At 33.8% G+C, this 72,089-nt stretch overlaps 4 protein-coding genes and 1 pseudogene across 9 annotated transcripts; all 5 read left to right on the top strand.

Annotated features, from left to right (window-relative positions):
* Positions 1 to 15,918: 15,918 nt before the first annotated feature.
* LOC147383180 (putative serine/threonine-protein kinase WNK9) lies at positions 15,919 to 19,426 on the top strand. 4 transcript variants are annotated; one of them, XM_086427721.1, is made up of 7 exons: positions 15,919 to 16,152; positions 16,282 to 16,319; positions 16,477 to 16,704; positions 16,837 to 17,057; positions 17,249 to 17,406; positions 17,493 to 17,946; positions 18,048 to 19,426. In XM_086427721.1, the coding sequence occupies exons 1-7, from the start codon at positions 16,078 to 16,080 to the stop codon at positions 19,139 to 19,141; spliced, it is 2,268 nt and encodes a 755-aa protein (XP_086283847.1). In that variant the 5' UTR covers positions 15,919 to 16,077; the 3' UTR covers positions 19,142 to 19,426. The 4 variants fall into 4 exon arrangements, with proteins under 4 accessions (XP_086283847.1, XP_086283846.1, XP_086283849.1 ...); XM_086427720.1 differs by having other exon boundaries at positions 18,027 to 19,426; XM_086427723.1 differs by having other exon boundaries at positions 15,921 to 16,152; positions 16,924 to 17,057; positions 18,027 to 19,426.
* A 9,639-nt stretch (positions 19,427 to 29,065) lies between these two features.
* Positions 29,066 to 43,159, top strand: LOC147383179 (uncharacterized). The gene is made up of 8 exons (XM_086428900.1): positions 29,066 to 31,281; positions 34,862 to 34,994; positions 35,113 to 35,201; positions 36,171 to 36,409; positions 38,492 to 38,578; positions 40,439 to 40,538; positions 41,332 to 41,545; positions 41,625 to 43,159. The coding sequence occupies exons 1-8, from the start codon at positions 29,506 to 29,508 to the stop codon at positions 42,713 to 42,715; spliced, it is 3,729 nt and encodes a 1,242-aa protein (XP_086285026.1). The 5' UTR covers positions 29,066 to 29,505; the 3' UTR covers positions 42,716 to 43,159.
* A 2,305-nt stretch (positions 43,160 to 45,464) lies between these two features.
* On the top strand, positions 45,465 to 48,643 carry LOC147383178 (small ribosomal subunit protein uS13z/uS13y/uS13x-like). The gene is made up of 4 exons (XM_086428901.1): positions 45,465 to 45,624; positions 45,724 to 45,884; positions 46,780 to 46,968; positions 48,307 to 48,643. Exons 1-4 carry the CDS (start codon positions 45,622 to 45,624, stop codon positions 48,410 to 48,412), a joined length of 459 nt encoding a protein of 152 aa, XP_086285027.1. The 5' UTR covers positions 45,465 to 45,621; the 3' UTR covers positions 48,413 to 48,643.
* Positions 48,644 to 57,149: 8,506 nt separating this feature from the next.
* Positions 57,150 to 61,551, top strand: LOC147383177 (cysteine synthase). The gene is made up of 11 exons (XM_086428386.1): positions 57,150 to 57,297; positions 57,697 to 57,752; positions 57,872 to 57,981; positions 58,139 to 58,196; positions 59,121 to 59,384; positions 59,465 to 59,602; positions 59,714 to 59,765; positions 60,064 to 60,143; positions 60,532 to 60,591; positions 60,762 to 60,842; positions 61,229 to 61,551. The coding sequence occupies exons 2-11, from the start codon at positions 57,711 to 57,713 to the stop codon at positions 61,319 to 61,321; spliced, it is 978 nt and encodes a 325-aa protein (XP_086284512.1). The 5' UTR covers positions 57,150 to 57,297; positions 57,697 to 57,710; the 3' UTR covers positions 61,322 to 61,551.
* A 2,413-nt stretch (positions 61,552 to 63,964) lies between these two features.
* LOC147383176 (prefoldin subunit 2 pseudogene) lies at positions 63,965 to 68,248 on the top strand (annotated as a pseudogene). Of its 2 annotated transcripts, XR_015174017.1 has the most exons (3): positions 63,965 to 64,105; positions 66,318 to 66,774; positions 67,420 to 68,248. The product of XR_015174017.1 is annotated as a prefoldin subunit 2 pseudogene, transcript variant X2 (transcript). The 2 variants fall into 2 exon arrangements; XR_015174016.1 differs by lacking the exon at positions 67,420 to 68,248 and having other exon boundaries at positions 66,318 to 67,035.
* Positions 68,249 to 72,089: the final 3,841 nt, after the last annotated feature.

Raw genomic sequence — 72,089 nt, 5'->3', positions numbered from 1 at the left:
CTATCCTTTTTTCACTTCACCCCATTATATCCCTAAAATAACTCCTCAACATCTATAAATACCCTCATCCTCTTCCCAAAAATTCCCCCAACTTTCACTACAAAAATTCTCCCATCCCACTCTTACAAAAAAAAAAATACTACCAATTCTCTCCCCCAAGTCTCACAAAAAAATTTATTATACTCCACTCATCTCTCTCATCATCTCTTCTCTACTCCTTCAACCATACAAGAATTGTATTTTCATAAAATACTAAGGACTCAAGAAGAAGAAAAGAAGAAAGAAGATACAAGGTGGGTTCAAGGCAATCCCCCCCCCTTTCTCTTCTACACCCTCTCCTCCTCCCTCTTCTATCACCCCTCTCCCCTTCATTTTATTTTTTAGGATGAATGGACCCCAAGGCTAAAGGTCTATAAGGGTCATTTTCATCAATGGAATGACCCTATGATCAAGCCAAAAAATGAACCCCTATCTAAGGTACAAATACACCCACGTGGCATATTTTTTTTCACATCTTTTTAAATAAAAAAGGACCGAGTTGAGTTGAGGTTACCACTATTTAGTGGGGAGAAAAGGGTGCCTAACACCTCACTTTTCTCCAACCGAGTCGCTTACCCCGTATCTCAAAGATTTGATCCGTACCTTATCCATCGAGAGTCACTAAACGCCAAAATGTCACTTTTTCAAAAAATGTACATCGGGTGACCATTCACACCCACTTACAAAAATGAATGGTGGCGACTCCAAACCATCGTAGATGTGGCCGTCATAATGACGAAATCACGTGTCTATACAGGGCATTTAAAATAGGAATTAATATTTTCACATTGCCACCATCGACTATAAAATTTAGATGGGGTGTCGTAAGTAAATGTTGGGGTGCCAATAAAATTTCTCATTATAAATAGTCCCGTGTGTTTTGAAATTCAAAGTTCAAACTGATGGCATAATCTTTCTTTGGTCTTCCATGAAATATTGACATAAAATGCTGAAAATACCATTGTCTTTAATCTTAGCTAAAAAAGTCTTAATTTTTTCTTAAAAACATATCATATCAAGTTCTAAGATAAAATAAAATAAAATTAGGCTTATTGTTTTTAGCCTAAGGATTCAAAGACAAGCATAAGAGGTTTACTGTTCATCAAATGACGATTGAGATAAAAGGAAAATAATTAAAATTTACCATAGATGACTATATATTATATGTTTAGGGACTAGTATAATTTGTTTTCAATGATTAATGAAAAATCATCAAATGAAATCCTAGATTTTTTTATAAAAAAATTTGAATTTTCTTTCGAAAATTAGTCATCTTCAACATTTTATATAAAATAATACAAATGATGATAATGAGACAATAATAACGATGACAATGATAATGATGAATGTGTTAATGTCATTTTTCATATGTCCATTTTTAAGAAGAGATGATGTCCATTATCAACATTAAAGGGTATTTTGATTATTTTACCAGAATCCAACAATAAAAAGTTGTCAAACGAACATCAATTTCTAGCTTATATGCTTCTATAAGGAACAAGCTTCTGTTAAATGTAGCTTTTCAGACTCTAGGCTTCTGCTTCTTCCAGAAGTTGACTTTTGTAACTGGAGCTGGTTTCTATAAAGAACAGACCCTAAATCTTTTACAATACTCATATCCACATGTTTAGAGTGTTCAAAACCTCACGAAGCAATGAATTCCTTGGAGCCACCCTCCAGGGTCCGTTTGACCCTCAACTCAACTAATTGCACATAAGACTTTCCAAGGTGGTGTTGTGTTTGGCCGTGGGATTAGTCTCACCTCTTCTAACCCTCAATTCAAAAATACCCATTTTTCAATAATTCCCCTCTAAACTTATTGTTTTTTCTCTTCTACCCCCTTAACCCAAAGGAGGATTCCAGTGTTGTTGGCATCAGCAAACTTGTGCATATATATCATATAGGTCCTACAATACTTCTAGGGATTTCAAGGAAAAATATATACGTCTACAATTCTTGCAGATCTCTAGAAAATAAATACTGTTTTTATAATATAAATCAATACACAAAATGTGCAAGCTGGGCTGGGCTCGTATAATAGCCTTTTGTTATTAGGCCTGCACAGCCCAACCAAGAAATGGATTGGGTTTGAATAGGATTCCGGGCCCAAGTAGGATCAGCCCATTTATGATCCGGTCCGACCCATTTCCAAGCTAGATGTATCCTAAAAAAAAAAACAAAACACCAGCCCATTTGATATCGTAAGGTGGAACAAAAAACTTCCTTTGTCCCAGTGGAAAATCCTTAGGTCACATATTTTTGGTTCACGACTTCATGAATATTTCTCTTATTTCTTGGTGGACCTACACACACACACACACACAAAATCTGATTGATTGGTGGATGTTAGCCATTAATTTAAGTATTAAAAAAAAAAATTTTGAAAATCACTTATGAAAATGCTTAATTCTAGTTAATTAAAGGTACCAAGAAGAAGGTGCTATCAAGGGATTGAATCAAAATTGGTGTCAAGTGGGACAACCACCTCTATAGGCCACTCGATTCGCTTATGGGTGTTATAGGGCTAGGCACATGGCCTGGCTTTAATTAAATGAACCGCTTTTAATAGGGCCAAAAAAGCTTAATCCGAACCTGAATAGTTCATTAACCAGGTCAGGTAATTTGGGATGGGTGTTTGCAAAATTATTTACTTGGTCCACCTCTAGCTCATCTCGAATTGCATTTAATTGAACCAATTTGCAAGCAGGGTGAAGCTTTTGCAAAATAAAGAAGGAGAAGACATAAAGAGAGTTCGAGAGACAGAGACAGAGAGAGAGAGAGTTTGGGAGATCGATAGAGAAGCGAAAGGGTTGGGCCAGACCATATGTCGAGCACAACCCTCTAATTTTACGGGCTTAATTGATCTAACCAAAAATGAATCGGGTTAATTTACATACTCCAGCTTGGTCCATTGCGAGCTGAAAATGTCATTTTTTTAGCAAAAATTATTAAACAGACTTTTTTTTTTCTTATAATATTTATAAAAATGATTATAGATGTTCATATATTAATTTATTATTCCTCAACTCAAGGGCATAAAGATATATATTTATTAAATTTTCCATAGAAGGTAACTGTTTTATTATTATTATTTTTTTAAAGACACCTATGGGTAAAAATTCGTTTTTTAAATATTGAAAAAAAAATATGGTTGGCTCAATAATTTTGGTAAAATAAATAATTATTTAATAATTTTCTCTTGATTTTAATTTCAACACGCCGGAGTAAAGGAGGAAATAGGATGGATTTTAATTATAATTTTGGTTAGTACAATTAAATTCGGATTGAACCGGTAATCAAATAAGCGGTGAGAGTCCATAGGTTGTGCATTCGATTCTCCGTATGAGCTATATATTCTCAGGGGCACCCGCAAGGGTGTTCCCTCACTTACCTTGCTTCCGACTCTAGCTCATCTAATCCCCCTAATCGGACATAAGTCCGGACACCTTGTTTCAACCAAAAAAGAAAGAAAGAAAGAGGTTGATTGGAAATTTAAGAGAAACAAATATATGGCAAGTTTTCGAAGGCTCTAAAGAGAGCCAAACATTGTGTCAAACATTTTTTAAAATAGGGGTTAAAATTTTTGGAATGAGTTGATTTTTGGTGATGATGATCTCTATGGTGAAGAGATCATCCTCACCAAAAATCAACTCATTCCGAAACTTCTAAGCCTAATTTACAAGTTGAAGAATCATGGATCATCCGATTTTTCTAAACTAATTTTGATGGGATTAGACATTTTCAAATGAGCTGATTTTTTGTGAGGGTGATTTCCTCATCATAGAGATCATCCACATAAAAATATCAACTCATTCTATTCTTCTAACCCATACATTTAAAAAAAATTGGTAAAATGTTTTGAGCCTCAAACGCAACCCTCTAGATACTTATTTAAGCATTTATGTCAGATTTTTTTATTATTATTATTTTAAAATCAAATATTTGCGTTTCATACAAAGGCTTTTATGGAGATGGCATTAGCTGACTTAAATGTCTATGAAGAAGCAGTATTATTTGACCTTCATTTGCCATAAGCTGATATCTTTGACTCTTTAGTCAATCTTTTGCTTTCGGCCTGTTACAGTGTGGGCCCGTTTCCTAAAGAGAATCCAATGGACAGAATGAGACTCAAAGCTAGAATAAAGCATATGTTATTAAGATATTCTTCAATCCCCTACTCAATTAATCCCTCCTTCTAAGCTAACTCACAAAATTTTCCAATTTTTTTTGAAAAATTCATAAAATTCTCTGAATTAGTGGAGAACTCCTCACTTAATTGTAGAACATGGTAACATTTTTACCCCTCACCTTCAAAATTTTATTTTTCCTCACATTCAAAAATCAAGAAGAATATAGGATTTTTAGAGAAGTTAAAAATGATGGATTTTGGTAAGAAATCTAAAAACATGTTTTGTATAATATCCAAAATTTTACCAATTTTTTAATCAAAACTTTCCCGAATTAACCGATTTGACTCCCTACAGAATAATTACAGAATCCAAACTTTGTTATTATACTTCTAAGCATCTTTTATTTATCAGATAAATGTGGATAAGAAGGTTTCTTATTCTCTCAAACTAGTAGTGGCATGTGCAAACATGCACATTTACTTCAAAAATTAGGATTTATGCATGATTTTTATTTTTAAAAAATTTAAATGAATAATACAATTTTATATCATATTTTATCATTTAATTTATTATAATATAAAAAATTATAATTTTAAATAATAACTCAGGTTATTTTATAGATAAAATAGTAAAAATGATATTTCTATAATTTTAGAAATTTAAAAACTAACCTGATTTTAAGAAATGTGGGATTGTAATTTTATTTATTTTGACAAAAATGACCTTGATAGCAAATGTGGGAGCATTTTTGGTATGCCAAATTTTGGTGTCGAACCACTTTACTTCGCACCTTCTCTCATTATAATTGTAAAGATTAAAAATACTTCCTCACCATTTCAAAAGAAGACAATCCTTTGTCTTGATTCGAAGAGGTTTGGGGTCGGTATGATTGCCCATTGGAAATGGGTGGGAAAATATTTTTTCTAAAAAATATAAGTTTTAGGTTTATGATTACGTCTTTTTATTAGGAATTCAATTTTTTGCCCAAAGTAATTTTCTCATGAGCATGAAAATTCTTCTCTCCCCCAAGGAAAAAGATTTTCCCACTTCCCAATGTTATTCTATCAAAATTATCCCCACCGCAAAAACTAAAACCAACTCTTATTTTGACATTTTCCACAAATACTATCAAATGGTGGAAATTTTCCCACGAAATTCATGTTTATCATTGTAGATGATGCAAATTAAATGGTTCCACGTGTTGGCATGTGGATTAATCATATGTGAGGTGGAAAAGCAAAGACAATGGGAGAAGGGTAATCAAGTCATTTTACTTTCATTTTTCCTATAAATAAGGCATGGGGCTAACTTCACCAGGGATTCTATTATCTCACAAAGGGAACCTTCCTCCTTATCCTTTCTCTCTTTCTGTAATCTCATGTATTGTAAATTATGTAATAGTTTCAAGAATAGTATAGTGGCTCCTCAGAGTCTGGGGACGTAATTTAGATTTGGATGAATCCCAAGAACAAATCATGTATTGTCCTCGCTTTCTCTCATTCTCTTTAATTATCCTTATATGGCTCATATCGGCGTAATACCAACACCGGGCCATGAAACATGGTTTAGACGGTGGTAGAACTACCTTAAGTGCTACTCAGCACGTGACTAATATAAAGGTCTTATCCTTCGTGTACATAACCAAAAAGTAGGCATTGACAATCATGAAAACAAATGCCCTACAATCATGGAGACAATTAAGGAGAATATTTCAGAAAATCAATTTTCTAAGAAAGCAATATGAGAAAATAAATTATTCCCAGAAAATTTTGTTTACAGTGAAAATACCAAAAGGAGATAGATTAGGTCTTGGGGTGATGGTACTTATGAGAGAATAACATCAATAATTTCCATCTAAATGAGAAAATCATTTATTTGGCCCCAACTTAAATAAATAAAAATTCTCCAAGATGAGCATGAAAATGCACAATCATGCACCCGCCAATTGCAATTTTTTGGGAAAATATTTTTCCTTTGATTTTCCCATGTAATCATGCACACCAAGACTTAGTGAGTTGTGTGCGTGAAATAATTGATATTGACAAACTATTAACATCATCCCGTCCTAATCGCTCCAGATTACACGTTCTTAATCACGGGATTATGTCGCGATCAGTTCCCATACAATCTCTAGCTGGCTCTCACTTAATCCTGGGCTTTTGGTTAGTAATCAAAGTTTATTAGAAAGAAAACAATGGTGGTTGTAGTGATTTTGATATTTCAACTTATAATAACTTACAATATACGACTATGTGATCTCATCCATGTTTCTTGCAGCTTATGAGGTAAACAAATACTTACTTGTTCGAGTCGTATATGCTTGATTTGGGGTTTTGTTTTTTTTTTTGACTCTTTGTACGATTTTGCACGATACAACAACTTATAGTCAACATATTTGAAAATTCAAGTTTGTGACCTTTTAGTTTTATATTATCTTATGGGATTAATTAATAGGACTCGTTTATCTTATCAACCACTAAAGAACTTAAATAATTTAAAGCAATCAAAGAAGACCGATAATGACAAGAATGATCTGAGCATTACAGTACTGTCAATGGATCGCATTAAACTCGAACATTGCGTCACGATCAAGAATTTTGTTCCGATAAGGACCCGAGCTGATAAGGATTCGATTCGATAACCTATCGGATTGGTTTTGGACAGTCCAATATACTTTTTATTTAGATATATGATGCATATAAATTATGTTTATTCAAAACTTACTTAAACAGAAGCAGACCCAATCCAAGTATTATTGGATTGGGTTCTATAAATATTGTGATAGATTAGTCCTATTTGAATTGGCCCCAAATCGGCCCCTTTCGGATTCAAATACATTCACCCTATGACATGCACATGAAGGTTGGCAAATAAATTTGAGATCTAAAAGTTCTCTAATTTTTTAGGGAATCTAATAGAGTTGTATAATTTTATTGAGGATTTGTATAATTGTATAATCACGCGTGAAAATGGACAGGAAAATGATTTTCCTTGAAAATTGTAGACTTCTAGCTTCATTTGTTCTTTTGATAGATTTGTATCATTGCGCATAGAAAATGGGTGGGAAAATGGTTTTCCCTAAAAAAAATCTGAATATAGTTTAGTGTATTAAATTGTATTTTCCTTGGAAAATGAAATTCCTAACAAAGTGATTTTTTCCCTGGGCAGGAAAATGTTTTTTCACCCCACCCCGAGGTCCCACCTCCTAATTCATTCTCTCTTGATCATCTCCACCCTCGCAGATGATAACCAACACTCTTTTTGACATTTTCATAGGTGGAACCAAAAGATAGAATTCACTTCGGAGAAATTTATTTTCCATGACTATTTCTATAATAAGCTCAAATTCCCTTGAAAATGAATTTTGTGCAATTTTCCTTCTTTTTCCTATGATTAAATGTTATAGTTTTTTCCTTAATACCATTTTGGTTAGGACCTTAGTAACATGGTTTTAATATCGTTTTGACGTCTCGTCCATGAACAAGATCAAGTCGTCTGATTTATTTGAGTGGTCTCATTCAACAATGAATGCCTCCGTCTTATTTGAGAAACACATCGGATTTAAGATGACTTGTCTATCTGTCTCTTTGGTGGACGATACCAAGATGAATCGGACGAGTCATCACAGTCACAGACGAGGTTTAAAACCATGCTTAGTAACATGGTTTTAAAACTCATTTTAACGTCTCATCCATGAATGAGACCGAGTCATCCGATTTATTGGAGTTGTCTTGCTCAACAATGAATGCCTCTTGCCTTATTTGAGATGACTTGTCTATGTATCTCTTTTGTCTCTTTCACGAACAACGATACCGAGACGAATTGAACAAGTCATCTCAGTCACGGACGAGGATTAAAACCATGCTTAGTAACCCCAACTTACTCTTAAAAAAATCATGCATAATAGTGATATTAACTACAGATGTTCAAATCAAATTGCTAGAAATAACCTATGAAAATAGATGATGTCATCTACCAATCAACCAACTAAATCAAGAAGTTGATGGGCCCACAGAGTGTAGTAGGGCCAGACCTTATTGATGCTTATTTGATTCTGTACTCTTTAACCAACTTGCAAGAGCGCATGAAGAGGTTGGAAAGGGACTTCCACTTGTTCCAAGCAAAGCATGAGAACAGTATCGTTGGCTCAACCCCATCCACAGGTGTTGATGTCAGATGGTCTTAAGGTATAGCTACCCTTTTTTTTTGTCTTCTTTTACAAAATTGGGGGTGTGTTAAATGATTTTATTTGTTGGAGGGTGGGTGTGTTATGTGTTGCTTAAACATAATATAATCATTTTCGACATTATACGTGTCAAGTTCAAAGATCATGGGAAAAAAATGGATTGTACACCAAAGATATACTGACCTTGCGGCCCACTGATCATACGATTGAGATTGATTGACATCTGCACTATGTGGCCAGTACAGACAATGAGTCAATTATTTGTATGATTGGTTTGGTTACAGTATCTTGAACTAGATGATTGGGTCTTAGTTGAACCCAAAAAAGGTTCTTTTTAAAGGGTCCCAAGTAGCACTTTGGCTTTACAGGAACACTGGTACTCTTGCCAAACCCTTTTGACATGGAAAGTCCTAGCTTGCCTTCAATTATGAGCTACTTGTAACAAAACCTAACTACAATGGCAAATGGAAGGCCCACCAAACTGACATAATTGTTTGATTTAGGATCATGGCTGGACCTAACTAGATTTATAGGATCATGGATGTCTTATAGGATTGTGGGTCCCTCCTTTCTCACTAGTATGGACCAATCAAGTTTTTCTTTGTGACAATATTTCTAGGGCTAGGTTTGTGTATGTAGCATTCAAAATGGAGATGAAGTCACTATTGGTACATCCTCAAAACTCTTTGCATGAAATTTGATCCTTCATTGAGAACAATACTCAATCAACCGACACAAATTTTAGGATGAGAGTTTATTGATGATGATTTGTTAAAGATACAATTCTATATAAGTCCATCTCTTGTGTTATGAATAGCAAGTTGTTATATGCTTTCATCCCGCCAATCTATGTTCTTTTGATAATTCTATCTTTTTTGTCAGATATCTCTATTAATTTTGTCTTTTAGTGAAAAAAGCAAAGACATCTTGATTTTTTTTTTTATAATAAATGTTTTTTTACATAATAAATGTTAACTACATTTAAGTCTTTAAATTTAAATATTTTATTTACAATTAATGTCAACATAATAAATGTATTTATTAAAAACATAATAAATGCATTTGTTATATAACAGATCAAGATGTCCTTATTTTTTTTACAAAAAGATAAAATGGATAAGGGTATTTTTTGAAAGTGAAAGTGAAAGTGTTGGCGAATGATAACGTTCTCATGAGGTCTTGGACGTAGTATTCCCTGTATATATGGATTTTGTTAACGTGTGCCCTAAATACACTTTGAAAATTGGATTTTGTACTGAAAATGACCTTGAAGAAATTATGTATTACCAAGATACCCTTAAATTCTAATTTTCAAAATGTATTTATTACAATTTAAGGTGTACCCTAAGGGCACACGTTAACAAGACCCTATATATACATCCTCCAGAAAAATCTAACTCAAAGTTTATATAAACTAATAAAATTATAAAAACACCCTTGAAAAAATTTCTTCATAACCAATACTCTTGTATTAAATGATGAATAATATTCTTCTCTGACCAATACCATTAGACTCCACAAATCAGAACAAGAGTTAATTAATGGTGTGAATTTCACTTTTGTTGAGAATAAAACATAATTTTAAGAAGAAAAAAATGATAAATAATTTATCTTCTTAAAGAATGAGGCAATATAGAAAACACTATTTTCCACATTTTAGGTGAGATAAATTAGTTCAAGAGATCTGCCACATGTCTTTGTTTTTTATTGAAAAAGAGCTCGCCTCCAAATTATTAAATCAGCAAATTAATTTCTCTTTATTCCAAAGGTGATAACCTAACAACCACCTCATTTCCATATAAATTATGGTATCATTCACATCACCTGAACAATCTTCCAATTTGCACGTGCTATGTGCTACCTACTACTATATATATGAATATGTACATAACATCACACATGAGAGATTTAGTATTTTTCGTGCAAATTGTCGGATTCGGAGAAAAAAATTTCCAAAGATTTTCTATTTAGGTGAGATTGTGTAAGTGGAGAGGAGTCTAAATGTTGTTGATAAGATTCTCCTTTTATTTTGTTTCACTTTCAATATTAAAAACATCAACACCCCTCGCGTGACATGTTTGGGAATCGTAGATCTGTACTCCTTGGGATACATTGTTTTCTCGGGATACACTTTGTATGGGGAAGGGCAGTTTTGTATCTTGAGACATACAAATCTATGTTCCTGAACATATCACATCGGGGGTGTCAATTGAGTATGTCACGTGGGTAAGTTAGATTATCATGATTCTAAATTTAATTCTTGTCTCTAGTTTGATGAAAAGATATTGAGTACATCACAAAACATATTTTAAATTAGATTTGATAAATCTCCTAAGGAGAATATTTAAAAAAATAGATAGAGTGTATGGCTTCCATATTCTGTACTTTATTGATGATATATATATATATATATAGATTTAACAAAAAAAGAAAAAGAGAGATTTGGATGTACATTGAGAATTTTGACACCTTCTATACAAGGGTATGTTACTCTTTTCATATTTCAAAACAAAAAATATGAGGGAGAGAGAGATGTTAGATTTCATTGATTGGAGATTATAGAGAAAATTTTCAAATGTGATCAATTTTTCATGAAATTTTCATTCTGACTAACTGCTCATTTTGATTTTCAAAACATGAAGACCAAGATCGCACGTTTTTCAAAGGGACAATCTCGTTGGTTTTAACATAGCAAGATTGCTGATTTATTTTTTCAAAGTGACAATTTTGTTGGTTATAAAAGCAACGATCTCACAAATTCATAGTGATCTCGTTACTTTAAACCAACGAGATCATCATTTTGAAAAACATGCTATCTGAATTTTTATGTTTTGGAAATTAAAATAATTAGTGAGTCAGAAAATTAGAATCGAAATTTCTTCATATTCAACTTGCAAAATTGTAATTTATCCTAATTATAACTATTAAGGTGAATATGTGGTATAAAAATATTAAAATTATAAATAATGAGAGAGTAAATATCTTATTATTGCATGCGCATAAGTTAAGAAAATATGGAGGGACTTTTTTTTCACTGTATTGATGTGATAGTCATAGATGTGTTTCCTAAAGATACAAGTAAAAAGAATCTACGGTTATGTGCGCACGTTCACGTTAGAAATCTGAGAATATAAGTAAATCACAATGTTACCCCAGCATTACTCCTAAGTTAATACTTAATTTACAAAAATACCTATTTTCATCGATTTTGGATTCTTCATCCATTAGAATTTTGAACTCACCAATCACCACCCTAGGGCGAAGTGTGGGATGTAACCAGGTGCTTTGGCTGTATACCACATATGATCCGACGCATAGAAACAAAATCGATCTATGCCACGTGGCATGCTGGCGTAGATTAAAAGTCTATATCGTGGACTTAATCGTGTGCGCGTAATCCAAGGAAAAAAACCAACCCAATCAACTCAACGAACAACCACAAAATAGACGTCAGCAAAAAACTCTCAGCCACTTCTTTGTCATCTCATAGCTTATGTTTAAATGACGAAAGTGACCCTTTAATGTCTAAAAAAATTATTTGGTTACAGCATTTTAGCCGTAAATACACATTTATTTGGAGGTTTTGTTGAAACGAAGTGCACCCTAATGTTACGTTCTCAAGCTCAGCCAGCAAGTTTTATAACATCTCTCAAATTAAAAGATTTTTTTATTTACACACCATTTTTTTACTTATTACATATAATTTATTAGATTGTAAAATGATACCGGTATTGGGATCCTTTTTTCTTCTTTTTTTTTTTCACTTGAGGAAGGCTTTCTAAGCTTAGGGTAGGAAGATTGATCACTGGGACAGGACTTTGATTTATTTGAGCTAATTTGGATAAAAACGTGTTATCCCATAAAAAGAAACCTAACAAGACACAAGCATGATTTCAAAACTCTGAGATCAAAACGTATCACCTAAGTCATCTCGGTATTAGGAATGGGATGAGACGGACGGACAAGTCAATTTTTCAAACGAGATTTAAAATCCCACCTTCATTTTTCTCATTTTTGAATGAGACGTCTCAAATATATTGAAAAACTTATTTAAGACGACTCAGAATCTAACATGGATAAAATGAGACGCGAAACCGAATTTTAAAACCATGGACACGAGTGGGATTTAGTTTTCTCTTATCTTCCCACACAAATCAAAGAGGAGTGTGAAAGAGACACTTTCTACTTGCTTGTTCTAAAACCCTTGAACTAAGAGTTTTAAACGCAAAATTGTAGTGAGTAATGTGAAAAGGCACAGTGGTGGTAATTATTGCAAAGGAGCATGGATCCAACTTGCTTAATTGGATAAGGGTATTCTAGAAATTTATTCAACCTGAATCCAACCTGTATAATAATTGTGTCAAAACCTTAAATTCAAACTCGAATCGTTTATTAAATAAATAACGCCATAAAATCCATGTATCCCATTTAGTAAACATATTGGTTTATGTCATGTTTAGGTCAGCACGAATAATCCATAAACACAGCACGATAATGACTCAAGCACGAATATGTTTAGGATCAAAACACCAACATAAATGCAATTACGGCCTGCACATGATTATAACCCGTATTTACCAACCTATTATTAACATAAATTCAATACCACAAAACATAAATAGAGTTCCACCCCTTGTTAGCAATTCAGAATACGACAAAAATTTGATTCGTGAAAAAATCGTGTTCTATTCAATTTTGGACTGCAAAAATCCGGTCTAAAATTAGGCCAAAAATTTGATAAATGAAAAAATGCTTCATACGTGTATTATCCATTTCATTTCAAAAAAATCACCATATGATAGTGATGGCAACGATGAAATTGGTGGTATTAATGGTGATGGTACTAATGATGGTGATGATAATAAGGACATTGAGGCTATTGTTCCATTGATTTTTAAAAGAAGACTAAAGTCAAGGAACAAATCATTAATTTGAAAAAAATTAAGGTGTAATCTCAAATAAAAGTAGAGGGTCATGTCATTATTTTTTAAAGATAACATGGACATTTGTCATGTAAAAAAGTGGATTTGTCTAAAATTTTCAAGCATGACCACTTTAAATCGACTTGTATTAAACGTCACAACTTATAAGTTTACATTTTGCAACGTACAAGTTATAGTAGTATTTTTTTTTTTTTCACTGAGTTTTATAAAAATTCTCAAAAAAAAGTGTTTTATTATTTTCAAACTTAAAATCAGTGAATTATCAATTCAATGTAAAAAATGAAAATTTCAAAAATTAAACGGCAGATTTCAAACTTAAAAAGTGTTTTATTCTTTTCAAACTTAAAATCAGTGAATGTAAAAAATGAAAATTTCATGAAATTTTCAAAAATTAAACGGCAGATTGCTAACAATGGTTCCAACCCCCCCCCCCCCCCCCAAAAAAAAAAAAAAAAAAAAAAAAAAAAAACTATTAACTAGGTTATTTGGGTCATGTTGTATGAGAGTCAACCTGAAACATTAGTGACATGATAACTAATAAATGTGTTAAATGGGTTAGATAGGTTGATGTCCCTAACCTAAACTCAACCCATTTAATAAATAGGTTAGACGAGTCAACACCATTGGTGGCAATGGTTCAAGTCGTCTTTGTTTCATGTTCAGGGTAAGGTTATTATGTAAGCTTACCCAACCTGAACCATTTAATAATCTTGTCAAAACTTTAAATCCAAACCCAACTCGTTTACTAAATAAGTAACATGACAAGACCCGTGTAACCCATTTAGAAAACATCTTTCTCTGTGTCATGTTCTGGTTGGCACGTATAATCCGTGAACACGACATGATCGTGATTCAAGCAAGAACACGATTATGGCCCAAACACAAACATAAACTTGATTACAATGCGAATATGATTATAACACGTATCTACCAAACTATATATTATTAATATAAATTAAGTATCAGAAAACATAAATAGTGTTCCACGAATAAAAATCACATATTAAAACTATTAAATAACTTATACGAGATGGGTTATACGCGGGTCAACCTGAAATATTAATGACACGATAATTAAATGCATTAAAATGAGTTGATTTCCTTAATTTTAATTCGGTCTATTTAATAAGCATGTTGAACGGTTCAACAAGATTAGGCTCAACCCAAACCCATTAACTTCGTACTATTTTTCGGATCGTGTTAGCAAGTAATGTTAGAATTGCCACCCTTAGTTCAACCTTTGTGCTTAATATTCATTGGCATGATGTTCAAGGAGTGTGTTACACTCAAAAGTTAGTGGGTAGTACATTGTGGTGTGTTATAAATAAAAGTTAGTATGACAACATATAATGAAGAATAAGTGCTTTATTACAAGTCTTAGTTGAATATTACATAAATCCGAATATGGGATTTATAAATATTACATCAATTACCAAGATATGGAAGTTAGCCTAATACCAATATTCCAATTTATCAATACTTCCTAATATATCCTAATTATTATGTTCTAAATATATCATTCTTCATTACATATGCTAACAATGACATAGTGTTTCTCATGTACATTAATACATGACATCTTATTCTCTAACATAGAAGTTCACCAAATTAATAGAGATCAAAGATGAACACGTTTGTATGAACCATCATAATGACAAACAAAAAAATTGTAACGTAGACTTACAGTCAAGAGAGTAAACCTAATCTTGCATATTACAAGGAAGTAAACCTAATAACACCAATTTCACAAGGGATTGTTTCTAAAATATCCTATTAATTTAGAGATATACTAAATTTGCCGTCATATCTTATTCTTTTAAAAGAATAAATAATTATCAAAACAGAAAAAAAAAAAAAATGTAATTTGATAAATATTTTTGAATGTTTACTATCATTATAATTTCAAAATCTCTCATCCATAACTTCGTAAATTTAAAGTGGCTTTATGGGTTCACTGATTTGGTTTAGGCCACGGTCCACAAGTAATACAGGTGGAGAAATAAAGATTGAGAAGGTACATATCTATTAGGTTATCCATACGTAGAAGAGTTCGACTAGCCTTATTAAGATAATGAGAAATAAAAGCCCTTGTTAAGTCTTATCCATCGTAAAAAATAATAATTTAAGATTTGTCAAATTAATCCTTGAGATGCTTAACAAATCTTGAGGTCTTTTTTTCGTATCTTTAGGGCTTTTTTATGGTGGTTGAGACTTAGGAAGGCCTTTTTTTTTCTCATTATCTTATTAAGGAAAGGGTTTCTCTATCTGGAATCCATATATTAGCATTAAAAGGGAAAAAAATATTGATTAAGAAAAAAATAAATATTAATATCTAATATGTAAAATTACAGAAAATATAGCTAGAGATTATGAATGTGTTCTCTGTCTAGTTAACTGTTGCAGGCCAAGAGGATCCTATCTTCAATGAGAATACTTTTGATCTCTTTTAAGATTACAAGACATGATGTCTTTAAGTCAGGAAATGACACGTGTACATGAGAAGATTAAATCAGGGTCGCATTACACGTGGGGACTTTGTATCTATTTGGATCCTTTTTTTTTATAGTTAAAGAGATATCAAAAAATTTCACCGCCTCTCTGTATAATTGGAAAACCAACTCTCCATCTGATTTCTACTATATTTCCTACTTTTCATCTGTCTTTGATGATTACTAATTGATCATCTCTCTCTCTCTCTTTCTTCCAATCTCTCACAAAAGAAAAGAAGAAACATTAAAGATGGAAATAATCTTAAATTCATAACCAATTGAAACAGAGAATGAATGGTCTTACACCTCTTGACCCAGATTTCTGTGAATTTGTTGAAGTTGATCCAACTGAAAGATATGGGAGGGTACACATTACACTTCACACAACTACAACCTCTTTTGCTTCTAATAGTCTCATCTCTTTATGTAGTTTTTATTCTTTTTTCTGAGTCTGTTTTGGGTTTTATTTTATTTTATTTCTTTTGTTGTTGCAGTACAATGAAATCCTTGGCAAAGGGGCTTCAAAAACAGTGTAAGAGGCCTCAGTTTCCATATTTTCTTCCAACCCATTTCAGATATCTGCAAAATTTGAAACTTTTAGGACTTTTTGTTAGTTATTTTTAAATGGGTATTTGTTAATTTTGTTGTTTTGTTGGTGGATCTTTGTTTATTGTTTTTGATTGATACAGTTACAGAGCCTTTGATGAGTTTGAAGGGATTGAAGTTGCTTGGAATCAAGTCAAGCTTTATGATTTCCTGCAAAGCCCTGAAGATCTTGAGAGGCTCTACTGTGAAATACATCTCCTTAAGACCTTGAAACATAAGAACATAATGAAATTCTACACTTCTTGGGTTGATATTGGAAACAGAAACTTAAACTTTGTGACTGAGTTGTTCACCTCTGGGACTCTCAGACAGTAAGTACTTAAGATTTTCATGGTTTTCTGATTTTGTTTCCGTTTTTTTATTTTTTTATTTGTTGATCTGAAGATATGGGCCACTGAGATTTTAAGTATTATGGTTTGGGTTTCCTTTAATTTTTGTTATAGATATAGGGAGAAGCATAAGAGAGTTAACATTAGAGCAATAAAGCATTGGTGTAGGCAGATCTTGAAAGGGCTTCTCTATCTTCACAGCCATGACCCTCCAGTGATCCATAGAGATCTCAAGTGTGACAACATCTTTATCAATGGGAATCAAGGAGAAGTGAAGATCGGCGATCTTGGTCTCGCCGCAATTCTTCGAAAATCCCATGCAGCCCATTGTGTTGGTGAGTGTATTTGTTTCAAATTCCTTGTAATTTCATCACTAGATCATACCTATATGTGATTTGTGCATTTTTATAAATACAACAATCAGAATCTGTTTTCAATTGTTCTTTATATTTGATTGAATCGGTTAAGCAAAACAGATTTGGTTCTAAGTTTTAATTATTTATTTTTTTTAAATTTCCCATCTTAGGCACACCAGAGTTCATGGCCCCAGAGGTGTATGAAGAGGAATACAATGAATTAGTTGATATTTATTCATTTGGTATGTGTATTTTGGAAATGGTGACCTTTGATTATCCCTATAGTGAGTGCACACATCCTGCTCAGATCTACAAGAAAGTTATCTCTGTAAGAACTCTCCCATCTTTCGATCACACTAGTTTTTGTCTTTGGTCTCTATGCAATTTTAACATGTTTTGTGTCTCTCAACATAGGGGAAGAAACCCAATGCTCTATACAAAGTAAAGGATCCCGAAGTGAGAGAATTCGTAGAGAAATGCTTAGCCACGGTGTCTCTGAGGCTCCCCGCAAGGGAATTGTTGAAGGACCCTTTTCTCCAAATTGATGATTATGGAGCCAATTGGAGTTCAATAGGGTATTCGACAGACGTAGATGGGATGGGACATCTCCTAACACAGCCTCTCCTTCAACTCCATCTCAGTAATGGTTCCTTGATCAATGAGGACTCCAATGATGTTGAACTTGGTCTAGATCTTGAATTTGATTATGGGTGGGGGTTTCATCCGGTCGAGATTGAAACAGATGGAATTGAATTGTTCACGTACCATGACGATCATGAACATTCTCCGAGTGTGGACATCACGATAGAGGGAAGGAGGAAAGAAGATGGGCACATTTTTTTACGAATTAGAATTGCAGATAAAGAAGGTTAGAGATCTAAAATCTTTCATTTGTATTCTTAATTGACAATCTTGAGATTTAGTATTTTCTTTTTAACCATGTCAAAGGTACTACAATTCTCCCTGCAGAGCACATACGTAACATCTACTTTCCTTTCAACATTGAAACTGATACAGCGTTGAGTGTTGCAACTGAAATGGTTGCAGAGCTGGACATACTTGATCAAGATGTGATTAAGATAGCAGATATGATCGACGGTGAGATCGCTTCCTTGGTACCCGAATGGAATCCTGGTCCAGGCTTAGAGGAAATCGCACGCTTCGAAAGTGCAAGTTTATGTCAAAATTGTACCACCAATGATTCCCTTATGGACTATCTATCCTTAAATAGTCCAAGTAACAAGAATGTTGAAGTTCTTCCATGTTCACGGCATGGATGTACTGCTATGCACGGTAGGTTCGAAGAGATCACATATCAAGTAGAAGAATCGGAACAATGTGTGACAGATGGAGCACCCATGGTTTCAAGCCAATCTGATGGTATTCAATATACAGATGTTTGGGCTCAGCAAGAAAGTCCCAAGTTATGTTCGGAAGTTTCAAGCGAACCCCACTTTGATGAAAGGCTCGAACAATTGGATTGCCCAAAGTGTGCCAAGGACGAAAGTGTAATTGATAAGAATGTGATCGCCGTGGCCAATCACATTGAACCCAATGCAAGAAATAGTGTGCTACGCTTACCAGGTTGCCACTCTTCCCTCACCATTCCCTCATCGGTTTGTGCTTCATCGGATGAAAATGAGAATGGGACTAGGCAAGAGATGAGATGGCTCAAAGCCATGTATCAAATAAAACTAAGGGAGCTTAAGGATCAGCAATTAGGAGCAAAATCAAAAGACCCAATTCGATATCGAGAATCTGGCGATAGGGAACAAAAGATAGAAAACATGGTTGCATGTTCCGCGACATCGACCTCTGTACAAAGGGAGAGCAATGAACTCTCAAAACACTTTGCTTCAGAGAGGTGTTTTTCTTCTTACTTTACTCATGTTCAGAATAGCTGCCCCAATTCGGAGACCCAAAGGGTCCGACATTGTGAGGCGACCTCCAAATCGTCTACTCCAGAACACATGTTTACTGCCAAGAGTTTCTATGAGGAAGCATTGCTTCCACACTCTCTTCACAGGACAACATCCCTACCAGTTGATGCTGTTGATTTGTAATTTAGTGGAATTTGTGACCTTGATCCTTTCTCACTAGGTCCACACACACATAAGCTGTATATTTGTTTGACCCACCACAAAATGTCATTTGGCTTTAGTCCCACCTCTGTAACAATTGTTTTTGAAGGAAAAGGAGAAGGTGATGGGTTTGTGATATTATAAGCAGAGATGTAATTTTACAGCTTGTAGGCTCTTCATGACTTTTGATGAAATTGAGTCCATGTAAACTACCCATTCTCTTAAAATTACCATAAAATAAGTCATCTGTGTTAGTTTTGGCCTAAACCTTAGGTTACTTTGGTGGAGGTATGCAGGACTCGGATTCACCCCGAGTTTGCCTCATAATATTTTTGGCCTCCATACAACTTCTAAGGGTATTTTTGGTATTAGAAAATACATTGAAAACGTGAGGATGTTTTTCTTGATTTCATCAATAAGAAACTTTCATCGCCGCCCGTGGACATAGGCAATTTTTCCAAACCATGTAAGTCTTATCTCTTGTATTGATTTTGTGGTGTTCTTTCTCTTTTGCATATTTGCTTGTGTGTTCGTCATCTCAATTGTAGGGTATTAATTTCTTCCGCACAACACTCCGTCCCCTTCGTATGCCACTCTAGTGTTTAAAAGAAAAAACGACTCAAGTTGTCAAGTTGTGTGTGTGTGCACGCGCGCATGAAAGAGAGAGACTTGAGACTTGGAGGTGATTAGTGATAAACATGATCTCAAGATGATGTGGGGATTATTTATTTAAGATAAAGGGAGGTCGAAGGGTAGGTGAGAGTATGAGAGAGATGTTCCTTTTAGTTTTTGCTTTAAATGGTCGTGAAGCCTAACATTAGTTTCCCTTTCTCACAATAATAATGATATTATGATGATAATGATGGAAAACTTGCTTTTTTCTTTATCTTTTTAAATCATTTTGTGTGTTTGCACTTGCACCCACAGCTGTTCACGAGGAATGGAAACATGACTCAAAGACAAAAAAAAAAGAAAAAAGTGATGGCTAATCGCACACGTAGGCACAGATTCCTTTAAAAAAGAGGTTTTACAGGTAGAAGAAGACATCCTTCCAAGGTTGAATTCAACCCCAATAAAGCTAAAGAAAAGTATGGTACCGTACAAACAGCGCCACACAATCAATTAATCTTATTGATATTTGTCACCTTGGAACACCACTGTATTCTATCCAGATTAAATTATTGGAAAATAAAAGATTGATTAGCTTTAACTAATTCCATAATTTAAAGTAATATAATATATTTTACATAAAATAAGATTCATAATTGAATAATCATGAAATTAGAAGAATATTAGTTGATAATCATGAATTTAGATATTATAAGTTCATGTACAACAAGATTATGACATGTTTTATAATAATCGAGAAGATCCCACCCGTGACAATCTGTATAAAGCAAGGGTGTCGACAGATGCCCAATTACTCGGTTATCCGATGTATCCAAAATCGATTAGTTGGTTTTGGGTCTATCAATATGGATCTGATCATTTTTTGGGTTTGTTTCTAAGTAACCATCTCAAGGACCCTATAAGAATAGGTTTCCTTCGGATATCCGAATAATACATTAATAACAAAATTAGTAGCACAATTAAATACTTACAAAGAGATATCTTAAAGTAAATGTAGTAGAAATAAAATTAAAATATAAATAAATGTAGTCCCATTTATTATTGAAATTTTTAGAAAATTTCAACAACAAATAAATGGTTCATATTATAATTTTCTATGATTTTATTTTCAAAAGTTTGATTTGCTTGAAGAATCTATTGTTTATCTTGACTTTCAATCGAGGAGTTACTAGATATATTGCTACATTTATAAATAATTGTCAATATTTGAATTTTTTTCATTCAAAAAAATACAATCCATCTTAGTGGGTATCCAACAAGAATCTGATGGGTATCAGGTATTTTTTAGGTCGGTTATGGTTCCAAGGATCTCATACCTTAAACCAAAATCAATAGGAATCAGAACCAAGATTTTATTTAGGGTTTGATTTTGGGTATACGTGGAGCTGACCCATTGACACCCCTATTATAATGCATTGAGAAAAGTTACCACTAACATTCTTATGGAGAAGATGTTAGGAAGCCATTCATATTCACTTTGAGTTCCAAAGTGGTTTCATAAAAGAAAAATACATAGCGATATATATCAAGCTAGTGCTAAGGTCCAAGTCACTTGCCCGTCCCAAGTCTGAGTGAATTAGGAGGAGCGTCAGGTTATTGGTTGGAAGTAGAAGTTAAAATCTGCCATCCCCGATCACAATTGCACATATTGTATTTTTTATTAGACTATTATAATTATATAGAACATACGTGTATATGCCGAAAGCAATGAATGAGAGACATATTCAATACTTGTTCTTAAAGATTTAATCGCCTACACTTGGCCAAAGCTCCTGGCAGGGGTGGATTTGCAGAGGGGGCACTTGCCCCTCTCATGAATTTTCAAAGTCTATGAATTAATGAGTTATTGTGATAAATTTTAGCGACGAATAAAAAAAAATCTGCCACTATTACCCCCACAATTTATTTTTTTTCAACTCTTAGTTGCTCTCACAATCATTTTTTTTTTTTTTTTTGACTATTAGTTGTCCTTACAAAAAAATTTCACCCTCACATGAGCAAAATCATATCTCTTGTTACTATGGGTTTTATATAACACATTTCCCAAGATACAACCAAGATGTTCTCCCTTAAGGAGACCTCCCACGAAGAAACTTGGTTGTCTAGAATACCTTTGAAAAAGATAAAAGAATAAATGATTAAATAGAAAATTTAGATCTCTCTTCTAAATATCATTTTTTGTCTTTAACACAATCTCTCGTACATTGGACCCAACTAAAAAAGAAGTAGCCATGAAAGGAAGTGTTGTTTCTTCGTTGCAAAGAGAATGAGAAGAAGGAAGTTGATGTGATCGGATGACCTTTGTAGGTCGTGTAAGAAAATATGATGCATGAGATATGCATTGTATCATTATCAATGTATCTCATCACACAAGAAAGATAGTGACGGAGAATAATATATGTAGCAATATCTATTAGGATATTCTACTTTAATAAGCATTAATAAATTAAAATATTTATGTTAGGATATTTTCATATCTTGGTTGATCTGTTGTTGTAATCTCTATAAATACCTTATCAGGGTTCATGTATTAATAGTCCAAGAATTCTCAATAAAACTCATATTTCTAAATGGTATTAGAGCTCAAGCTCCATTGACCACATTGATCTTATGAACCGTTCTTCGGCGATTGTGCCACAACCATCGTCAAACCTAAATCCATTCTTTCATTTTAATATTATTCTAGTTTACTTTAATAAAATCATGCCTCTTTCTTTATCTCTACAAATCTCCCACTTCTATACATTTATCTCTTATAATCTCATAAACAAAATGGGATGCGATAGTGATGGACTTATAGACAGGCGGTGACCACCAGGAAGTACAATTGAAATTTGTGCAATCTAATGGCACGTCACTTAATAAGATTAAGACAAAATATTCAGAGTAGTCAATTGCATACTCTTTATTCAATGCAATTGCGGGAGGGTGTAAGAAAATATGATGATCACATTAAGATGCGTGAGATACATTGTATCATTATGAATGTATCTTATCATAAAAGAAAGGTGGTGATGGAGACTAATATATGTAGTAATATCTATTATGATATTATACATTAGTAAGTATTAATAAATTAGAATATTTATATTAGGATATTCCGATATCTTGGTTGATGCGATGTCTATGAATACCCTATTAGAGTTCATGTATTAATCACCCAAGAATTCTCAATAAAATCCAGATTTCTAAATGGTATTAGAGCTCAAGCTCCATTGAGTACATCGATCTTGGAACGTTGTTCTTCGGCAATGGCGTCACTACCATTGACGAACCTCAATTATTTTGTTCCTTTTATTAATATATTTTTCCAATAAAAATCCCACATTTCTCTATATTTCTCTACTCCACAAGTTAATGCCTCATGATCTCAATTTTCATTTTATTTGAAATCTTATATTTAAATTGCATGATCCTTATTCATATATTTATAAGAGAGATCATGACAGACCTGATCTAGAGGGCCATTGGCTCCGACAGACTTAAAAATAAGCGAAATGCGATAGTGATGGACTTCATAGTTAGATAGTGATCACCATCAAACATGATTGGACGTTTGCAGCTATCGATCATCAAGTTTTTTGGGAGTTCAAGGACTAATATTTTATGTAATCAATTGCATAGTCTTTCTCTAAGGATGATGCAATTGCGGGAGGGTAATAGAGATTAGGTGTATGCATTATATTAATGTGCATGAGATACACTACATCAATGCTATGGTGTATCTCATCACATGTCTTGAAAATCTTAGATTTGCATTAATTAAGATCAATTAGGTATATTATATTGGATTGATTGATTATCGTTCTCTATTCATGAATATTTTAAATCTATATAAATCCAATGGGATATATAATCATTATCAAAAAATTTAGATTTCTAAATGAGGAAGAGTATGTGCTAGATCTATGATGTAAAGAATGTTGTGGTTTGTAGAGCTTGTGGTATTGATCAACAAGGAAGTACTGTTAATCAATGTGATTCATGGGCGTACCTCAATCTTGAAGGAACCATGTGAAGTCTATGTGTTTCTTTGTATGATTGCATCTTGTCTTGTATTTGTTTCGATTCATTCTCTTGGTTCGATTACATTTGTTTTCTTAACAAAGAAGTGGTTGTATCGATGGTGAATCATGAGAGCGGTGGTGGCACCGCTTGTGGCTTGGAACTTCAAGCTTGATAAAAATATCAAAAGCTCTAGAATAGATTTATTTTGGATGAAAATTACATTAACCATAATAAGAATTAAATAGAAGAAAAAAAAAAGATTCTTAAATAGAAATAAACTCTAATTAAGAAAATACAATATGATCAAAATCTTCTACCTAATCCTTATAATAATATGATTCGATGCATCGAAGTACACCTTATCGAATCACCTAACACTCTAATACTTACATCTCTGTTAGTCATCTCAAGAAATAAAACCATTACATTGTACTATTGTTGATCACACAAATTTTTTTTTTAAATATATTCAAATAAAATTATATTGACAAGTTCACATCTTCAAACTTTTCTTACCACTATTTAGGTGGTCTTATTAAAAATAAAATCATAAAATCATAATTATTTAATTAGTCTTTTGTTTTAGGCACATGCCATTAAGGTAACTTTTTTTTTTTGTTGCTATCAGGGGTGTTCGGACTTACGTCCGACTAGGGGGACCAAAACCAAGGCATATGGGACCCTTCCTCGGTTATGTGCAACACCTGCACATCACACACACTAGGTAAGTGAGGGAACGCCCTCGCGGGTGGCCATGAGGAATTGCTCATATTAGCCATATCGAACACACAACCTATGGACTCACTGCTTATTGGATTCGAACTTGCCATTGAACCACTCCCTCAGGGTCCATTAAGTTAACTCTTTCTTACAAAAGTCTTTTATCTATTGTACATGAATCTACTTGATGTATTGAGATCAAGCCTTCATATACAATTTACAATATATTTTTTTTTATCTACAAATCTTAACATGAGGATTTATGGTTATAGAAATATTAAGTTCCAAGCTAAATAAAAAATCAGCTTGTACTTGCGATTTATTATTCACGATAATCCATTGAAATCAATTTTAAAGATTGGGTAAGTTGTGTTAGTTGAATCTCCACACGTTGAGGCACCTCTCCTTTTTTACATGGAACACTGTTCTCGCAATAATTTTTCAGGTAAAACTAAGGACTTACTCTTTTAAAGAGAAAATAAAGGAGGAGGTAAGGGATTCATTTTTCTTCCTCAAATCATTAATTTTTTTAAAAATCAAAGTCATAATACCTAAATCCATATTTCGTTTAAGGAAAATTCTAGGGTGACATTGGGATTTAGTGCGATTCTCACATTTCTGGCATGGAAGTGCACACATAGCCATATATGTTTTTCCTCGAGATATGAGTAAAAAGCATCTACGGTTATGTGCGCACCTCCACGTCAAAAATATGAAAATCACACTAAATCCCAATGTCACCCCAGCATTATTCTAAAATGTACATTTAATATTTTTTTAAATTATAAAAGTACCCTTAGGTAAATCCATTGATACATACATTCAAAATAATCTATATATAATTAAAAAATGACATTTAGCAAAAAAATTCCATAGGTTAATGACAATGGAAAAAAGGGTCACTTTTTTTTAACACTTAAAAAACATTCCATTTGCTATAGTAATTCGTGTTTTTGGACAAAAATGCTTTTCACTTCATCTTCTTTATTAAATCTTTTGTAAATTACAACTTCCTCCTTCTTAACGACTTTCAGATTTTACAAAGGAGAAAACTCTCCATTATTACTCCAAAATTCACAAAATAGCTATTGGAATCAACTAAAAGGATCCCACTGTGAGGAACGACCGACATCTTGTTGATCTTGGTGAATCTCATGTTCCATCCATGATTTATTAGACATTTTCATCAAATGTTATCCAAAAATCGAATATGGGTAAGGTTTTTCTACCCGCTTAAGAATTTGGATAATATTGCCCAATACCCATTTACCCAAAAAATTTGGAGGGTCAGATGTAAATATACATCATATCCCACCCGATTACCTGACAACAAAAGTATAATTTCATATTCTATATATAAATATATGTAAATAATTATATTTTTATCGTATAATTTCTTTTATTAAAGTAAAGAAAAAAAAATTCATATCAGAAGGTAAAAATTTGGGTGATCCAAGAATCGGTTAAGAAATCAGGTATGGTTATCAAAATTTTGGAATTGGATATTATCCTAAAATTCAGGTAGGAAATCAGGTATGAGTGTGTATGTTTCAAATTGTGTATGGAGTTGGTAGAAGTTTTACCCGACCCACACCCCAACCCATTGCCAGTCCTATGGTAAGATGGCCAAGTTCATACCTAAAGAAGTGGAGGATTGGTTGGATGCCTTAAAAGGCCGGGGGATACCTCAGTGTCTTCCCCTCCCCCAACCCACCCATTCAAAGAAAAAGTAATAGAAAAAATAAAAAAATCCCATTTGATGTTGAGTAAGACTTCTACTTGGGAGCTGGAATTACCACACCAACTTTTACTAATGCCACATCAATTCTTATGGAAATCATCAAAGAATTGCACACAGTTGGTGTGGCATTAGTAAAAGTTGATGGGGGGCAATAGTAACTCTCCATCTAATTTCCTAGCTTCAAGAATAAACATATAAAGTTTTAGTAAATTGGGCTGAACAATCCTAAAAATTACATAGATTATTAATCATTGATGGGGACTAGGCTTCGGTCCATACGGGTTGATTCATTGGGCCACAGGTCCACATTTCATCAGTAAAGTTATATTAATGGGCTTCAGCCCAGAGCCAGGAATAAGACCTAATAGTAAATATTTAGGATTATAGGATGGACCTATGCAAATCAATTGACCTGTGTTACCAAATTTGTTAGTCTCGGTACTTAAGGACGAACTAGTATGAATCGATTCGGTTCACATTGGGTTCATGAAAAGTAGCGAACCTAGTGAACCTAGGCTAGGGCTGCAACCTTCAACCTGAGCTCAACTCAATCCAACCACTGAGCTTGACTCACTAACCCAAGCTCAAACTGAGCTTGACCTTGTAAGTTTTGATTAGTCCGAGTTAGGTAATTTTTGACAGATTGGGTTTGTTGAATAACCCTAATTTCATTTTAATTAGAAAAAAAAAAATTATATCTTAAAAAAAGAAATAAATCACAAACAAACCCACTTGTAAATAAACTCGCATACAACCTTCAAATCTATCATTGAGAGAATAATTTTAGACAAACTATATTAAACTAAATCCCACGTTAGTAACATCCAATTGTCCAAAAATCATAACGGTAAGATTGGAATAAAAAAGCCAAATAAAAAATATATACAACTAATGTAAAAATATTTTATATATTCGGAAAATTACACTTTTATGCACCTCTATACACATCGGGGCGTGTTGGAGTGACCTCAAGCTGGAACCTCATAAAGCACTTTTTGACATGAAAGTGGATAGCAACCATAGATGTTTTTTCACTTGTATCAGCCTGGGGTCATTTCGGCATTATTCCATTTGAAATATCCCTATAATTTTCAAATTGATGGCACGAAAACTTGACCTTGGTCTATTTTAATAGACTAATAAAAAATTGCAAAATGCCGTCATCTTCAACCCGTAGACTGTAAAAAGCTTAATTGATGCAATAATTTTGAATACATTAATGAAAACAAGGTAATAATGCCTTCATCTCTATCCACCACTACGGATCGGGTTTGTTTTAGAGTGGCGAGCGAACCCAAATTTGAATTGAGCGAATCCACAAAGCAAGAAACATGGCAATGGACTTCTTCGTCTTTTCTGAAGTATTGTAAACAAAATGACTATTAGCAAGAAATTTTCACTGAGAAGAGAAAGGCTTTAAAATTAATTAGTTGACTAACTAATGAAGAATAAACAAAAACAAGAAACATAATTCATGCTTTGTGATAACTAAAAACAATGCATGTATTTTTAATGTGAAGAGAAATAATAGACAAAAATATAACAAGGTGAGACAATGTATACATCCTTCATTAAGATAGTTTTTGAAAAGAGTTGTGATTTTTTTTTTCACTCAGTCAATACTCGGTTGACGAGGCAAGGGCAAAAACCATAGATCACTTTCTTCGGGATACACAAGGAAAACGATCTATGATTTTGTGCCCTGGCCACATCAACCGAGCATTGACTGAGTGAAAAAAATCGAGTCAAAAAATCATTAGCCTTTTGAAAATAATCGGCTCATTCACAAATGATGCCAAGATGACTCGACAAATTATATCTCTGCATCCCTTTTCCATTACATTCGTTTTGTTGTAACAAGGTGATCCCTGTAGTAGCGGGTGTGCCCAATTTGATCCATTGGGCTTTGTCCAACCCAAACAAACAATCTTATCCAGCAGGACTAATCCTCGGACCGCACGCAACATCCCACCCTGTCATGTGAAGCCAGTTAAGTAACCACCTTTTTGGTAGAGGGGCATATAGAAATTCAAAGTCATGATTTGAGGAGCACACCCAATTGCTTCTTACCATTTCAGCTAATCCCAATTTTGCTAAATTGGATAACCACATTAGAAATCCAACATCACATCCCTCTAGATTTCATTGAAGAACTCAGATAAATTTTTTTAATATGGATTTTTGGTTTCATCCAAGGTTTTGAAATTTGACAGCAACTGAACTTTCATGGAACTCCTAAACTTAAAATTAAAATTCAATGGTGATTTTTTTTTTTGAAAGTTCATAGAATTTTGTTCTCTAAACCCCCTGAACTGTAAGGGTCATTTTGATAAAAGAAAATTGAAATAAAAATTCATTGGATCATGTTTTTTGATGCCACAAGGTGAGCCCAAAAACCCTTTGTAAGGGTGGAATCCTAACTAACTAAGTAAGCCTAGTCAGACTACAAAAAATGATATCAGCCCATCTTTATTCCATCCTTTGTATTTTATCTTTTCAACATGGGCTTTATAACCATGACTGTTTCTAAGTTTTGGGCCCATATGGAAAGGGTTGGATTCACTATATAATAATCATGAATCAAGATTATAAGTGCTTTCAAAGGAATTGGTCAAACATTTACCCACTAATGGGCCTATGAAAATTAAACCAGGAAGTATGATTGTTATCTAACGCCCGGGAGTAGAGGATTCATACTAGCTTCAGGAATTGTTGGCCAATTGGAGGGAAAGAGCTGAAAATTTCAGTAAAAATTAAAAAATAACGTTAAAATATGTTTAGTATTTAAACTCAAAGCCTTGAAGAAACTTAAAAAAAAAAAAAAAAACTCTCTTTGTCTGACTTGCGAACAAACCCCAATTTCCCCCCAATCTCTGCTCAGACCTACTCGCCGGAGAATTTCGATCTCGATCACTGGAATTTCGTCGCAGATTCAAAGAAAAACGGATTGGTGAGGTTTCCGAAGAGGTAAGCATCACCAAAACTGGATATCTGTGGGGGTTGTTTCGATTGTCAGACTTTTTGTTTGGATTTTAGTTTCTAATTCGAACGAGTCTTTCAGATCTGTTGTCTGTTTTTAAATCCTAAATAGTTCGTGATAATTTCATTTTGAGATCTGTTAATGGTGATTTTAGGGTTTCTGGTGTAGTTTTTGTGGAGCTCATTGTTAGCTTTGAGTTTGAGGTGGTTTTGTATTGATTTTGAAAGGAAAATCTGGAAAGTTAGGGTTTTTCGTTGTTGTTGTAAGATGAAAGAGGGTTTGAGATCTGCAAGTAAACGATCAGGGACGTTGGAGAAGGATAAGGTCGTTCCTTCGAAAAAGGGTTCTTCGGGGAAACAGAAGGTTTTTGAATCAAAGAAGGAGAAGAAGAGGCCTCAGCTGGAAATTAGTGATTCTGAGTCTGATAAGGACTTACCGATTGCTCGTCGTGGAAAGATTGGTAGGGGAACCAATCGAGACAGTAATGGTTCTGTTGTTAAAAGGAACAATGAAGATTCTTTTGAACGTAAGGCAGAGATTGAAACTGATAGGAAGAGAATTAGGTCAGAAAAACCTGTTAAATATAGGAATGACTTTGAAGAAGCTCAGAAAGAAAAAAAGAGTAGGATGGAAGTGTTTGAATACAATGAGGATGATATAGTTGATATTAAAAAGGTTATTAAGGCCCCTTCGAATGCTGTTGGAACTGAGATTGTGGGAAGTAAGGTCCTGGGTTCTAAACCAAGAAACGTTGCTGTTGACAAGAGAAAACATTCTAATTTTGAGAGAAATGGGGGACCCGATAATTCAGATAAAAAGAGGTTTAAGCTGAAAAATGATGGAGCTTTTCGTCCAGTTCGTTCAGTGAGAGAGAAATCTGGAGTTCCTGTTAAGAAACCTATTAGGGTTCAGGGTAAAAATGGTGTTTTGAAGGCGAAGAAAATGGTAGCTGGGGTCAGTAAATTAACAGATAAGAAACAAGTGAATTCACGGAAAATTTCGTCAACTAGAGGCCGTAAAGCTAGCCGTAAGAGAACAGAGGACAGTGACACATCGATGCAGATGGGGCCAGAAAATTTGGGTTCTTGTAGTTCGAAGAAAGAGACAAAGAACAAAGGAGAGGCAGCTTTGACATCTGAAATTCACGTGGCAGAAAGAAAAAATGAAGGAAAAATGGGTAGAAGCACAAAAAAGGAATTAATACGGGATCAGATTAGGGATTTGCTTCTGAAATCAGGCTGGACGATTGATTTTAGGCCTAGGAGGGGCAGAGACTACCACGATGCAGTCTACATTAGTCCCTCTGGAAGTGGGTACTGGTCCATTCTCAAGGCTTATTATGTGTTCCAAAAGCAATGTAAAGATGAGGACTCTATACCAGTGGAGGCCATTGGTCTACTAACAAGAAAAACGCACAAGAAGATGGAGAGGGAAATGAAGATGAAGGAGAAAGCTGACAAAGGAAATAATAAGGCAAAAGAAAACACCATGAAAGATGGCAAGTCACTGAAGGTTCATTATCTAGAAGCAAGAAAAAATAAAAAGCAAAGGGGACGCGCTTTGTTGGGTCGCAGCTCTAACAAAGAGATGATTCAAGATGATGATGATTTTATTCCGTACAATGGAAAACGATCTGTTCTAACCTGGTTGATAGATTCGGGAATTGTGCCCTTGAATGGGAAAGTAAAGTATATGAACAAGAGACAGACGCGATCAATGCTGGAGGGTTTGATTACAAGGGATGGCATAAATTGTGGTTGTTGTAGTAAAATTTTCACAATTTCAAAGTTTGAGATTCATGCGGGGAGCAAACTGTGTCAGCCATTCCAAAACATGTTTGTCGAGACAGGGGCTTCTCTGTTGCAGTGCCAAGTAGATGCATGGAATAAACAAGAGGAATCTCAACGCAGAGATTTTCATTCCATAGCTTTCAACCGTAAGGACCCAAATGATGATACCTGTGGCATCTGTGGAGATGGTGGGGACTTAATTTGTTGTGATGGTTGTCCTTCAACATTCCATATAAGCTGCTTAGGTATACAGGTATGAATAAATTATTCGTGTCATACCTCGCACTAATTATACAGTTTTCTATGCTTTTGCTTTTCCTACTGGACATTGGCGAGCTTTCGAAACATAAATAGTAGAAAGTATAGTATCTTGTATTAGTTGTCATTGAGAGTGACTATTTTGATGGGCACATGGGGATACTCATAAAGTGGAAAATGAGACTGGCCTGTAACTCTTAATTCCATCTTGCTAGGTTGGTGTAAGAACTATGAATCTGATGTGCGGATCCCTCCTGTCCTTGTGCCACTTTTTGGGGTTGACGGAGTTGCTACCTGAACTTTGAACTAAACTTAATTTTTCTATTTTTTATTTTTTATTTATTATTTATTTTGTAAATAATTAAATTAATATATCATAAGCTAATCTGCTAAACTTAGAAATGGGTCTGAGAAATTGATTATGATGTGGGATGGTTTTAGGTACCCATAGATGCTTGATCAATGATCGATATCTACTAGTTGATCAGGGGAAAGTCTACTTAAGGTATTCTGTATAAGGATTTATATTCCAAGAGAATGATATATCAACTCTTGTATATGCTAAAGAAAGCAAACTACTATCTTGCAAATCTAGCTTAGGACTTGAAAAACATGGTTATAATAAATTAAAAAATATACTTGGAATTTTTAATGTTGGGCTACACATGAGAAGACCTCCAATGCTCCTTAGGCTGTGCCGACTTGGACACAAAACTAAAAATTATCGGTTTCTTGACTGTGTCATTCTTCCTTGGGAACTCTTCAGCTTATAAGCTAGGGGACCAAAAGATATAGAGGGGCTTTGGACTAATGAACATGACCCTTATTTAAAGGTATGAAGTCTGAGAAAAATGGTATTCTTAAGTAAAGTGGAACTAATTTAATAGCTGGTATTCAAACTATCATCTGACAAATGAATGGGTTTATATTGCATTTAGGGTTTAGTGGCTAAGATTGAACCCTAATATCACATGATACATCATAAAGTCATAACCATCAATAGGTTATTACTTAGCCTAGTCCATCTTGACATCTGCACAATAACTGTGCTTAAATCTGATTGGTTGCTTGCTTTTGATGCATATACATTTAAATGCTTACTTAAAAGTTTTTGCACTAAACTATTCATTCTTTGTTGTCTCTTGAACATGGTATTATTAGATATTGATTTCGGTCATCCTGGAAATGGAAATATTTCGATTAGAGTATTGAAATTAATGCGATTTTTGGAAATGACAAAAATATTGAGAAAATTTCATTGAAATTGTGGACAATGATAAAATAGGCATTAATGCAAATTAGTAAGTCATCAAAATACAATAAACAATCATATGGAGTTTGGAAATGAATATGAATTTGCTATACGTATTTGCAAGTATTTGAGAGCCCAACAATGAAAAAATATAATATTTTACATGAAAATCAAAATCTAATGTCACACTAATTACATGCAACATAGTATTTATAACGCTTGCTTAAATGAAGAAACTATTAATTATTGCATTCTTGCATTATTGTATTTTTTAAATAGGTACGAATAAGTTATTAATGTATCTGACTAAATAAAACATGGATGATTGTGTGTATATGCTTGTATGAACATATTAATATGCTTAGAATACATCAAAATAAGATAATATAGATACCTAACCAAACACGATTCATTTATGCCAATGAATAAATATTGTGTGCAAATTTTATTAGCAGACATTATTATGGTGCCATTTACCCATCGTTTCCACAAGAAATTTATAGATTTTGTTATATTTGTAAACTTTGAAAAATATTTTCTGAAATTTTTTTTCAAAAAATAATATTTTGGTTGAAATTTATTATTCATCAAGATATTTCACCAAAGTCTTGCATTTTTTATACCTAAGATCTGATTATTTCGGTTGTAATTCATTATTCACTAAAATATTACACGAAATGAATAGTGTTTTTCACCAAAATATACTCAAAAGAAATTGTTGGTTAATTTCATGTTGGACCTTGTGAAAATGGCAATATGTTGGGCATATTTGGAAATGTATCGAAATTTAATACTATGCTTTTGGACTTCTAAAGTACCAAAAAACTCTGTTTAAGAAAACGTGCTTACTTAAACATTTTAGCAATGTCTACTCATTATTTGCTGTCTCTTGGACATTAAAATGTACCAAAAAAACTTTGTTTATGAAAACCCCAGTGAGGATGACGTATTTACGGAAAAAACTCTTGGTGGACCAGGGACATAAATGAAATTTTCAGAAATATTTTCATGTTCTCAAACATGAGCTAATTGTACTCATTAGAAGGATTTTCTATGTAGGATACAAATTTGATTTTACAAAGCCATTTTTTATGAGTGAAAATGAGAGTTTATTTGGTGCATACTACATTAGGTGCATTTTGATCGCTTCCTGTAAAATTTTCACTTTGTGGCAAAATTGAACAGGTCTCGCATTGTTTGAAAGACTTGTCCAAGAAGTTTCTAAGAGTGCAAACTTCATTTTTGTTTAGGACAAAAAGACCAGTATTTCATGTTAAAAGGGTAATTTACTGTTTTTCATTAATTAACCAAAAAAGGCTCAGATTTTCTATCCAATAATTAGATGTGGATGAAACTAAACTCATTAAAGGATGTGTGAATTACAATACTGATGATTTTGGTTCCAAACAAATATAATAGTTAAATTCAAAGAGCTGATGATCTTATGACAATCTTCTTTTTCAAGATTGAATCTCAACCATTGACGTATAAGGATGTCTAAAGGCTTAGGGAAGTGAACATAGTTTCCTAGAAATGTTCAAATACAAGCAAAACCCATATGCAATGGAAGCTAGTTGAGAATTGTGCCAGGCATGTTACGTGGTATATTCAACTGATCCTAATTATAAAATCTGTGTAATGTTTAACAATTCATGTGAAAAGGTTATAAATGTTTGTATTTTCTGAAGGGGAAAAAGTTTTCTGGAGGGACACTCCTAACCTCTTTGCTGAAGTGGCGTGGTTTTCCTTACAATGTGGAATTGGTGTGGCCAATCCAGATTGTCCATTTGATAGATGATCCTGTGGATTGGCCACATGACACTGCTCTTGTCCTCTTAGACACTACCATATGTAGTGCTTTTCCTTTACAAGCTGCAGTTACTCATTTTCTATTTTTACGCTCTTATGTTGAAAAAGGCAAAAGTAAATGCCTTTTTTTTTTTTTACATTGTCTGTTGTGGGTCTGAGATTTGTCTAGTGATGAAACCCTATAAATCTCAGAAACTTAGAATGTTAGGATTCCTGATGTTTTGGCCTGGTGATCTATAGCTTTTGATTCTAATTTTCCCCATAAACTCCCCAGTACTCTTTCTTGCTATGAGGGTGCTAGGGTTTGTAAATATTGTCTGCATGCTTCCATTTTTAGTAGCTGTTTAGGGTTGCCTTCAACCACTGCCTTCCCATTGAAAAAGAAAGAAAAACATCATCATAGCTTTGGATGATGTAATTATTTACTTTTGGGCTCGTAGAATTGGATTTTTACCTGAATAATGTTAATTAGCAATCAGATGTTCATTTGTTTTTTTTTTTTTCACTGTTACAGGTGCTTCCTCCAGGTGATTGGCACTGTTTGAATTGCTCATGCAAATTCTGTGGGGTATTTGGTGGCAGTAGTGGTGGTGGGGATGATATAACTAACTCAAAATTACTCACATGTGGTTTGTGCGAGGAAAAATGTACTAAACTTACATTTTTTTTTTCATCTGCTTAGTTGCATACGTTTTTCCCCCATTATCTTTATTATGCAAGCAGATCTTCTGAAGTCTGAAACCTTTCAACTCTTCCCTAATGCAGACCATGGGTCTTGTATTGAGCAAATTAATGCTGTACCTGCTGAATCCAATAGCTTATGCAATTCTTTTTGTGGGCTGAAGTGCAGAGAGGTACTACCCATTTTAGTTTCTTATTGCTCTATTGTTTTAGTTACAGTAATATAGCTCTGCATTTTATTTTTTTGATTAGTAGCTTTGCATTTATTCTTGTGGTCTGTTTGCAAAGCAGTGCTACTTATCCCCGTAGAATCTATCATTTTTGTGGCCGTAATATCTTGCATAGAATAAGATAGTGGTCCTTTATCCTTTTGCTGTCTCAGAACATCAGTCAGGGAAGGTGGTGTTGCTCTGTGTATAAATGATTCTTTCTTTTTGATGTGGCAGTGTGTAGGTCTATGAAAAACTGAGTAGATTAATGCAAAGAGCATCTCATTTCAATAGCTATACTTTTTTTCAGATAAGGATTTCAATAGCTATAATTGAACCTACTGAAGTTCATCGTTTTTTCTATTCCAAATATTTACATTATTTAGTTGTTTTTTGTAATTTTAAAAATGTTAAACAATTTTATTTTGTTTTAGAAGCGTAGGTATACTAAAATCTTTGAAGATCCAACTATTAAGTTCTTTCCATAAATTCCAACATAATGCATAAGCCACAATTTTCCAAGGATTTGCCCCTTCACACTCTACAGTCCACACAACCAAGATGAGAAGATGTTCTCACAAATAGTAATAAAAAAAAGATGTTCTCACAAATGTTTAATTTTCCAACTACAAGTTAGAATTTTTAATCTCCAAGGAATGAAGAAGGAAAAAAAAAGAGTATTGATTTATGCAGTACCTAGCTTGATTCAATTGTTGTCGTTGACTTGATAGTTAATACTTGCACTATGAGAAGCAAGGACTATGCATTTGCTTTTAATGTCATGTTTGACTCTCATACATACTCTTTCACTGACCAAATGGTTGCATATTTCTCAATGAAAGAAGTGGTCTTATTTCCTTCCATATTTGTACATTTATACCTTCTCTATATAAAGAGCACTCAAATTAAGCATTAACATTTGTCATTTTCCAGGTTTCTGAGCAATTTCAGAAGCTTCTTGGGGTTAAACATGAGCTGGAAGCGGGATACTCATGGACTCTGATTAAACGTTCTGTTTTAGATTCAGACACCTCTCTCGATGGACTACCTCAAAAAGCAGAATGCAATTCCAAGTTAGCTGTTGCTCTGACTGTTATGGATGAATGCTTTTTGCCCATTGTTGACCGTAGGAGTGGGATCAATTTGATTCACAACGTTCTGTATAATTGTGGGTAAGCTTTCAATAACTTTATGTTCTAGAGGCACTCCAGTTTAGATTTTTTTTGTTGGTAATGGGTTTTTGCCTAGATTCATAACTGCGGCCTAGTTGAATGCTTTTTCCCATTTTCTTAGTTAATTTGTTTTGTGATGGTTGTTATTTTAGGCACACACATATAAGAAGAATTTTTATATATTGTAACATTAAATTTCCTAACTGCTTGTGAATATAATGTTTCACACACATGAGCAATGGAAAGCTTGTTCATTCCTTCATGATTGTATAAGTTTATACCCACTTGTAGATGCATGCTTACATTTTCAATGAGTATTAATGTATGCAATATTAATTAAACGACAGAAAGCATGATTTTTTTAGGGAGGGGATAACGTTGGATAAGCTCAGCTCAAATTTGTTAACCCACTCAACCTGGGCTGTATCAGTTGAACCAGCTGGCTCCATTCGTAACGTGTGAATGTTTGATTGAAATATGGTCATCCAACTAATTCTCTTTGAGCTTAGACCCATAGCTCAGTTGGTTTGACACATTGCAAAGCAATCTTGAGGTCTGGTTTACCCATCAAAAAAAAATAAATAAAATAAAACTAATTCTCTTTTAGAACTCCTATGGAAAAATCCGTACCTAACATGGAAGTGGTTTTTCAAACTCACAAATATCCAAAGCTCAACTTTTTAGAACCAACATCCTCTCATGCCTTGGAAAACTCTAACCCTAGTGAGACTAAGGTTGTAATCTACGCATTAAAGATCCAGAATTGGAGATAAGATTGTAAGCCCTAAAGATCGAGTTGGGCTGAAGAGCTTAAGGGAAAACTCATATCACTATACATTTAAATTTCATATCCACTTGTGCATATAATGTTAATTAAAGAGAAATATGAGAGAATGACAACTAGTATGAGAACTAATGGTGAGGAACAAAAATTTGTTCCTAGTTACAACTTACAACTAGTTTGTTTCAGGGATCAATTTTGAGTCTGTATTTGTTGACTCTAGTTATAGGTGAAGCAACTGCTCATATTCAAGGCCAAGTTCCTTGGTATTTGTTATTTGTTATCTGAGGGCTTTAGAATAAATAGGACCAATACATATATGTGGAGTTAGCTTTATTAATGACACACATGGAGACGAAGGGCCAGGAAATTTTGATGGCCAAGAAATACTCTGGAATCGACCATTTTTGTTGCATTAGTTTTATTATGCATAGGGATGAGGAGATCAAGGAGGATGTTGACCATGGAATTAAAGTTGTGTTAATAAAGTGGGGGTATGCTCTTGGGTCGGTTTTCAAAATGTGGAATAGGTCATGCTGGAGATGCAAGGATGTGGGCATATATTGGGTATTTTTCTGTAGTGGAGCTGATTATATTATTCAGTTACTTGAGATCTTTCTGTATTTTGATGATTTCTTAGTTAACTAGGAAGGGGTTAGAAGTTGGGAAGAGCTGATGTCACCTTGCATGCCTCTTGTTGTCATAGTGTTACTGGAAAAATCTGCTAGGTTTTACATATATCATCCCTTTTAGTTGTGTCATTTCTAGAGTATTAACCCTTCCTTAGTTGTGGTCAATTGGACCTGATCCTTAAGTTTCTTCTCATGTTTGATGTTCTAAAAGTTCTTGCAGATATGAATTGTGACGTGAACAGATGGTCAAGGATACCCTTTGTTGGACTTGTTCTGCTCTCATTTCCTGCTGTTCCAGTGGTTCAAATGCAATTTATTTTGGGATGCTTTGATTGCATGAGGGTCCACGGCTTATGTATACTTGGGGTGTTTTTTTTTTTTTTTTTTTGTGTTGTGACTTGTGAATCTTGGGTCGTGCTCTTTGGAAGGTCGTCTCAACCTTTGTTTGAGTCATCCCTTTTTTGTTTCTACCTTATTGCGGTTTTAATGAAATTCTTATATTTGTCCAAAAGAAAGCCATTTGTTTTTACTGATTATTGGGTTTCTTATCCTCTATGCTTGTTTAAGTATTTAGAAACTGTTTAACTTGACTATTGTCACTTCAATTTTTAATTTATCTTTAGACTTATTTTCTTTTTTCCATCCAATTAAGTTTTTTTCCTCTTGTAGATGCAACTTTAATCGGCTGAATTATAGTGGCTTCTTTACTGCTATCTTGGAGAGGGGTGATGAAATAATCTCTGCGGCATCCATCAGGTATACTACTCTTAGTTTCATGTGGATTTTATTTTTGATAAATAACTTGAACTCTATTAGAATAACAGAATGTTTCAAAGAAAGGGAAAATTTTTTCCTTTAGAGGAGGCATCAACTAATTAATGAGGATATTTGTGTTGATTCTTTTTTAGTCTAATATTTCTTAGTTCATATACTATTTGGAAGAACTTGTTCAGACTACAGATTGTGGCAAAAAAAGAATCGGGTTTGAGAGAATGTCAAATATTGTAATTTTCTTGTTTTCCAAGACTTGAGATGTGGTGTCAAAGGTGCCAATTTGGTGGGTTGGTAAAGTCTGTATGGTAATACCACGGATCTGGGATCAAAACCCTGTCTTCTCCCTTGTACCTATCTCTGCCGTCCTCCAAAAAAAAACAGAAAAAGAAAAGATTAATATATGGTGTTGTTTAAATCAATGAAAGTATTCCTTATTATAAAAGTACATATTGTGAATAGAAACCAAAATATAGAGACCATGAAGCGGGCTTTCTTTTTACTAGAAACAATTTATAGTCTTTACCCCCACCATTACAAAGGACTACGGCTCAAACCAGCCCCACTTTTTTTTTCTTACTTGGAACAAGGCACCTTATGATAAAAAGGATCTTGTATTGAGGTTACAGTCCCATGCAAGTTTATAAACTCAATCAAAACATTTCAGAAATATTCAATGTTTTCTGAGGTGGTCCCAATCAAAACATTTCAGAAATATTCAATGTTTTCTTCAGTCTCAGCCGAAACCTTAATTTCCGCTGAAACATTCCAAAATGGAATGAAACTTTTATCTATGGTCCATACATGCCTTAGCTAACTGGATCCCTCCCTCCATAAGAGTAGCAGTTGGTCAATCAATATCCCTCTATATGAATATTATATTTTCAAACTAAAGCGGTAAAGCCTCTAGACACCAAGATAAGAGCCTACAAGACACTCTTTCAATGGCCGGACCTCATATAGCCCTAGAGCTATATGCAACTCTAAGGGGAATACCAAGATAAGAAATAGGGAACACTCCTACCTCCACCAACTCATTTCTCCCCACAAAATCTGCAAAAACTCTCCTGCATCATGCAGTTCCTTTTGATTTTTTTTCCATGGATGAATCTTATCACATTAAAACCAGCCCCGTACACCTGGGGAATGGCCATAGGCTATGGACACTGTCTAACTTGGCTCAAGGGTTCGGTCAGAGGTGTCTTTCTGTTAGTCCAATAGACACATGAGGGGAATGAACAACCCCTGAGAGAACCTGTATGAACGGGTCTTCCTCATTGCTACATAAACTGATAACTAGGTCCAAGATTTTTTTATTTTTTGGTAAGTGTATAACTATAAGTGATTTTATTTCAATAAAACAAGAAAATGAGTAGATTTTTTGCTACATAAGTGATTTTATTTCAATAAAAAAAGAAGATACAAAGCAAGGACGTCAAGGAGAGATCTTCCTATTAGAAAATGAGTAAAGGTCAGACAATAGTTCAAGACAAAGCACAAACACAAATCTAGCTTCCTCCAAGCAAGTTATATTAATGTAGGTAATAAAATTTATATTGATTTATTATTATTATTATTATAAGTAATCAATCTAGCATGTTTTTTCTGCTTGCGTTGCACTGGATTATGTTTCTGCTTGATCTTCTAAAGCACTGTTTGCCTTATTCTTAATTATTTATGTATTGCATGATATCTATCCTTCGTTATTTCTGTTGTTGGTTATCTAATCCTCATGATATGATGAATTTCCCTCACATTAGATGTTGAGATTCATGATTTGTTTCGTTTTGTAATTGTCATTACCATAATATCCTAATTTTTTTACATTGTTATTTCGTTAAATAGGATACATGGGACCAGATTAGCGGAGATGCCATTCATTGGGACCCGCAATATTTATAGGCGTCAAGGAATGTGTCGTCGGCTTCTAAATGCAATCGAATCAGTATGTTTTGAAAATTCTTACTTATTTCGGGCATTTACATTTTGCTAAATACAAAAATAATTATTATTTAGATTCATTGTACTGTTTGTCATTATCTGTGTGTTGTTCTTGTAGTTTTCTACATTTATGAGAGTACTTGTAACTTGTCATGTACTTTTGATTTATCCTAGTCGCCTTTCGGTGTGATCAGGATTTAAAATCTCGTCTGGAGGCAATGTTTCAGTCAGGAGAAAAAATTGTCTCAACTGAAACATTCCGAAACATTCAATGTTTCGGGGAGGTGTTTTATTTTGGTCTGTGCTTAAACATTCAATCTCGTCTCAACACCAAATGTGATGCATGCTATCTTTCTCTCTCAGTTTTCTTTTTGGACAGTTAAAGATGTATATATTAGATGAAATCCCAAAATTACATGAGTTTAGAAAGGAGGAGATATTCCAACAACAAAACCAAATGCGAACATGGTGTATGCTCACTAGTGTAAGAACACCAAACATAATGTATGCTTATAAGTCAGGGATCTTTGTAAATCAGTCTTCATCCCTTCTTTTCTTATATACTTTTTTATTACTTATTGAAGGGGTGCTGTGCACTATGTGTACATATGCATACAATTTACATATGTACATACAAGCTGCTGATTTCTTCCGTGCTTTTTTGGCTGTGGTCACTTAATGGTTTCCTCCATCAGACATGCTTTGCTGAAAGTTGGGTTTTATTTCACCCTCGCAATTTGATCACTTTAAACCTCTCTTGCTCTTTTGGAATTTATCTGTGCTGAAACTATTTTCAGGCCCTATGCTCTCTTAAAGTTGAAAAACTGATCATACCTGCTATTTCGGAACTCATGCACACATGGACTGTAGTTTTTGGTTTCAAGCCGATTGAGGAATCACACAAGCAGGAAATGAGGTCCATGAATATGTTAGTATTTCCCGGTGTAGATCTGCTGCATAAGATACTTGTGAACCAAAATTCTTCCGAAGGAAGTGTAACCAGTGATTCAGGTATTGTCTCACTCATTACTCTACTGTCAACTTTTACATTTTACAACTTCTGGTTTGACTTTGTATTTTGGTGCTGTAGTTGTGAAGGTCATTGAACTCGAAAGCAGCCATGATATTACACCTGAGGAGACAAATAAACCTGATATGGGTTCTTCTATTAGATCTGCCATCATTGCTTCAGATGAGATTGTCGACCATCATGCACATGGGATAAGTAACAAAGTTGCTGCTGTCGAAACTATATTGCAGGATACTTCTGATGCTACAAGTAATTCTTCAGATGCTCCATATGGAACTATATCGCATGTTCGTGGAGAAGAAGCTGTATGTAATAATTTTCAATCACAAGATGCATTCCCTGAATCTGAGCTGGAAAATAAGTCTATCATGGACCTGCCCGTTGACCCTAATCTTCAGTCATCCACTGAGGTTGCTGTTGCTGTTGGTGATGCTCATGAAGTAAATGTCGAAATTGCTGGCAATGAACCTAATCTCCCTGTTTTGCATGAAATTCCGATCCCGAATACATCTGACGGGGTCGGTGAACATCCGGACACCGTTTCTGGTCCTGATCTTCTGGCTACTGATTGTAATGCTTTGCAAGATGACTTGGAGTTGAATCGTCAAGATTTACGGGACGTGGAAAGTAAATCTGTTGACATTTCTCATCCCGAGTCTGATGCTTGTGAGGTAGAAACTGAAGTTACTGCTGTTGAACCTGATCTTGATATTATTATGAAACCCCGAGGTTCATCCGAGAACAATGCCTGCTATGATTTGGAGAATAAAAATCAAACCCTAATTACTGTCTGTGAGAGTAATTGTAAGGGTTCTGATGAGAGTTCAATGAATCCTAATTTCGATGCAGCCGACTTAAGGCCTGATACTGTAGTCAAAACTGAAGTTGCTGTTACTGAACATAAATCTCAAGCTGTGGGTGAGGATTTAGTGGGATGTGTTTCAAAGGTGGTTGGTAAATCTTTATATGCTCCCGAGTGTAGAAATGATGATTTACCACCCAATACACATGATTTGGAAGACGAGTCTTCCAAAAATATTCATGGTGATTCTAGCGTTCATGCTTCCATTATGGCCAATACGCTCGATACTTGTAAGGAAGAAGTTAGAGTTGTTGCTTCAGTTGATCACTGCCAAAAAATCCTACAATAGACCTTATGCTGATGGGTTTGATGAAGATATGTTCATATCTATATACCTTCGGATTTGCCGATTGGCTCGTGCTTGTGTTTTTATGGATGGGAAGAGCAGGCAAGCTTTGGGTTTAATGAGGTTGTATGGGCAGGTATTGCAGTTGGTGCTTAAGGTTGTTACTGATTTTTTTTTGCAGAGCAGATGTCGATGACTTTGATTTCAGGAAAATGTGGGTAATAACTTATTGGAGAGGTAAATTTTTTTTTTTTTTTGGCCTTTGGTGTTCTCTGGTCTTCTGTCCGTTATTAACGAGAAAATTGGATCTTATAATTTTCTTTCTCCTGTTATCTTGAAAGCTTCTGTCTCTTGTATCTGTGATCTGTGTATGTAGTGGGTAGAGGCCATTATATATGGGATATTTTACCAAAATTGGAATATATTGAAGGAAAACCGTTTCCGAGACGTTTTTTTTGTGTGTGACAATTTTGAGTCTCATTACTGAGCCATGCTTATAGGGGTTCCTTTTTTCATCCGAAAATCATTCACCATCTTATTTATGCTCCTCTGTCAGTTTGCACCTTGTTAATATTTTTTTGCCATATTTATACCTCTGAATGATAGATTTTAAATTTGAAGTATGTCGCAGGGAATTGGTAAGAAGTGGGAACGTGCTCACCACCACATTGGACTTGTATTTTGAGATGGAACACTTGGTTTGGCTTTAACTTTATAACTTGCTTACACAGTTGAATTGCATGTATAAATGAACCAAATTAGTGAATCTAAGCTTACGGGAAATGGATTGTCTTCCAATTGATTCATTCTAGTGTGGGAAACCTGAAGGCAAATTTCAATTGAGCTAATTGGTATATGCATCGTGATCAATAATATAGGGAGTTAATTGAAAAAAGAGGGAGTGTTCTAAGGGTGTTATTCGTAAAGAGTAGAAGAGAAAAGACAATATATATAAAAGTTGAATAGGAGTACTTGGGAAGGGGGATGATTCACTTTACAACGCATGCTAACGACACATGCATCCTTTTTTAAGATAAAGGGGTAAAAGTAAAAAGATAGTAAAGTTAGAGGGGTATTATTGAAAAAGAAAAAGGTGGGTGAGGGTTTTATTACATAGATGCAAATTACATTTTTTGGAACTTTTTTCTCCTATAATTTTAAAAGTTCCAATTAATTTATGATTCACTTTACTACCCATGCATCCTGTTTGGGGGTTAAAGGTTAAAAGTAAAAAAGATAGTAATATTAGAGGGGAATTATTGAAAAAGAAAAAGGTGGGTGAGCGAGGGGGTGGAAAAGGAGAGAGGAGGAAAGATAATAAAGTTGAAGGTGAAAAAAGGGAAAATTACTATAGTTGATGGGACATTTATCCCTTAAATGTGGGATTCTTCGTTATGCTTTATTATATACATGAAAACCAATAAAATATGTTAAATGGATATAAAAGAAAATATAATAAAATTAGAGAGTTGAAAAGGAAAGATTATAAAATAGGTCACACAAAAAATGCAGCTTGATAGGACATTTGTCCTTTACAAAATTATAACAAGTGAACTCTACAGTTGCGTTTTACTATGTAGATTAGAGTTCACCTATTCCGTAGGCACATCACCCTCTTTAGGATTAAGAGGGTAAAAGGTAAAATATAAAAAATAATAAAATATGTTAAAGATGAGATATAATAAAGTTAGAAGGAGTAAAGAGAAAAAACAAAAAAAAATGTATTGTAAGTTAATGAAACATTTGTCCAACCACAAAACAAGAGTTTATAGGACATTTATCCCAAATCAAAAAACAAAAAATTGCAACAACTCGATGTTTTATTATATAGATATTAGATTTCACTCATGCCTACAACATGAGCATCTTCTCTTTAGGTAAATGGGGGTAAAAGTGAAGAAAATAAAGTTGTGAGGGTATTATTATAAAAATATGATATTAAAAGAGTAAAAGATGAAAAATAATAAAATGGATTAAATTGGTAAAAGAAAAAAATATAATAAAGTTAGGAGAGGTAAATAATAAATGAAATAAAGTGAGTTTAAGAATTATAGTTTGATGGTAATGTATTATTAAAAAAAATTGAAATTAAAGGAGTAAGAGATGAAAAACAATAAAATAGATGAAATGAGTAAAAGAGAAAATATAATAAAGTTAGAGAGGACGTTTTCTTTTAGGTTAAGGGGGTAAAAGTCTTAAAAAAAAAAGGAAAATTAGAGTTTGAAGGGTCTTATAAAAAAATTGAAATTAAAAAGATAAAGATAAAAAAATAAAAAAATTAGATTAAAGAAATAAAAGAGAAAATATAATAAAATTAGAGGAGATCTCATAACACTATAGTTTGATAGGAGGTTTAACCCACAACATTGCAATTGATAGGATGTTTTATTATATAGATGGCAATTTTGAAAGGTCTTTTTTTTTTTCATTTGAAATTTGATGAATAAGACTTTGAAGGAATGAAATATAAAAATAATACTTAATCTTTTTATGAGAGCTTCTATTAACACATTAACTCTTACTTATCACACACCAATCCATATGTTGACATGTTTCTAATTTCAAAAGGATCGGTGTGTCGTAAGTAAAAGTTGGTGGGCTAATAAATCTCTCTAATAATTTGAACCCAATCTTTGTAAAGTTTGAATGGCGTGTTTTAATCTTTAATTGGGGTAATGATAAATAATTTAAGAAATTGAGGTGTAATAAGTAAAAGTTGGTGTGCCAATAATATCTACTATTATACATAAGATCTGTGTTGGTAGACCATCGTTACGGTTTGCTGTCCTTTAACTAAGAACTTTAGGGTTTTAGGCTCTCCTTGCGCTTTAAGCATTCAGCCGTCGTCCTCACTCCTCCAAACACTAGTTTCCAGAGAGAGAGAGAGAGAGAGATCGAAAACAGTAGCCATGGTGGGTGTATTTCGTTTTTTCCATCTCTAACAAAAGCTAGTTTCCCTTTCTGATCTCTTCTAACATCTATTTATTTTGTTATATTGGTTTTATTTGCAGTCTCTCGTAGCAAATGAAGATTTTCAACACATTCTTCGAGTTCTGAACACTAACGTTGATGGGAAACAGAAGATCATGTTTGCCCTAACTTCCATCAAAGGTATTGGTCGTCGTTTCGCCAATATCGTTTGCAAGAAGGCCGACGTCGACATGAACAAAAGGTAAGTTTCTTTATTAGTTTAATTCTGTTTTGGTTTCAATCTATTTGAATTTGATGAAATTTGTGAGCCATGTCTCGATTTTGAAGCTAGGGTTGCTAATTTTAATTGTTTTGTTCCCAAAGTTATAATCTTTTACTTTCCAAAAGAAAATAATTAATTTGTTAATAGAAGTCGTGATGAATTCTATTCGGGATTAAATCTATGAATCTCTTCTTTTGATTGGGTTATAGGGTTTATTGACTTTTTACCCATTTTTTTGCTGTTGTTGTTGTTGTTCTGATTTATGTTGCTATGTTGTAATTGGGGTAATTTATAACAAACATGGTTTCAAAAATCGGACATCTCGTCTCGATCATGGACAAGACCGAGTTGTCTCAGACGAGTCACAATCATCTCGGATGAGATAAACTGATTAACTCGGTTTACAATTACTTATTTATATATAATTTTTTTTATAAGGAAAGGTAGATTAGAAGAGGTACCTTAGTCAAAATCATATTTTATTATATAATAAATATTTAAATTCTAAATTTTTTAATTTTTTTAATCAAAATATACCAAATCCCTTGGCCAGGTTTTACGAAATCAATTGAGATTTCCAAAATATCATCCGAGTCATCTTGCTTATCTCGTGAGATGATGTGAAGCCTAAGATGCTGTGTAAATCTGTCTCCTTGGTGGACGTCACCGAGATGACTCAGTGAGTCATCTTGGTATAAGACGAGATTTGAAACCATGATATGAAATTAACACATCTTTATGATTTTATTTAGTTAGTATGGATGGATTGGGGGATGAGGGGAAAGGTTTAGTCTTTGTAAAAGGGTTTTGTTTTATTCATTGAGTTTTAGTGTTTCGGCGTTCTGATTTTTGGTTATAATGGGTTGTATTGTAGAGCTGGTGAGCTGTCGGCTGCTGAGCTTGAGAACCTTATGGTGATTGTTGCGAATCCCCGTCAGTTCAAGATCCCTGATTGGTTTTTAAACAGGAAGAAGGATTATAAGGATGGTAGGTATTCTCAGGTTGTTTCCAATGCGTTGGACATGAAACTGAGGGATGATTTGGAGCGTTTGAAGAAGATAAGGTTTGCTCTTAAATTCCTTTGAATTAAGTTTTGTTATTTGTGGATTTTGTTGTGGTGAACTAGTAATTTTGAAATTCATTATAATTATATTAGTGATATATTTTTTTTCATTGCTCCGATGGAATTCCAAAGATCTCTTGCATCCGTGAATATGTTTTTTTCAAAAAAAAAAAAAATTTTAAACGCATCTATGTTGTGGATACTGATTCTTATTTTATTTGAATAATTTAATTAAACACAACAATATGTTGGGTGTTTTGGATTGGGATTTGGGTTTATTGGATTTTTATTTATTTTTAACATGGTTTCGAGGTTTGTTGGGTTTATTGTACTCGTGGGATGGAACTGGAGTTTGGCTCTTTGGCTTTTGAATTTTGTGCCTTAGAGATGAATGCAGCTTCCTATAGTGAATTTCAACCTTCCACTAAGTCCCAATATAATTTATCTAATTTATAGTGGATATACTTGGGGGATGAAACATAGAAAATATTTGTTAATATCCTATGATAACCTATAAAATATCCAACATCTGCACGTTGAATAATCAATGCTCTTGTTGCATTTGTGAGCTTAATAGATTTTGAGAATGTTGTCTTATTGCTTTACAACATATTCTCACTTAAAAATTCATGTCAATATGCTACATGTCTTCTATCCATCTGGATTAATTCCTCTAACTTGAGAATTTCTTTTTTTTAAGTGGGATACCCTTCGCTCCCGTCAGTTGTTTCTTTCTCTTTTTCTTTGTTTCTTTTTGTTCTTGTATCCTTGTTTCTGTGGTTGGTCACCTCAACTGCCTTTTTAATAATATTCTGGTTTATACCTATCAAAAAAAAAAAAAAAATCCTCAACTTTAGTGTGAATTAAAATATAAATCTGGAGTGCTAAGGTCTTCAAGAGGAGTATGAATTAGATACGGTTTTCTTAGCTATTTCATTTCTTATTTGGATTAACAATATGACAATCTCTTTGATCCTGTCTTTAAAGGTTTACATTGGAGGGAAGTTGGTTCAAGTGAAATTGCAATTAGTTTATTGAAAGTAGGTTCCTTCCATAATTTTTTGCAGCCTTAGACAAGATTAATATCCACATTTAGCCCAACTGATTTGGTTACTCCATTCCAATACTTACCTGCTTATAGTATGGATGCCAAATGCTTTAATGGTTTTTAAAGAGTATCTAAATTTATTGAATTTAATATATATCTGAGATCCATGTAATATTTAGATAAGTTGTGTTCTTGCCATTGCTCTTGTTTTGCTTCCAAGCTTTTAGTTTTCCAGTTTTTCCCCCCTTTTAAATAGAGGTTAACATTGGTTATTGTCCTCAATGGGGCAGGAACCATCGTGGTCTTCGTCACTACTGGGGTCTTCGAGTGCGTGGACAGCACACCAAAACAACTGGCCGCAGGGGAAAGACTGTTGGTGTCTCAAAGAAGCGATGATTTGTTGTTCCCTCAATATGTTCTTATCCATTTTGGGTTATCTAATCTACTTCATAATTTTTGTTTTTTTCTGAGTTACTTTGTTTCCTAAGATTGTTCAAAAGTCACAGATTGTTTCATGGGATGGCTGTTCCCTTTCTGGGTATGTTTGATGAATTCATCCGTATTCTGAGCTATGTTTTCTCTACTTAGGTTTCTTTGTTATATGTCAATCTGGACTTCTGTTGTTTTTCTTTGGGTCTCGGCTAAGATGGGCAAATGGATCTAGGGCTGTCAACTGATGCTTATTGGTTTGGATACGGCAATATCCAAATCCTAATCCAAATTTTTTATCTGATTTCTGAATTTGAATTCGAATCGGACGGATGTTCTAAAACTCTATCCGAACTCGAATCCAATTTTCCTATCAGATATTGGATAATATCTAATTAGAAGTCGAATAATTTGTATAAAAAAAAAGGCATAATTTTTCCTTATCCAATTGATTTTTTATTATTTAAAAAACCTATCATATATTATTTTGAATTGGATATTAGTGGATTCAAAATGTTAATATCCGAATCTGCATCCAATAAGGATTCGAATATATAAAACTATCTGACGAATTCGATATCCAAAAGTTTAAGATAATATCTGAATTTTTCGTGAATATCCAAAAATTTCGGATAATATCTGAATTTTAAAATTTGATTTCGAATCGGATTCGAATTTTCGACTATCCATTGACAAGCCTAAATGGATCTGCTGCTGTGTCCTGGACCTCCTGGTCTTTCTAATAAACTTTTCTGTCTGAGGGAGGGGTTTCTTTCTGATTACCTTCCTAACTTCCCTAGGTAACTTCATAGTCCAATTAGTTAACTTTTTCTTACGGCCTCTCGCCTAGCTTTCAATTGTTGAGGTGTGTGATTCATGTTGTTTAGATCTTTAATTTAAATCATTGAGATCTCGATGTTTAAACGCAAACCACTCATTAAAAAATATGTTTGAACATGAATAAAGTAGGGGTGTAAATGGGTTGGTTCGGGTTCTGTTTATATTATTTCAGCTCTGGTTATTGTCGGTTTCAGGGTAAAAAACACAGGTACCCATGGGTTCTGATTCTAAAAAATCGAATGAGAAAAGTATTTTAAATCATTAAAAAAAAAAATTTTCTTCCAAAAAATTAACATTATCTACAAAATTATTTACTTGGTCCTAAGTTGCATAGAAATTAATAAAAGTTGGAAGTTTTAAGAGGAGAGCTCATTTTAAGTTTAAATCTATAATTTATATGAAAAAAAATGAAGAGTTAATTTTGTAATAAAAAAATACAAAAGAATGACAAAATAAATTGGTTTTGGGTACCTGGATAGAATCTAATGGTATTGGTTTCTGTGGTTCCATTCCTTTTTTGACCCAGCTCTAATTGGTTTCAATTAAAATGGCCTAGAATGACGTTAATTGATTTGAATGATTCATATCATACAACTTGAGTTTGACATTTTATGTGGGTAGGGCAATAAGAAATAGAGATTTTAGGGAAAATTACTTAAAAGACTCGCGTGGAGGGATTTATTTCTAAATAATCCCTAAGTTTTGTAGTTTGATAGTCCATTTAGTAAACTTTTTATATCTTAATAGTCCTTTATTATTGGCCAACTCATCCTAGTTTTTTACATATGCCTTTAACATATTTGAAAAAAACTTCTTCCTTAAATCTTTTCTGATGGAATAGAGTCTCCTAAACTTGATTGAGATGTCAAAAATCTATTTTTCTTTTTTTTATGAAAACAATAAATTTAAACGATTAGGATTAGGACATTCAATAGTGAAAATGGGGTTTAGAGACTGATTAGAAATAAACATTTTACTAAATGGACTATTAAGAGACGTCGTAAAATTTAGGAACTAATTAGAAAAAAACTCCTTTCATGAGGTCCTTTAAAAGCAATTTTCCAAAGATTTTATTAAGGGGTTGCGAAAATGGTGCATTCAGAAAGAAGGCCATACCACTGGTCTATTAAGTAATTTTTCCAAAATTAAATGGATGACAATACGCTAGTTTTCATGTTTATTCTCTCATTATTTCCCCATTGCAACAACTCCGCCTCTTCTCTCACCACGTTTGGATCCCAATATAAAAGTTTGCATGGGTTTCTAATGGAGTAATGAATTCTCTCTTTCTATTACACCCACGATCCTGACTTTGATCGAAAGATCTAAGGACTTTTGAGGTATTTTGCTCATCTTAATTTCTCATGTTTTCATTAGATCTATGATCTTTTATGTTATTTCAATGTAGTACATGTATTCGTATAATAAAATTTTGCTTAATCTAGATTGGACACATAAAATTTTAATATACAATTCTAAGCCAATAAGCGACCTGACCCAAACGATAATTTATAAAGATTCAAGTCAATCCAATTATCATTGAGATTTGTATGAGGCGTAATTGGATTTCATAAAAAAAATTTCAGAAAAAGTACACAAAATGTAGCTTGAAGGCTACTTGATCCAGAGTCCACGAGCACTCAGTCTCACATTTGATGATTACTTGATTCTTGAGTCTGAAGATTGCTCACACAAAGTCACAAGTGCATAAAGTTAAGATGTGTTTTGATTACGACATGTACCAAATACTGGGATTTTCAAGAAAGTTATTAAACAACTAATGAAATGAAAAGTGACCAATCGAGGTGTGAGACATGATTTGAGTTGAACGAAGCACTTTTATTTCTTCAAAAGCGTGCTTTCTATCGATTTGACATTTCACCTATTCCCAGATATTACAAATAAGAAACCAACGAACGCTGGACACAATGACGAAAGCATCCCTCTAAAAAGAGAGGTCCTTAAGTTAAAACCCTTTCATTGGCCATCCATAAGGAATTATCTCTCTTTATCTGATATGTATGATTTATGAGGTATTGCATGTATTCGGGGAATTTGAGCGAGGCATGGTGGTCCAAGAGACCAGTTTGTAGAAAATGATATGCTAGTGAATTGGTTCATAAAGCTCAGGGATGTAGACAGCAATGAATACCTTAAAGAATTTGTTGTATTCTCTCTTTATTTTCATCTTTGATGTCCATTTAATTGTAGGTGAAAGCTTTGATATGATAGCTCCCACTTGAAAATTTTCTGGAAGATCGATACCGGCAATCTTAAGATCCCCAACGATTAATTGAAGTTCATGTACTTGGGACAGAACTGGTTTATCGTTGGACATCTTAAACTCAAAATAATTACTAATAAGAAATTTTTGATTACTTGCCTCTTCTATTTTGTATTTGTTCTCCAAGGCTTTCCAGAGATCTTTGGCTGAGTTGATCGTACGGCAGATATCGTAAATCGAATTGGAGAGAGCATTAAGAATGTAGTTTTTGCACAGAAAATCATCCGCCTTTTGTTTCTTACGCCTTTCTTTCAATTTCATACTGTCTTCTCGAGTAGCCTCAGGAATGAGTTCTAGATCATCATCTAGAACGTAGGCTATGTTTAGTGTAGTTAGAAAGAACAACACTTTCTGTTGCCATCTAGTAAAGTGTTGTCCATCAAATCGGTCAAGACAAGACATGTCTTGATTCATCATTTGGAGAGAATGAAATGTCGAAGCCTCTATCGAATAAGAGGATATTTGTCTAAAACTGTTGGAAATGTGACGATGGAGGAAGAAAATTAACTTCTAGGCTCGAAAAGATTCGATCTCTTTTAGACAAATATTCTTCTCTACTGGTTGAACCAAAGTACACAAGGGATCGACGAACAAATGCCTTCAGGATACAAAGAAGCCTTACACTCAATATACTAAATCAAATTATGTACGATCTGATTTAGCCTATAACACTTAAAAAAAAAAAAAATAACAAACTGATGATGCCTATATCTTAAGCTTAGAGAGAGGAGAATACATAAATTTTCGGTGAAGAAATCTGAATCCTGGTTGGCTTTTTATAGCCATTTCTGTGTTTGTTGACCAAGAGTCATGATATAATGTCTCTTGGTCTAATAGCCGTTAGATTGTGCCTTATCTGAGATCTAACGATCTAGATTGCACCTTATCGAAGGAATGTGTCTCATGTCCTTTAACTAATACTTTTTAGTTGAATCTGTTTGATCTAGTGGCTCTGATCGCGTCCAATCAGTTGCCATTTGATCTAACGGATCCGATCGTTTCTGATCAGGTACTATATCAATCCATCGCACTTGATCATTCTGATCAGGTACTACCTTAATCCAATGCATCGGATCGTTCTCGATTCGATATTATTTCGATCCATCGTATCCGATCGGATACTAACTTGATCGCACCCGATCCATCACACGTGACGGATCAATCATCACCGTTGGATGGTTTCGTATCCCGAAAACTTTAAGACTCCCCAGCTCCTCGCGACGATGCGTACGTGCGAAGTGCAAAGTGCGCCTCAAAGCGCCCAATGCGCCCTAAAAAATCCAATTGCCCTTTCGCACGTCGCACATCGCACGTGCTCGTGAGCGGGTGGTGCTTCGCACCACCTCGAAGCACTGGATCAAAGCCTAAAGGTGTGACACAAACATAACTAACTATGTTGGTTATTACTTATAAGGTACACCACTTACTTACTTGTGAGCGATGTGGGAAACCTTATATACACAAAAAACCTCAAAATCTAACTTAAGAAAAAAAAAAAAAAAAAAAAGACTATAAAAAATCTTATTTTATTTTGAAAATATACAACAAAAAAGAGGTGAGCTATACTCAAAGCATCATCATAGTATTATCGGGATTAAATTGGCAATGGCCCCTAACGGATTTGGATCAGGCTCAATTGATTTTTGGATAAAATCATGCATTTTTTGAAATCATTTGGAGTAGTTTAAAAATGACTAACAATAAAAGTAACTAAACCTGAGAGGTTAGCTCAATAATAATTTCAGACCAATAAGTGGTTAATGCTTGTAGGTCGTGAGTTCGATACTCAATATGAGCAATAATTGCTTAGGGGCCATCCGCGAGGGCACACCTTCACTTATCTGATGTGTGTGATGTACATGCATTACACGTGCCATGGGACTAGTTTTTGGACAAGACCATGGTCTATGGATTGGGAAAAACTTATATACGAGCTCACTCCGTTGTCTACAGGGATACCCAGATAATAAAAAAAAAAAGCAAATTTATTATTTACGATATATTTTAATTATTATTATATTTTAAAATCATTATTTATACATAATATCCTATATAATAAAATAGAATGGTAGACTCCACTCTGTTTATCCTCCTGTGTAGAGAGAGATTATGATTTAAGTTTTTTTACGAATTTCAAGAATTATTTTTAATTTTATTATCTTATTTATTTATTTTTCAAGAATAAATTTCAAACTTTATGCTATTTCCTTTTCAATTGTTCTTTTCATGAATACCCTTCTAACTTATTATTGTGTTTTCATCTGCCAAAGGGGCATAAGCAAACCACAATATGCTAGAAAAAGTGATGAAAACAAAGTGAATAGAGTAAGAACAAATGCGCTCTGTTCTGTCGCCATCCTGGTTGAATTCCAAAAATCAAGAGAAAGTGACAAAGGTCATCCATGCATTAAAAAAAAAAGGAAAAAAATTAAAGAAATCAAGTTGTGGCCATACCTTTACGCCCTTTTGCTTTTAAAATTGAAAAGGCAGGTTACCTTTCCATGGTGCAGATTAAAAATAAGGTCTCATCAGGATTTCTACTAATGAGGGGACATCACAGCATGGTGTCTTGTTTTAAAAGCAAGAGCCAACTGTAGGCCTTTCATCTCAATTTGACTTTGAATCTGCATTTTGATGTGCAGTTCCAACATCAAAATTGAACCAGACTTGCCCCCTCTATTCCATCTAAATCAAAATTGCATTTTAGTTGAAGTGTCTCACATCAAAATAAGGGTGTCCCCCGGAAAGCCCTACATGCTACAGGTGGAGGGTGGCCGCAAGAAATTAATAGTTTTGTGGGGTTTCGAACACTTGACCTAATCTTCTTAAGGAGCTTATCAAGGCTCGGCTTGACACTAGGTCAACCCCTTGGGATTACAAAATATTTATATCTATTATTATATAGTCTTGGGTTCGATTTGAACTATGTTTCCCAAGTCCTTTAATCCAAATTAAGGTCGGATTGAGTTATTCTAACCTAAGCTCAACTCATGTTCTATCATTTATATAACTCGTTCTAAACTTGCACATTAATCGCATTGAGCCCATGTTAGAGTCCCCCAAGTTGTACCACAACACTCTACATCATCGTTTGAGTCTTTCTATCAAGAGAAACATTTTCCTTACTAACTTTGTAAACATTTGAAGCCTTACTAAGAGTCATTTTGCTCAAATGGACCACGAATGTGTTTGGTATTACTTCTGTAACTTTCCAATTATTTATATAAAAACACTTAATTGAGAATAGCCTTTGTAATAGTGCTTCTCAACAACATAAATCCATTTTGTAGTACTAATGATAAAAATACATAAGTAATTAAGTTTGTGTTTTGATTGGAAGTGATGAAGATGAGTATTGAACTAAAGATTTGTAGCATTTGATACATTCCAAAATCATTTTACACAGTAATAGTAGAGTTTGTGGAGAGAGAAAGAGAGATATTAAGTCTTACTAAGGGTCCTTGAGTTTAAATGGATTAGCAAAATATTGACAATCCAACACCACAATTCTCTAGATTTCATGAAAAATTTCATATTCATAAAATAATAATAATAATTAAAAGCAATTTTTGAGGGGTTTTTATTTAAGGTCTTGAAAATGGACAACTACTAAACTTTCATGTAGCTCTCAAATTTAAAATTATAATTCAACATCAAAAATAATAATTTTTTAAAATAAAATAAATTCAAAGTTCATATAATTGTCTTCTCTACAAGCTTGTCGTATCGGATCATGTTTGGATGCCACAATGTGAGTTCAACAACCCTTAGAGAGAATTGAAATCTTATTAGGTTAGTCGGACTCATCTCAATAAAAGGTGACACGACTCTTATAAATTGTGTTTTTTATTTTCATTTCATGGGTTTCAAACCCACGTTTTACACGGTGATGTAATGCGAAATTTACTTCTTGCATGAGTAAAAAAAACAAGTAGAAGCACTCTAATACAACTTCTATTTTAAGTGTTTAATTTTAAGAATAATGTCGAAGTGACCTCAGGCTGGAACCTCATATTGCACTTTTTGACGTGAAAGTGTATGGGAACCATATATGCTTTTCATTGAGAGACAAGTGAATAATCATATATAATTCCTATCCACTTTCACATAAGGAAGTGAGATATGGGATTCCAACATAAAGTCACTCCAACACGATTCTAATTTTAATAATACACTTACTTAAATTACTTTTTTAGTGTTTTAACCTAACATGTCTTTACAAATTTTTATTTTTTTTTCAACATAAAAGTCACAGAATTACTTTCAAGAAGATTTACCAAACATTGGCAATCCAACACCACAACACTCTTAAGTTTCTTCGAAAAACTCAGAACTCAGAAAGTAAAATTTTTTTTAATTTTTTTTATTTTGTTCCATGGTTTTGAAAATTGATCAAACTTTCCCACAACTCTCAAACTTAAAATTGAAATTTAACAATGAAAAATAACTTTTTTTTCAAAGTTGTTAGAATCTTGTCCTCTGTAATCTTGAACAATCCCATCATGTTTTTGGATGCTACAAGTTGAGTTCAAGTGTCACGACCGTGTTCTTTTTAAGCGATGTCGTACAGTGCTTGGGGTGTTAATCCACAAGCAAGTCTATCAAAATTATCTCACATCACAAAACGTAGTTAGCAATACAAGAGAACGGGGGCAATACGAGGTAAAGTCCGGAGACATCTTTGTTGATACAGTATGCAAATTACACGGAGTAACACGTATAAAAGCAAATAAGTGTGTTACAAGTAACTAGTGATTTATGACACGTGATACTTCACATAGCTTGGCACGAGGGCTTGAAATCAACGTGGGTGTAGGCTAATGATTGAGACACTAAATACCCTTCCTACAAAGAGTACGCTAAGTCTTTCCTAAGTTTTCAAAAAGAAACATAAAAAATAGAGGCTAGTTATACTCTTCACCTTTTTATTACAGAAATACCATTAAACTAACAGATATGCCTTGACACAAGACTAATATGACTTTATATGTGAGCCTTACATAGAATTACATGGGTGTTCACAAGCGACTCCGAAGCAAGCTACACCTAACTCTAGGTGTCATCGTACATGGTCTTCACACCAAGACACCTTAGTGAGGGTGAAATCCTTACACACTTGGTAAGTCTAGTTGGACTCTTCTATCAAATCTATTGACGAGTTGGAAATATATCCTAGATATTCCCCAAGAAATGAATCCCTAGGAATTGTATACAGATAATAAATTTGTGTCGTCACTCTCATCTCAGTGTGTCTGTTTGATTTTGACGATGGAATTAGACAATAAAGCACAACGAGAATCATTATTATAATTAAGAGTTGTGCTAAAGTAAGATTGAAATGTACATCGTGGTGGGACATTTCTAACATGGATGTGTGTAAGAACTGTAGATGCTTTTCATTGAGATCTCAATGTCTCCCATTATGTACATTTTAATGTTACTTCAGCATTATCTTATAATTAATCATTTTCTTGAGTGGGAACTGTTGGATATTCTCGAGATTCACGATTGTAAAAGTGAGGATTCGAGCGATGCCAGCGATGCGGAAGTCGAGACGATGCTGATAATCCTCCTCGCAGTATAAAATATATATTTTTTTCCTTGTAAAACTAATAAATATTTCTTGTCATAATTATTAATTAATATTCCAAGCCGGCCGAGGAATTTTTCTATAAATTTCTAAATCTGACGTCTTTCATTTTGCTTCGCGGAGAAAACGATTCTTTGGGTGAGGCTTGAACCTTGAAATCTCCATTTTTTTAATATTTTTTTATTTGATTTCTTCTATTAAATTTATGTATTTTTTTTAGATTTTATTTTTTTTCCCAAGATTTATGTAGATTTAGGTTTTGGAGAAATTATTATCTTTTGGGAAGCTTTAAGAAAAGAGAGATTTTGAGAAGTTTATTAGTGATTTTCTATTTGATTTTGGGAGAATTTTGATAAGCTGTTCTACTAATTAGTATGTTTGGTGTTGTTTTCATCTGTATTTTGTTTTCTGAATTGGGTTTTTCATTTTAGGTTGATTGATGTGTTTAGTGTTTTGATGAAATCTTTTGTTTTTGTTCTTTGGTTTGTATCCAATGCTGCTGAATTAAGATAAAATCTCCAATTAATCTGTTTGCAGTAATCTGAATTAAAATGGTGGAGGAGAAGGCAACAATTGCAAAAGATGTTACAGAAGTATGGTTCCCCTGTATAAAGTTTTTTTTGGTTTTGTTTTTTTTTTTAATTTTTTTAATTTTTGTTTTTTTTTGTTTTTTGTTTTGAGATTCACCCTTTTAATGTTTCTGCTTGAACAGTTAATAGGTAACACGCCCTTGGTGTATCTGAACAATGTTGTGGATGGGTGTGTAGCCCGAATCGCCGCAAAGCTAGAGATGATGGAGCCCTGCTCCAGTGTTAAAGACAGGTATATAGTTAAATTGCTTTAAAGGTTTTTTGTTCAATTAGATACTGTTGATTTATGGTAGTTGTCGTTCTAGTCAGCTTATTGTCATGTTCATTATTGATTTGAGACTAATGGGAATTCAGACCAAATCTTGATCGTCACATATTTTTATTTGTAGGATTGGATATAGTATGATTAAGGATGCAGAGGAAAAGGGCCTTATCACACCAGGGAAGGTTAGTTGAATCTTTGCAACTTTCATGAATATGAAGAGCCTCAGTAGGCAAATTTGACTTTTTGTTAGTTTTCTTTATATATGTATAAAAGTCAGTGGTTTGTGGTTGTGGGTTTATCACACAATCTTTATGGGAATGAGATTCTCACACACACGCCCCAAAAAATGATGGGTTGGTGGTCACTGTGGGATATGATCTTTCTAGCAATATGATTTCTGAAATATACATAAAAGTTGCCAAGTTCATTGAATCTCCTTGTAATGTGAAAGATTAAGAACCACAAACATTGAACAAAACGACAAATCCAATATTTTATATATCCTGGAGTTTGTCCATGCCTATGGCCTGGGCATCCTCCTTGGGGTTAAAGGGGTAAAAGAGGAAAGTTGATAAAGTTAGAGGGGTTTTATTGAAAAAAGGGTAAAAGAGGAAAGATAGTAAAATTGGAGGGATATTATTGAAAAAGAAGGGGAGGAGGGTAGGAGGGTAGGAGGAAAGACAAAAAAGTTAAACGGGGTGAAGAGAAAAGGCAATAAAGTGGGGTAATATGACCCCACTTCACTGTAGCTGGAGTGGGACCCACCGTTGCGTTTATTAAATAGATGGCATGTATGTACATTGTGCCCCACATGATACATGTATGCATGTTGTAGCTGTAAGATGTAATGTAGGTTTGTCTATTTAGGATTGAATTATATTCCTCACTTATTTTATTAAAAAAAGAGGAAAATTTTCAAAGAAAAATCAATCTCATCACAGCATACAGTGGCTATGCTAATTTATCTAGACAATTCTAAGAATATTAGCATACCTCCATCACCATGATCTCTAAAAAAGCAATTAGAAATCACTATCATTTATTGGAGCTTTTTATCTGACAAATTTCCCTTGATTTCTATTATGTTCTGATAATGATTGCTGAAGAGTGTCCTCATTGAGCCTACTAGTGGCAACACCGGCATTGGGTTAGCCTTCATGGCTGCGGCCAAGGGTTACAAGCTAGTCATTACCATGCCAGCTTCAATGAGTCTAGAGAGAAGAATCATTCTCCGAGGCTTTGGGGCTGAGTTGGTCCTCACAGATCCAGCTAGGGGCATGAAAGGGGCTGTTCAAAAGGCCGAGGAGATATTGGCAAAGACACCCGATGCTTATATTCTTCAACAATTTGAAAATCCTGCCAACCCAAAGGTATCATTGAATTAATATCTTGTACAAATACAACCAGTTGGTTCGAAAGTTTACGCATCATTTTGGTATTGTTTGTGTAGATTCATTATGAGACCACAGGACCGGAGATCTGGAAAGGATCTGGTGGGAAAGTTGATGCCTTTGTTTCCGGGATTGGGACAGGTGGCACAATTACGGGTGCAGGGAAATTCCTTAAAGAAAAGAACTCTGATCTTAAGGTTAACTTGATCTTATAATAATGCTTTTTTTTTCTGTCAATTTTCTTTTACTGTAAAAGCTGTGTCTTACTCTTTTGTGTTTTGTGGGGGTGTTTTCTGGGCTTCTTTTAGCTGTATGGTGTGGAACCAGTTGAAAGTGCAGTTTTGTCAGGAGGAAAACCTGGTGAGTTATGTTCAATCTAAATGCCTTGATGCATTGTTGAGTCTTTACTTTCAACAGGACCCTTTGTTCCTTGGGTCTGTCTTAATCTGTTTTATGCTCATGTTTTCTTATGTGGAGCTTAATCTCAACAAGCTAGTATTATTTTTTTGGCAACCTGGGTGGCTTTGTTATGACTAAATGTTAGGTGGTTGCCTGTTAAAGGCTAGGGTTTAATTATGTTGAATGTTGTGGGTCTATATGTATTTTCATGCCTGAATGTTTGCTGACATGGCACATTGCATACTTGTAAATGTTTTAGGTCCACATAAGATCCAGGGAATTGGTGCTGGTTTTATTCCTGGTGTTTTGGAAGTCAATCTCGTTGATGAAGTTATTCAAGTAAGTTTTAAAGACCCTTTGTTAGAGATTCACTCCTTAAGAAACAATAATCTGAATCTTTATTTTCTTAAGCAGTAAATGTTCATGTTAATAATATAATAATACAGGTTGTATAATCTCAAATCAAAGTGGATATAAGCAATTTCATAATTCTTCCAATAATCAAATATGTTTATGATAGTATAGTAGAATGAAACTCAAAGAGTCTACAAACAATTGGTTTGTGTTATCGCATACAAAGTAACGGTTCTTCATTTTCAAGCATTAATTTTTATAGTTTCTGTCAAATCTGTAAGTCTATACTCAGTATGTATCTATGCAGACATAGCCATCTTCTATTTAATACTGTCTCATTTTAAATGTTATTTTCTGTTGGTCTACTTCCCAGATATCAAGTGATGAAGCAATTGAAACGGCAAAGCTTCTTGCGCTGAAAGAAGGGTTGCTGGTAAGTTATCAATCTTATTGACAATATGTTAGTGGACACGTTCTTGTGTTCTCAAAAACACCATGCCATCACAGAGAATCGTTATTTTGATTTTTTTGTTTGTATTTAGATCTCAATGGCTGTAAACTTTTTTCTTCAATTTCTGACAATAGAAGGAACATTTTATATAGGTTGGAATATCATCTGGTGCTGCTGCCGCTGCTGCAATTAAGATCGCAAAGAGGCCAGAAAATAAAGGAAAACTCATCGTTGTAAGTTTGACCTCCTCCTTGGTTTTTAATATATACATGTGTTCCACATTGCCGAATAAATTGGCGTTTTTCTCTTATTAATTAGAGTTCATAACCCATATATTAGTGGGTTCACAATAGTTGACTCAATCTTATGCTTCTAATCATCCAAATTTGCATATTTTTAAGAAGAAAAATAAAATAAAAATGGAAATGTTCCAGAAAGCTTATATTGGATGGTTAAGGTTATCCAATATGGTCGACTGGGTTTCATCCCTTTGTTGTCACCATCAAATAGAGGGACAATGCTCAAACCTGCACATCTATCTTTTCAGTTATTTATACTGTTTTCAGCATTGTTTTTACTTTGTTAACCTATCATTTTCTTTTTTTAACTTCATATGCAGGTTGTCTTCCCCAGCTTTGGAGAGCGTTATTTGTCCTCCGTGTTGTTTGAGTCTGTGAAGCGGGAGGCAGAGAACATGGTTTTCGAGCCTTGAAATGTTGGTTTCCGAGCGCATTTAGACAAGGTTTCATGTTTGTTATTTTGGTTTTTGGTGTCTCCAGATAGAACTTTAGCTGAATGATGTGGTTTTTCAAGCCTATCCAATGTTTTTATGACTGAAGGGCAGTAATGTGCAACGTTGGACTCCAAATTCCAAATGATGTTCTCAGTTCCGTAATATTTGATCTAATAAAAGGTTTCTGAAGGATGCTTGATTAAACAAAAGTTTCATTGTATGGTTTTGATGATAATGGTGTTATTGGCTTTCAGTTTCACAATCCAATGGTTAATAGTCTTGTTAGAAAGAATTTGTGATGCATTCGAGGTTGTTCTGGTTATCCAATTATTATGGGGATTTGAAAGATGGACAACCTATTTGATGAATCCTTTGGTACTTCTGGTAGATGACATTGTATGGTGCTTGGAAAATCTTATATTTTTAAAATTGATTCAGCCAATTGGAGAACATATTCATCCAACTTGCAGGCATGGTGGGCTGAAATGAGGGTCCACCAACTTTGATATAACATTATGAACTATATAAATAAGGAGGTTAAGAATGTCATAATTGATTAAAATTCTATGAGTGATTCACAAGCTGTGAATATAGGGATACCCTATGTTTTTACTCCATCGTACAATGAATTTTTCATGTCTTAATGATCATCCTTACAAAATCACAATCCATTCTCAGATGCTTTAATTGATTAAAACTTGTCTTGATTTTGAAGAAGTTGGATTATTAATTATATTGTTAATTTTTGAAAGATTTTTAATATAATAAATAATGTTGGGATGTATTGATTTTTGGTCATGTTGTTCTTCAATGTTGAAAATGACTCAATGTGCACTTGAATCATCCAAAATGTTATCTATATTGACAAAAGGGAGTAGAAATAAGGTTTAGGTATAGCTACTTTGGGGTGGCTATTATTGCAACCGAATTGATCACAAAAGATTTCAAATTTCTTGAATGAAAATGAGTTCACCTTGAGGCAATTTGACTCGGACTCCAACTTATTTTGAGAAAAGCCTTGGGGATGTCAACATTCGTGTATAGAATCAAGTATTTTTTTTTTGGTTTTTGTTTTTTTTGGTTTTTTAATAACCCGATATCCTTGTAGACAGGGGACTGGGTCTATATTTGGGCTTTCCCTAGTCCTTAGACCATGGTCTCGTCTAAGGATTAGTCTTGGGATATAAACAATGCCTGCACATCACACACACTAGGTAAGTGAGGGTACGCTCTCGTTGGTCACCCCTGAGAAATTAATTTTTATATTGGGTTTCGAACTCATGACATACGGGCATTAACATTTTATTGGTCGGAAATTGCCATTAAGCCAACCCCTCGAGGTCTATAGAATCAAGTATTAAAGTAGGCACATACAGACTTCTTAGCTAGCTTGTGAGAGAACTTTCTTGTTTAATTTAGTTGGTTACGAGGATAGCTCAATTCTTATCTTGGATTCAAATGGAAAATAATGAATTAGGCCATCATCTTCTTATAATTTAATTAATCTTATCTTTAATCCGTCATTTTCAAACTTGCTTTAACTTCTTAGAACCCTTGATTTTTCTGTCAAAAAATCATATCTTTCTTTGAGGTTGGAAAGTTAGAGTTGATATATAGAATCTTAAGGTTGATTATGAGAGTAAAAATTATTAACTAAGAAGTTGAAAATAGCTGATATGTAGATGAATTTGGCCAGAGAATAAAAGTGATGGCATTCACATAATTTTTATTAAGAGAAAATTCCAAAAACATGCTCAATTTTTCTTAAAATTCTTATTTCAATATATTATTCATTTTAATTCCCAAAACATGCATGAACATAAGATATCGAGATCACATGTATTTATTTTAATTTTAAAGTGATGTTCTCACTGATAAAAATTAAAACACGAACAATTATTTTAAAGTCAAATATAGTTTGATTTTTAACAGTTAGATCATTGGTATTTATTCTAAGAGGACAGCTATCTGGACATATCAAAATGACTCATTTCACCTATTTTCTTACGATACCCACCTTATCTTTAAAATAACTATCTACACACACTTATTAAATGTACTTTAACCTAAATTGTTTATTTTATTTACGTAAAAATATCGAATCATTTTTCTTTTTCTTCTTTAGCTTCTCTCTCTCTCTCTCTCTCTTTTATTCTTCGCCTTCATTGCATCTAGTTCAATGAGAATTTTAAGTTTTGATCTTACTTTTTTTTTTGTCTTAATATTTACAATTGAGTTGTGGTCTTATATGAAAATTTTCTATTCGGTAGGTTCTTACCGAATTGGTTTTGTAATGTTCAATAGATACATACCGAATTTGTTTAGTAATATTTGGTAGGTACCTATTGATTGTTCTAAAACAAATTCAATCTACGCCTACGTAACAAAATTGTCAAAATCTTCTAGTTCTTCGATTCAAAATCATCGTTTTGAGGTTTTAACATAAGTTTTCTATTTTTCTTAATATTAAAGTAAAACAAATTTCAAAAAATAAGATTATTTGAAAGGAAAAAAAATTTTAAAACCTAATCTCCATTCGTTCAACCTCTCACAAAATTGCTATCCTAAATATATTTTAAAAAAAAAAAGGCTTTTTTAGTAATTTTAATAAAATACGCACCTGTTTTAGTAATTTCTCCAATAAATTTACAGCACAGATTACTCTTCTACACTCAACAACAGTCTACACCCTTCAAAGCTTTACTCCCGCGAAGCTTCTCTCCTAAGTCGACCTACAGTACTCCTACACACATCGTTCCGAAGGTTAGTCAGTCTTTCGTCTTTTAGGGTTTTTCAAATACGGTATTTAGGGTTCGAAATTGTCTCATCTTCACATATGTTACTAATAATAGTTTTTATTTCTTGAGGGTTTTATCCATCACAGTATCTCATTTAATTCCACAAATTTGTTGTTGTTGATAATTACATATATTTCTTCTGTTTTCTATTCTGCTAAGAAACCATTAAATTTCTGAATGATTTGTTGAATCCTAACGGCATCAAATCTCATTTTCCAAAACCCTACCTGATTAGATGATCATGATCATGAATTCTGTTGACTTTTTTTTTATGCTTGTTGTGATCATATTGACTTCATTTCCACCTAAGGAATCCAATTGATGGTTCAATTGATACTTTTTTTTTTTTTGGGTTGATAAATAAGATTTTATTCATAAGTAGAAAAAAAAATGGATAAGCCCAAAAATAAAATAAAAATGAAGCTATATGGATTGGAACAATGAATGAGAATGTGCCTAATGTTTTTCGCATTTTTCTTACATGGGACGCTATAGTTAATGAAAGTTTCCCTTCTTGAGATTGGATGATCAATGTTAAGGATTTTGTCGAGCGATGTTAACCCAAAATAAAGGAATTTTTTTTAATGCTCCCCAAATGAAGTTCCCAGGGCGGGGAAAGCTTGATTACTGGTATTAACCAACAAGAAGTAGAGAGATTTTATGGAATTTATCATCCTCGCTTAATATCCATTTTCAAGTTTTCTTTGAATTTAGGGACATGCGGACGACCAAAATGCTCTCCATCATGCTTTTTGATCTTTTTCTTCATTTTTTTAATATGGGGGGTGGGGTGGCTTTCTTCCTGGATAATGAGGCGAATATGATATGCGTCCCTCAATATTTTTCCTGGGTGTTTGATTCGATTATTTTTCGTGATTGTGTCCATAAAACTGACGGTGAAAAAAAATGCCCAAATCTTCTGGCTAGATATCACCAACCTAGATGTGTAGCTCTGCAAAGGGTGAACCAAACATCGTTTGCCAAATTGGGTTCGTATCAATTGGCATTTTAATCGATGTAACTTTCTACATTGCGATTTTTTTCCTATTATATTCATAAGGCAGCTGTATATGAATATGTCATATAAAGTATTTTTCAACTTTAGGCTTGTATTTAAGCAAGCATGTCCATGTGGTCCAAGTTTCATGAGGGGTTCTGTTTTTAGCATCTCTGGGAGTGGTGTTTGCATTTTTGACTTTGTTCGTGTTTTGGTTTTCTGGGTAGGTCTCCTTGACTTACTATCAGCCGCTTATACCATTTTTTTCTTTCTTTAAAAAAACTGGTATCCCTGTAAATAAATTTTAAAAAAAAACTTCAGGCAGGTGTCATCATTTGTATAGTCGGGAAATGGGTATCCATGGCTTGAACCTTTTTGTCTTTGGAAGAACAAATGCTATCTTATGCTAGTTACCTTGGTTAGAGAAATAGGACACATCATTATCATCATGAAAGCCTTATCACAAAAATTTGGGGTCAGGGGAAATAGGACACAATTAACAGTACTTATGTAGAGAAATCGATCCAAGAACGACAAATAAAGAAGAGTAAAACAAGATGCTGATACACACAAAGCACGAACATTTTTACATGGTTCCCTCAATATTGAGGTACGCCACGAATAACACCGATTCCACTATAAAGAGAATATCCGCAATTACAGATTACACCATTTCCACCAAAAATAGATATATATACCCCCAGGAAAACCTAACTAGGGTTTTACATAATACCAGCTTCACCAGTGGGATGCGTGGCTTGATTAACAGTACTCCTTGCTGACCAGTACCATCTGGCTCCACACACCATAACAACTTAGAAGTCATGGCAAGACTTTTTGGCCAATTATAATAATTACGAAGCACAAGGAGATCCCTCATACTCATATTGCTTCTGTTTACGTTGAAATGTGTGGCACTCAAATAATTGACAATCCTATCAAGTTAGTTTATATGATCTCCAAAGTTGGACTGTTGAATTGTGAAGATTTAAGTGTATGATATTTGGTTTCCACGCGTAAGACTCGACTCTAGATACCTTTTTTTTTTTTTTGTTTCTATAATAATGCTCTAGACCTTCACGAACTTAGGATTATCAACTTTCAATTATTGAAAATTCTTTGAGATCTCTCTTTTGTCATATCTTTACTTCAATTCTCTTTCTTCTTTTTTGTTGTTTAGAATCATGAGCAATAAAGCTGAAGGTGATAACAAGGAACCAATGAACGAGCAAGCAATCGCCAACTTATATGGTACCATGAGATCTGAAATCAGCCAATTTCACTCGAAAATTATGGAACTAGAAATGGAAGTGAGCGAGCACTCATTGGTGATTGGAGCAATTCAGCCTCTCAATCCATCCAGGCGTTGTTACCGGATGATAGGAGGTGTTTTAGTGGAGAGAACCATCAAGGAAGTCCTTCCGGCTGTCCACCGTAACAAAGAGGGTTTGGAAGAAGTGATTTCTCGGCTCAATGAAGGATTAGAAAAGAAGAAAAAGGAGTTAGCTGAGTTTGAGGCGAAGTACAAAATCAGGATAAGAAAATCTGATAACGAAGTGAAGGAAGACGCTGGTAGAAAGGAAGGTTCTGCTCAGGGAGTTCTTGTGGGTCCTACAAGCGCAAAAGAATGAATCGTTGTGAGTTTTTATTTTCTATTTTTCCAATTGGGAATTTTTTTTTATGCAATCTTCTACTATTCTTGTTATGATATATTAGGGTTTGTAAAATTGCTCTAAGGGGAAGGGTTTATCAATTATGAGGATCATTTATGAAATTAGGGCCCCGTTTGATTCAGCTGCTTGAATCTGCTATCAGAAGTTGAAACATTAAAAAGTTTGTTTGATAGAGCTTTGTAAAAATGCTGTGCTGTTTACCAGAATCTGGTAATTATTGTTTGATACAGCTTTTGAAATCTGTTGTATTAGGGTAAAATGTTCAGAATACCCTTAAGGTTGATAGTGCACCCAAAATGCATAAAAAATTATCAGAATACCTTTATAAATATATAATTATATTAAATATATATAAATATAAAAAATTTATAAAAATAATTTATTTAATTTTAAAAAATTTATAATTCTAAAAAAAAAAAATTATAATTTTATAGAAATTTCGGCAGCATTTCCTCTTAAAAATGGACATATGAAATTTTCCTAATAAACAATATACCTGCATAATACGTAGGGAAAAGTAATGAAAGAATCTAAAAGGAGCAAATTTATCTTATAAATCTACTAACTCTCATCGTGAAAGGTACACAACCATTTGTTACATTGATACAGGTATGCGTGTCAGAGTTTCATACAAGTATGTCATGGATGGTCCAAATCCCTAGTTCTCTTCTAAGATAAATTAGTGATGGATTACCAGAGCCATCTAGGAAGAAAGCTCCATTGTCGGAGGGAGAGTGCATTAAGAGATCTTGAATAAGGGAGAGGTCAAGACAATTCATCTTATACCTTCTGATAATAATTCGTGGGTTCGCTCGGTTCGAATTCTGGTTTGCCACTAGAGAACTTCGTAGGGGTAGACAGAGATGAAGGCATTTGAAGGTTGAAGTGATGAGTAGGTAAAAAACAGATTGAATATAATAGATTTTGGGGGGAAAAGATCAACCTTATTTTATTTATATATGTTGAAGATGACGGAATTTAGTCCTCTTCAATTAGTAAATTAATAAAGACCAAGGTCTAAGGGTCATACCATCAATTTGAAATTTTAAGGGGATATTTCAAATATTATGAACACGTGGAGGAGGATGTAGAAAAGTTAAAAGTAAAATGGAATTTGTTTTAGATTGCTGGATTTGACGAACCTAGAGCGAGCGAACTGTACCGCGAACAAGCTCATGGTTCTTGAGTGTGTGTATGAGTGCTTTATAGAGTTGGCTCTTGAAAAAAAACCAAAACTTTCTTGAGCGACATAATGTTGTCGGTGGGGCCCAAATGAACATAATGTTGAACAATCCAACTGTATAGTGAGTTCTATTTTCTATTTTAATTATCATTTGTAAATTCTTTTATAAGATTGTTTCGTCCAATATGATCTTCATGTGGGTTCTGGACTTGCGAGGTCTTACTAAGTCAAATGCACCATTTGAAAAAAAAAATGAACTTTATTTAATTTTCGATTGATTGGGATGTGTTTTTGGCCTTGCAATTTATCTTCTTTTCTCAGTATAGATCCTCAACCATAAATTGATTTAGCTCTAATATCATTTTTGAAGACTTTATGCACCTAATTTCTACTTGAAGTGTGAAACGCATATTGGATAGGTCTTGGATCTATTCGGATTAACCTTTATTCCTCGTTTGGTCTAGGACTGTCAATGGATCAGGGTCAATTTGGTACTGATCCAATAAGGATCAGATCGTATCTGAGACTGATCCGATAAGATAAGTATCGGATTGGACCCTTATCAGATTGTGTTTTTTTTATCGGATCTCAATATTAGGATAATACATTAACAGCCGGATCGGGCAAATCCAATTTTATGTATAAAATCTAAGAAAATTTTATATATCTCAACAAATAAATAATGTAAATTATATACTTTCTAACATATTATCGGATCGGAACATGGTTGATCCAAATCCAATCCAATAAGATATCGGATCGAAACCTTATTGGAATCCAAAACATTGATCCTAAACCAAAGGAATAGGATCAGAATGGATTGGATTTCTGGCCTGATCCATTGACTGCCCTAGTTTGGTCACTAAATATCAAGGAAATGTCATTCTTGGATCTTGCTCAACTAAAATGTTAACGATATATAACCTCCCGACATATTTTTGGATCAGATCGGATCAGTTCTGAAATAAAACATATCCTATCGGATCCAGACTCAAAATGATGTTTCCAACTGGCTCTGGGTTCTAATAAACTTCTTATCAGATTGGTACCAATTCAAACAAGTCACTAACCCAGCTAAACCGATATCTAATGGTTTTGGGTTCTCATCTAACCGATTTTGGGTTGACCCGTAGCAACCCGAGGATTATGGTTAGTAGTTTCATATTTTGTGACACATCACATTATAGGCTTTAGACTGTAATCTGATAATCACAAACAACAAATAAATTGACAGATGGCGCTGCCATCCTTAGAAGTAGCATTCCTGACAAAATCTATCTACTTTGAAAGTGATTTTCAGCTGTTTCTCAAATATTTTCTTTTCATTTAAGACACCATTACCTCACCTGACAAGTATTTGTCTCATTGTCAGAGGTTGCATGGGCCTTTTGGCTCACAATGGATCGGATCAGACCCAAAATTCGATCCATCAGATAACTCTGGTTCTGGAGCAAGGATTAGGGATATTGAAGATATGGAGATGACTTGCATGGGTGATCTCAACAATGGCATCTCATCTCATCTTGTTCACGAAAAATACTTTTAGGTGACTTGAGTGAGTCATCTTAGTCTCGGACGATTTTCAAAACCATGGTGCAATCCGTCGCATTTGTTTTGGTTTTGATTCATAATTGTTTGGTCCATTTCAAGAGCAAGTTATACAAATGATCAATGGTTATAGCTAGAGTTGTGTTGGAGTGACCTCAAGATTGTATCTCATATCGCACATCCTTGACGTGAAAGTGTGTAGGAATCATAGATGCTTTTTTATTCGTATTTTGATGAAAAGAATCTATGGTTCCTACACCCTCATACATCAGGATTTGTGATATGAGGTACAATCTTTAGGTTACTTTAGCATTATTCTTATAACCAACCAACCAACCACACATACATAATAGGGGCCTAGTGGTTTGAAAAAAAAAAAAAGTGTGGTAGAAGTTGGTGTGAAAAAAAATTTAGTGACTACCAGTGTTACAATACAAACAAGGAAAGATAACTAGAAATCTACGATTTAGGTTGCTTACAGGTAGAGTGTGGGCAACTATTTCGGGTGGAGTGTGACCTCAATTTTATGCACTATTTGTCAACTCTTTCCTACCCACACTCCCACTTAAACGTTTATACAGAAAAATCAGGTTGTTCAATTATTTTTAGCCAAGAGATCATGATTTTCAAATCTAGTATCTAGGGCTAGCAATGGGCCGGGTGTGGGTCGGGTAAGGCCTCTACCAACTCCATACCCAAATTGAAACACCCATACCCTATTTCTTAGCTGAATTTTTGGGTGACATAAATTCAAAATTTGACTCAAATTTTAGGTGGATAATCATACTTCACTCTTGGGTCACCCAAATTTTTACCTTGTCTGAATTTTTTTTTTTTTACTTTAATAAAAATCTTAATTATTTACATATATTTAGATATAGAATATGAAATTATAATTTTGCTTTTAGTTAAACGGATAATCAGGTAGGATATGACATATATTCATACTTGATCTTACAAAAAATTTGGATAAATGGGTATCGGGTAATATTAATATTATCCGAATTCTTAATTGGGTAGAAAAATATTGCCCATATCCAATTTATTTGGGTTAGATTAATCTGGTAGAGCTATTGCCAGCCCTACTAGTATCTTGTCTCGTCTTAGCCTCCATAGAGACCAAATTGGCTCCTCTCAACTGAGTCGACCAAGATGGGAAACCAAGATCCAAAACATGAACAATACAAATTGAAAACCAATTTTTTAAAAATCAAATTGAGCTCATGGACCAGCCTGTATTATGAGTCTAATCTTAACTATTATAATGGGAGAAAATGGAGTATTTGTTGACACCAAAATATGGAAGGCTAGAAATGCACTCACCTTTATATTTAAATTTAATATTTTAAAAGTTATTTTGTCAAAAATCAATAAAATTACAATATCTCATAATCATGTTTGTTCATTTTTTTTTTTTTAAAGATTCGCGATACAGAGCAGTGCCCCATTCTTGTAATAAAAAACGGTGTCTACGTAACGTGTTTATTGGAGAATAAGTGTATAGGGCTGCGTGTAATAAAGAAAACAGCTTGATTATGAGCCTAATGCGTCTTAAACTCTAATCTAAACATGCCACATAGACACTGTTTCTATTCTATACGAATGGGGATAGTGTACCCTGATTCTTTTTAAATTACAGTAATATCCTTTTATCTATGTTATATCAAAATCCCCATAAATTAATATTTTGAATTACAATTATGATCACATGAGCACATGCGTCCATCAAGAAGGGAGGAAACTTAATGATTTCATGATACTTTTTGTTAACTTGCCCTTTAATTTACAAACATTCCTGGAAAAAGTACTTGCATGTATTAGTAATTCACCCTATAATTTAGGAAGGTTTTTGTAAAAACTCCTTAAGCAAATAAATGATTCACAGACTTGTACTTGATTAGTACTTTAATTTAAGAAGGTTTCTATGAAAATATGTGAAAGAGGAATGATGCGTCTATTTTATTCAAGAAAGAATCGATTTCATTTGCTTTTAAGGAGTTTCTTTGAATTTAAGAACCAATTTCATTCAATTTTAAGAACAAGACATTAAAACCGACGATTCTTAGTTAAATGACACTTGTCATGTTGGACCATTGGTCCAATGGGAGTAGATCTTTTGTAGTGCCATATCCTTGTAGCCCTCTTTAACGTTTTTGAACGATTAGGAGAGTGACACATCAATAGGATAATAAGTTTACATCGTTTAAAAATGAAGGTTCAATGATCGTCCATTTCGAAGTCTTGGATCAGGTAAAAAAAAAGTTTTTTTTCTAAATTTTTTTTTAGATATATTAAATCCAATCTAAAGCATTAACACAAGAAGGCTGTGGAGTTAAATTTTGTCGATGTGGCATTCTCTCACTTGTAGATGAAGTGTTACAAAAGACCATAACGGATATGGCACTATAAAGGATCCACTCTCGAGTCAAATCCAATTTTTTAAAATACAGGTTTCTACTAAAGTTTAAGAAAGGGTTTAAGTAATTAATTAAAAAAGAAGTTCATAAATTGTGAGTTTGATATCTATTATGAGCATTAATTCCTCAGG

The sequence above is a fragment of the Akebia trifoliata genome, chromosome 16, assembly GCF_017979445.1.
Source record: "Akebia trifoliata isolate Shusen 1 chromosome 16, ASM1797944v1, whole genome shotgun sequence".
Taxonomy (NCBI): Eukaryota; Viridiplantae; Streptophyta; class Magnoliopsida; order Ranunculales; family Lardizabalaceae; genus Akebia; species Akebia trifoliata.
Note: the sequence above shows the minus strand (reverse complement) of the source record. Positions and strands in the feature narration are given on the sequence as shown.

What these genes read in the sequence shown, in the direction of transcription:
- LOC147383180 (XM_086427720.1), top strand. Translation starts at nt 16,078, where the DNA reads ATGAATGGTCTTACACCTCTTGACCCAGATTTCTGTGAATTTGTTGAA. An exon ending in AAAGGGGCTTCAAAAACAGT is followed by an intron (nt 16,320 to 16,476) that starts GTAAGAGGCCTC and finishes TGATTGATACAG; the next exon opens with TTACAGAGCCTTTGATGAGT. An exon ending in TCTACAAGAAAGTTATCTCT is followed by an intron (nt 17,407 to 17,492) that starts GTAAGAACTCTC and finishes CTCTCAACATAG; the next exon opens with GGGAAGAAACCCAATGCTCT.
- LOC147383179 (XM_086428900.1), top strand. Translation starts at nt 29,506, where the DNA reads ATGAAAGAGGGTTTGAGATCTGCAAGTAAACGATCAGGGACGTTGGAG. An exon ending in GTGGGCTGAAGTGCAGAGAG is followed by an intron (nt 35,202 to 36,170) that starts GTACTACCCATT and finishes GTCATTTTCCAG; the next exon opens with GTTTCTGAGCAATTTCAGAA. An exon ending in AACGTTCTGTATAATTGTGG is followed by an intron (nt 36,410 to 38,491) that starts GTAAGCTTTCAA and finishes TTCCTCTTGTAG; the next exon opens with ATGCAACTTTAATCGGCTGA.
- LOC147383178 (XM_086428901.1), top strand. An exon ending in GACGTCGACATGAACAAAAG is followed by an intron (nt 45,885 to 46,779) that starts GTAAGTTTCTTT and finishes GTTGTATTGTAG; the next exon opens with AGCTGGTGAGCTGTCGGCTG. An exon ending in GAGCGTTTGAAGAAGATAAG is followed by an intron (nt 46,969 to 48,306) that starts GTTTGCTCTTAA and finishes TCAATGGGGCAG; the next exon opens with GAACCATCGTGGTCTTCGTC.
- LOC147383177 (XM_086428386.1), top strand. Translation starts at nt 57,711, where the DNA reads ATGGTGGAGGAGAAGGCAACAATTGCAAAAGATGTTACAGAA. An exon ending in TTGCAAAAGATGTTACAGAA is followed by an intron (nt 57,753 to 57,871) that starts GTATGGTTCCCC and finishes CTGCTTGAACAG; the next exon opens with TTAATAGGTAACACGCCCTT. An exon ending in TGCTCCAGTGTTAAAGACAG is followed by an intron (nt 57,982 to 58,138) that starts GTATATAGTTAA and finishes TTTTATTTGTAG; the next exon opens with GATTGGATATAGTATGATTA.